Source organism: Phoxinus phoxinus, assembly GCF_949152265.1.
Source record: "Phoxinus phoxinus genome assembly, chromosome: 5".
In the NCBI taxonomy this organism is placed as follows: domain Eukaryota; kingdom Metazoa; phylum Chordata; class Actinopteri; order Cypriniformes; family Leuciscidae; genus Phoxinus; species Phoxinus phoxinus.
Window position 1 is genome coordinate 2,976,606 of NC_136880.1, and position 72,089 is coordinate 3,048,694.

General features: G+C 39.4%; 2 protein-coding genes and 1 long non-coding RNA gene across 6 annotated transcripts; 2 read left to right on the top strand and 1 right to left on the bottom strand.

Moving 5' to 3' along the window:
• Window positions 1–801: 801 nt before the first annotated feature.
• LOC306998059 lies at window positions 802–8,507 on the bottom strand. Of its 2 annotated transcripts, none has more exons than XR_013797501.1 (6): window positions 8,390–8,507; window positions 7,975–8,104; window positions 7,466–7,533; window positions 3,923–4,146; window positions 3,691–3,788; window positions 802–1,458 (listed from the first exon to the last, which is right to left on the bottom strand). It is a non-coding gene; the product is annotated as an uncharacterized lncRNA (long non-coding RNA). The 2 variants fall into 2 exon arrangements; XR_013797502.1 differs by having other exon boundaries at window positions 7,975–8,146; window positions 8,390–8,488.
• A 3,166-nt stretch (window positions 8,508–11,673) lies between these two features.
• Window positions 11,674–37,817, top strand: LOC306998044 (uncharacterized protein). 2 transcript variants are annotated; one of them, XM_079611781.1, is made up of 10 exons: window positions 11,674–12,051; window positions 12,856–12,983; window positions 17,781–17,951; window positions 20,887–21,060; window positions 21,415–21,588; window positions 25,750–25,923; window positions 26,276–26,449; window positions 34,756–34,929; window positions 35,444–35,605; window positions 36,408–37,817. In XM_079611781.1, the coding sequence occupies exons 2-10, from the start codon at window positions 12,925–12,927 to the stop codon at window positions 36,475–36,477; spliced, it is 1,332 nt and encodes a 443-aa protein (XP_079467907.1). In that variant the 5' UTR covers window positions 11,674–12,051; window positions 12,856–12,924; the 3' UTR covers window positions 36,478–37,817. The 2 variants fall into 2 exon arrangements, with proteins under 2 accessions (XP_079467907.1, XP_079467908.1); XM_079611782.1 differs by lacking the exon at window positions 35,444–35,605.
• On the top strand, window positions 30,518–33,545 carry LOC306998047 (uncharacterized protein). 2 transcript variants are annotated; one of them, XM_079611786.1, is made up of 2 exons: window positions 30,518–33,100; window positions 33,419–33,545. In XM_079611786.1, exon 1 carries the CDS (start codon window positions 31,866–31,868, stop codon window positions 32,787–32,789), a length of 924 nt encoding a protein of 307 aa, XP_079467912.1. In that variant the 5' UTR covers window positions 30,518–31,865; the 3' UTR covers window positions 32,790–33,100; window positions 33,419–33,545. Both variants share the same exon structure in this region, with proteins under 2 accessions (XP_079467912.1, XP_079467913.1).
• Window positions 37,818–72,089: the final 34,272 nt, after the last annotated feature.

Consider the following 72,089-nt stretch of genomic DNA (forward strand, 5'->3'; position numbering starts at 1 on the left):
GGATGGCGGGCGGGTGCGGTTTTGAAAATTGGTCAAAAATATTGGTGCGGATGGATGGCGGACGGATGATGAGTTTTGTGATGCGGTTGCGGATAAAATAATAGCGCATCTCTAGGGCGCGGGCTCCCTCTAGAGTTGCCATTACGTTACGGGGGTGCAAAACTCAATCTCGCCTAGGTCAACCAAAGGGCTAGAGCCGGCCCTGACAGGTTTTCAATGTGAGACATTAGACTCAGATGTTCAGACTCACAGGAACCATGAGAATTTCAAAGACAATCTTCTAGGGATCTTCCAGGTAGGAAAACACATTTTTGTAAATGTTTAATATTTCTAACAAACAAATGTAATTACATTTTTCTTGATCACTTACTTTTCCTTTTAAACACATTTTAGCACAACTTGGTCAGCATGTTAGTCTTTTAACTGTATTTTTTTATGTACCGTATTTTCCGGACTATAAGTCGCACTTTTTTTCATAGTTTGGCTGGTCCTGCGACTTATAGTCTGGTGCGACCCTTACGAAAATTAACCATGGTTTTACTACAGTAAAACTGTAGTTAACTATGACTGTAGTATTTTGTGGTATTTTGGTGCGAACCATGGTTTTTGAAAACCATGGTTTTGATACCATGGTTTTACTACAGTAAAATTATAGTAACCAAACCATGACTGTAGTAATTGCCTTTATTTACCATGACTTTATTATTGTAGTAATACTATAGTAAAACTGCAGTTTTACTAAATTATCTTGAAATTACATTTAAGCCATTCTGTCACAACAAACATCTACAAAATAACAACAGAAAGAAGTTCTCATTCAATGATACAGACTTTATTACAAAAATTACATAATCTGAAAGAAAATATAAACTTGCATTTGTTCTCACATGTGACAAAACAATAAACTACAAAGTTATAAAAAATGATTGGTGATAAAGTGGTGCTGTGCAATGGTTAAAAATTCAGTTTCTAATTTACAAATAAATAAATAGCAATTTGTTCCACTGCAATAATGATTTAGATACAAAAATAACATCTTGTACAAATAAACATGACTTAGAGCACCTTTAAATACACAGCATCTACCTCCTCTAAAATGTCTATAACCTGTGAACACGTGTCCAACACAAGCATGTTTGCAATTTATACTGTATATACATTACCACAATTACAACAATATTACTTCACAAGAACAATAAATACTATAAATTCAGAAGAAATGAGCAGTTCTTTCAAGAATGTTTTAAATGATATCCACTCACAAGAGATGAAGACATTGAGTCTCCTTATGATGAATACTCCACACTTTAAATTCTAGGTGAAAGTTCTTGTTGAAAACCATGTGATGCAGCATCCACGGCGGTAGTTGTCAGTATGAAGTCTGTCATATGGCCAGTAGGTTACAGTCCAGCTTTGGTTTGGTTCTGTCTCGACCTTCAGCCCAAATGGACGCAGGAGCTAAAATGAGAAGAACACACACCACATTAACACACAAGCTGGAATACTCAACTGTTATTGGTCAGTTGCACTATCGAGTAGCCATGTAATAATGTCCAAGTGCAATAATGTCCATTCAGCCAGTGTTTTCATAAATAACCCATACATTATTAGCAAAAAGTACTAGTCTCATATATACATAATTTCACGAAAGAGAAAATGGGTTGGAATAAAGGACAAAAGAGATGGAGAATGTATTTGTTGGTTACAGATGTCTCTACTCAAACCAAGGCATAGAGCTCTAGACACTCAATACAATCGTAAATACATAATAATAAAGAATTGAGAAATACCCAGACAGATAATCAAGAAAGGGTTTTTCTCACCCAAAGCTATTGTATTGTTTCAACCTGGAAAACAGTGCATGAGTCATGTGGACCTATTTTAGGGTTATTTTTTATTCCGTTTACAGTTGAAAAAAATATTGGCTCTGTTAAATTTCACTACATGGAAAGAACAGATCAGAACATTCTTCCAAAGTTCACGTTTTGTGTTCCGCTAGGGCTGGACAATAATTCAATATCAATATATATCGCAATATATTTTTTCTCAATAACGGTTATATGATTTTTAAACACATTTCCGATTTTTCTATATAGATTACAGGCATGGGCTACATTTACATTTTTTATGCGTGATAAATATAAGCAGCACGGCACAGCGGTTCATATGTTCATTGTCTCCAAATTGACCGTTTGCAAAGACCCAACAAGCCACGCCTGTTTTGAAGCAGGAGACTGAGACGGATCCATGTGCAACGTTTTATTAATGGTAAGGTGAAGGTAAAGGGTTAAGGGAATATGAGGGCAGGGTAGCTGGTTCAGTCCGTTCTCGGTGGTCAGGCAGGCTTAGATCAGGGCTGGCAGCGCGAATCGAAGTCGGGTCACAGGCAGAGGTTCACTTGGCAGGCTGCACAGAATCAGAGTCGTTAGGGCAAGCAGGGGTTTCAGAAATCAGAGATGGGTTATATAAATTATCCAGAGAATGCTCTGTCATGCAACACAGTAGTGGAACAATACTTCGCAAGGAACACTGAGCCAACGAGCCAGATATACGCTAGAGCTCAGCGTTCATTGCGAACAGGTGCATCGATCATCAGCGCACAAATGATGCATACTAAGCCAAGTATGCATACTCAGTATTCAGGGGACGGTGCTCGAGACTGAATAACGGGCATGTCACTGGGCGCCGTAACAACGCCGGCCGCTCTCTCACACTACACCATGTTCTCACGCAGTGAAAAACACATAGCGGAGCAGAGAAACTGACAACACACCGACAGACCAGCTTACTTTTGATATTAAACGAAGTCTCAACTTTCAAATTTGCCAATTTTGGCAAGAAATTTAAACAATAAATAGCGTTTTGTGGCTCTTTAATGTGTGTGACAGATCGCTGTGTCGCCTCAGTTAAAGCCGCTCGTGAACCGATCAGCTCTTCCTTCAAGTTAATTTATTGCATCAAATAAACATTAAATTAATGAACATCAGAAGGAATGTTGTTTTAACCGCGTAAAGACGTCAGTACACTCCGCTTCTCAAGTTCAAATCCTCCAATGTTAATCTACTAAGTTAACTCTCCTGACTGCTTTGTCGGACAAAAATGGTGGATTCGGGAATGGAGTTATTATGTGCAAACAGCTGTAAACTATATCTGTGCAGTGTGTGCATGTAAAAAAAAATCCATTCTGATTTGAAGCTTGTGACATAAACGCGCACAACAATCCGATCACGTGTTTAGCGTTCATGTAAACACTACATTCAGATTCATTAATCAAAATTAATACAGTGTGTCATCAACACTCAATGTCCCTCAGCAACATGTTTGTTGTAGCTCACTTTTTTTTTTCTGCAGCAACTCTGAGCACTTTTCATATTCTTTATCCTGGCTGAAGCACTTCAATCTATAAGAATATTTATTTTCTATATTCTCTATATAAGAATATTTATTTTCAATCTATAAGAATAATATAATCAATGTTAGCCTATAGCTTATTAACTTATGAGTAATTAACTTATGTTTATTTGACAGTGATTTTACATTTCTTGTATGAAGGCTAAATACAAATAAAATATTAACAATAATTTATTTGGACCATTTTTTTATCATAAAGTTTTATAGGTTTCAGAGACTTGGCAAATACATTTTTCAGAAGTTTGTAGGTAGGCCTACAGACATTAATTGTGTACTTACCACTAATACACTCGAATTGCCAATAGAACTCACTTTCTTCCAGTCCAATAATTATTTCTTTCCTGTTGGTATAGATTGGACAGGTCTTTTTTGGCAGGCTGGACACACACACAGACACACACACACACACACACACACAAACGATTTTAAAAGAAAACAAATTGAGATATACAGTGCATACCATTTAATCATTATGTTTATTAATGGTATTCACTACGACTTCACTATTTACCTGGCAAACAGCTGATGGTTTCACACTCTCTCTTGTCTGTATTAAAGAAGATTATAATTAGAAATTACATTTTTGTAATTTATCCACAATTCTGTGTGAATGTCAAAATATATTAACAATACAGAAGAAGATTTTAGATTCAAATTCAATTTATATTGGTTATAGATCTGCCAGGTTCTCACACCAGCCAATCACAGCGCACTCCCTCTCCCACTTCGGTTCACCTTCGGAACACAAATGAAGAGGGCTTTGAATTCTGAGGGCTTTCTGTCCCTCCATTGGGAGCAATGAAACTAACCCATTCATGGCCCAAAACGATAGGAAAGACATCATTGAAGTAATCCATGTGACTGCAGTGGTTTAACCAATTTTATGAAGCGATGCAGGTGCTTTTTAAAAAAAATTTTTTTTTTTTTTACCATTTTATTTAGGAAAATACTGACCTGCAATCCAGTAGGAGGAGCACTGTGGATTGTGTTGACTCAAGAACGGAAGTTGTTCCGTGAATGTGCTTTAGATAATATTAATTTGTACATAGAGGTAAATGATATTGTTGTTTTTTGCGCAAAACAAAGCACTTGCATCGCTTTATAAAATTGAGGTTAAACTACTGGAGTCACATGGATTACTTTAATGGTGTCGTTACTACCTTTCTGTGGCTTGAATTTATTAGTTGCGAAGGCTCCCAATGGAGGAACAGAAAGCTCTTGGATTTCATCAAAAATATCTTCATTTGTGTTCCGAAGATAAACGAAGGTCTTACGGGTTTGGGCATGAGGGTGAATAATTAATGACAGAGTTTAAATTTTTAGCTGAACTATACCTTTAAGGAATCCTTAACACCTTAAATCAACCACAGCATGCACGCGTCCATTTTCTGGAAGAACTGAAATGCAGAAGAAAAAACAGTTTCACACAAAAAAAAGCATTTTTAAATGATTCACTTAAAGCTTCATATAAAGTACACAGAAAAGTAAAATGTTAGCTGCAGCCCTGTTTTACAGTGCAAATCCTCCATACTTTGCACTTCTATGAGACGCTTGTTCCCATGTTAGAGAAATTGTGTTTACACAAATATATTTCACTTTAGCATAATTTAAGCATGGCCATTGTGAACAGGATTTATCATGCACTCTTCAATGTGCAAAGTAGAGCTAGGGCTACTGTATGGTGAAAGGCAAGATGTTCACTAAAAAATAAGATAAACAAGTCATATGGACAATATTTTTGATACTTTCAGAATTTAAATTAGGTTAATAAAGGGTTAGTACACCCACAAATGGAAATTCTGTTATTAATTACTCACCCTCATGTAGTTTCAAACCTGTAAGACTTTAGTTCATCTTTTGAACACAAATGAAGATCTTTTAATGATATGGGAGAGTTTTCTGTCCCTCCATTGACAGCTATGCAACTACCACTCTGACGCTTCAAAAAGTTCATAGAGATTGTAAAACTAATCCATTTGAATTAAGAGACTATACAGCTTTATATAATTGAATTAATATAAGATTGAATTTAGGATTTTATTCACATGTAAACATTGCCCAAATAGAAGCTCAACCGCACTTGCTTTGACAAGCGAGAACAAACCTCATTGGTTCTTGCTGAACTCAAACGAGCTGTGAAACACACGAGAGTGAACCTCATCAGTTTACACACGCCAAGCAAACACGCTTGAGCTTCCGTTTACCACAACAACTGATGTGCGAATTGATGAATATGTATATGTGAATAAAAGCCTAAATTAAATCTGTTCATCATATAAAACGATCGTATCTCTACAGAAAAATGTTGACTATACTGCTTGATTTAAATTATTTTACAATCTCTTTAGAATGGTAGCATACAGGTAGCAAAAGACTATTTGAAATGTAATATGTAAAATGGCAATGTATTATTTAAATTAAAATTTTCCATACTATGCAATGTTTAGGGCAAAGTGACAATTCAAATTCAATAATAATTAAATTAGCCATTTCCTACACTTGTTTTAACATAATTTTTTTTAAATGTATATTTAAATTATAAGTTGTAAAATTAAAACGAAAATGTATTACAAAAATGATTAGAGATGTTTAAAGGCATAGTTCACCCAAAAATGAAAACTCTGTCATTAATTACTCACCCTCATGTCGTTCCAAACCTGTAAGACTTTCGTTCATCTTCAGAACACAAATGAAGATCTTTTTAATTAAATCAGAGAGCTTTCTGACCCCCCATAGACAGCTAAGCAACTACCACTTTAACGCTTTTAAAAGTTCATAAAGAGATAGTAAGACCAATCCATTTGAAAAGAGCAGTTTATTTAAAATTTTCTGAAGAGACACGATCGCTTTATATGATGAACAGATTTTTAATTTAGTATTTTCTTCACATTTAAACAATGATCAGCGAACATAAACAGAAGCTCAACCGAACATGCTTGACAAGTGAGAACAAACCTCTTCCTCAAACGTGCTGCGCAACACAGGAGAGAGTGAACCTCATTTGCGCTCGCATGTCAAGCGAACATGCTTGAGCTTCCGTTTACCGTAACTGATGTGTGAATGTATTAATATTTATGTGAATAAAAGTCTAAATTCAACCTGTTCATCATAAAGGAAGCAATCATGTCTTCACAAAATTTAGACTAAACCATTCAATTCATATGGATTAGTTTTACAATCACTTTATGAACTTTTTAAAGTGATAAAGTAGTAGTTGCTTAGCTGTCTATGGGGGATCAGAAAGCTCTCATATTTCATTATTAAGATCTTCATTTGTGTTCCAAAGATGAACGAAAGTCTTTCAGGTTTGGAACGACATGAGGGTGAATATTAATGAAAGAATTTTCATTTTTGGGTGAATTATGCCTTTAACATGTTCAAGCTAAAATTGTAGCAAAATTATAATTTAAATGCTTTTTTTTCTTAATTGCATTTACACTCACAGTTAAGACACTTACGATTACATTTTTATTAAATACCCGCGATGAACGTAGCAAAATTCAATGTGGATTTGAAAATGCAATCATTGCATCAAGCGCCTTAACTTTGAGTGTAAAAGCAACTAGGGAAAATAACTTAATTATCATTTTGCTACAATATTTGCTTGAACATGTTAAACATCTAATTTATGCAACACATTTTTTATGTAATTTTTAAAAACGTATAAAAATGTTCAGATGTATGTTTCAATTATATGTTAAAGCTAGTGTAGTAATGCAAATTATTATATTATTGATTTAATATGATTTTTTCTCCATATGTTGCGCATATAGTATGGAAAATGTAAATGAAAATACAGAAATACATTGCCATTGTGCATGTTACATTTATATACTTTATAAATGTCAGAGTTTTATGTGAATATAATTAGGTGACAGAAATCTTTCAGATTTCATTTGAAGTGCAGTTTTACTGTGCTTTATCAAGATTTACATCACTCTGTCTTTATGGCAAACAAACTCTTAGGACTAAAAATTTAACCTCATCAGAAAAAAATAATATCATAAGATTAAGAACCTCAAATAACTGATTGTACTACTGATACTTGACTCACAGCTGAGGATGCAGTCAGACTTTCAGATGTGTGATCAGTGAGACAGTTTACCCCATCATCTTCATGATCTAAAAATCAAAAACACATTTGCTGAGTTTCAACAAAGTTTTCTGATCAAATGAATGACATGTAACGTTATATGACTTAGGGCAGACTCAGGTAACGTTAACGTTAATCGCATTCATTTAAACACAGAGAACAGTGCACTGTTCGGTGGCGTTCAATCACGTTCTTCAACAACTGCATATACAGTAGTATGGATGGACTAATGTAAAGTAACATGGCACCTCTGGTTAAGCATTCGTTTTCAATAATTACGTATTAAATGTGTACGTTACTTATGACACAGAAATTCAATAGCTTTAAAATATATTTGCAGACGGCTAATATCACTGGATTCGTCAGTTACCTAACGTTAATTTGCGCTATTTACACTCGCTAATGTCATGTTGAGTGGCTGTATAAAACGCTTTTTACTTTTTTTTTATTTGGTTAAACATAAAACCCACCTTTGAATCTTCTCTTTGTCTTGTAATTCGAGTCCAAGCTCCAAAGTTCTTCTGGATAAAGAGGGCGACGCCATGGCGGTGCTCGTGCTCGGCTTCCCGCTCTCCGGTCTATTTGAAAATGCAGTAACAGCTGCAGCGACCCGGGCAATCAGCTTCATGTTGCTTGCTATACCTAATAGCAAAGCTAACAGTTAACAGTTATGGTGGACAATGGAGAAAAAATGCCATATTATGTACGCGATGACTAATACTAGTCAATAACTGCATTAAAAATATTAAAAAGTGTATACAAGTCAAATGGCTAAAAAGCGTTTGATGCGAAGCTAATTTAATTCGCTAAATTAACGTTAAGTGGCTGAAACATTTATATTTTCGACTTGTGAACTAAATATAAACATAAATTATCAGAACTCACCTTTAAATTTGGTCTTCTTCAAGTTTGATATTTAAAATAAACCCTGCTTGGACCGCTACAGTCGTGTAGCCTGCTTCCCGCTGTCAGCTCGGAAAATTCTATAGCTGAAGTGATTTCGACCAATCAGCGTCTTGTTGCTATGCCAAATACTCAACACAGCAACCAATCATGAATGAAACAGTAATTGCCTATCACTGTACCCTTGATGTGAGAACAATATTATGTCCCTATGAATTATGTACCTTCACTTCAGTGTAACGTTACCGTTTTTTTTCTGAGAGTGAATTTTAACTAAATTAACCATGTTTTTTTTTAAAAGGTACAAAACTGTTCTTTAAGGAACATTATTTGTACCATTGTGTACCTTTTTTTCTGAGAGTGAATTTTAACAAAATTAACCATGGTTTTTACTATGGTAGAACCATGGTTAATTTTGTGGTTACTATGGCTTTACTACAAAAACCATGGTTCATTTTATCGTTACTATGGTTTTACCACAAAAACCATGTCTAAACCAAGGTTATTGTAGTAAAACCATGGTTCATTTTGTAGTTACTACAAAAACCATAGTTAAACCATGGTTACTACAAAACAAACCATGGTTACTACAAAAAAACCATGGTTACTACAAAACAAACCATGGTTACTACAAAAAAACCATGGTTAAACCACGGTTATTGTAGTAAAACCGTGGTTCATTTACTAGTTACTATGGTTTTACTACAAAAACCATAGTTAAATCATGGTTACTACAAAAAAACCATAGTAACTACAAAAAAACCATGGTTAATTTTCGTAAGGGTGAATCACAGACCGTTTGAAAGGCTCTGTCATGACAGTGGCGCTGAGCACCAACAGCTACTGCTTCACACCAATGTACGTTGGCTGTCGAAAGGGAAAGCACTACAGAGGCTTTTGGCATGCGCAACGAAGTAAGCGCTGTTCTGGCAGAACACTCACATCCCCTTGTTGTTATGTTGGAGAACACAGACTGGGTAGCCCGCCTTGCATATCTTGCTGATTTGTTTAGCAAACTGAACAACCTGAATTTAACTTTGCAGGGTAAAGACACACACATCCTAAACATGTATGACAAAGTGTGTGGATTCATGAAGAAGATCAAACTGTGGGAGAGTAAATGTGAAGATGGGGACACAAGTAGTTTCCAGCAGCTCAACAGCTACCTTTCTGCAGGTGATGTTGACAGAGCTACTATAGTGCAACTAGTAAGCACACATTTATCCAGACTCAACAGTGAGTTCAACTCCTACTTCCCTGATATTGAAAGCAAGTCTGCCAAACTTGACTGGGTCCGTAATCCTTTCATGACTGAAAGTACGGATAACAACATTCCTACCAGACTACAGGAAAATCTGCTGGATGTGTCCTCAGACCGTGGACTGAACATGAGGTACTCAGAAACAAACCTGTCACAGTTCTGGTGTGATGTGGAGAAGGAATATCCTGATTTGGGGAAACATGCACTGAATGAACTCCTGCCATTTGGATCTACATATTTATGTGAAGTGACATTTTCATCCATGGCCGTAATCAAGTCCAAGCACAGGAACAGACTCAACTTGGAGAAAAGCCTGATAGCTGCTGTTGCCACACTGCCCCCAAGACTGACCAAGCTTATGAGTGAGAGACAGGGTCAAGTTTCTCATTGATTGGTGAGACCTTTTGTGTCATACACAGGTCTAAACATATTTAGAGTAGGCTGCTACTATGTATATAAAATGTGATCTTTGTTTTTGTATAATTGGTCTGGACATGTGAAGATGTGAAAAAGTCATACAAATATGTAAAATAATCATAAATACAAGTATGAGTTATTATAGGAAGTAAAAATCATCATTATTTACAGTTAAAATAAGTATTATATATAATAATAAATAAATAAATATAAATGTTACACTGCAAACCTAAAATTTACACCAAATCTAAAAATCACACCGATCACATGCGCTTGTGGGGGTACTTCAGGCAGCGTAAAGTGTTTTGGGGGTACAGTACCCTAAAAAGGTTGGGAACCACTGGTTTAGTTCACTGTTTTGAGAAGCTTGTGGACATAGTGGCGGGTTATTTTTACAAGTACAGTTTTTTGATAGTCAAAGTAAGGGGGGCAAGGCTCTAGAGTGGGGGGGGCACCTGCCCCCATTGCCCCCCTGTAGATCCGCCCCTGCCTCTCCTGCGTACTGATCACTTACACACCTGCACATTATCAGCACTGAAATCAACCCCAGCATTTAAACCTCACCTTCACTCTCAGTCTTTGTCTGGTATCGTTTGGATCAAGACGCTTACGCTGAGATCTCTACAGAGGACTACAACTCTACTTACCAGTCTCCCTGAAGATTCCTCCGAGTCTTCCTCATTAATCCAAGTCTCCGGTGAATCCTCCTGTGTCTCCGCTATTCAAGTGAATCTCTATTCCGATCTCCATTCTGCAAGTGTAACTGTCATTCTGATTCTATTCATGATCTGGATATCAACTCTACTACAGTCCTTCACCTGCACTGCTGACCTTTCACCTGTTGATCAATAAATATAACATTCCCCTGCATCCTTGTGTCAGTCCCTTCTGTCCTGCAACAACACTATTGTCCAAAAACATTTTACTTCACTTACCCGTGCATCCCGTTCTTCGTTCGCCATGTTGGATTACTGACGTAAAGGCTTCATGTACGTTCAAATTAATCCATATATTGCACAAAAGGTGTTCAAAACCGTGCTCCTTGAATGCACTCTCAGTGGCTTCCATATATGATTAAGTCCCATAGAGAAAATTACCTTCAACACACACACACACACACACACACACACACACACACACACACACACACACACACACACACACACACACACACACACACACACACAGAGAGAGAGCTACTTTTCAGAGTCACTTCACAAGCTTTTCCCCGTTTCATCTGAGGAAAACTACTGTCAAATACACACTGAAACTGTCTGATTACATCTTACAAAGTTTTAATTCATTTCAAAAGACACCATATTTAATGATACATTGTATTAAATCATAAAACATAAAATCCAGACAAATATAAATAAAAAACAAACTTCAGAGAAAAATAATAAAATGTTGGGCCCTAAATGAAAAGGTTAGGTTACTCTGTGGAGTTTAATTGTGAACAAACAAATTATGGATTCAATGTATAAAAATACAAACCTCAGGATATCAGTCATTTACAATATCCAGCATCTTAGATAATCGTCCAGAAACAGGGAATATAGCAGATGCACTGTTGACATGTCTAGTTAAGAGGTTTTAAACAGGATTTAGAGATACATGTGGTATAATGTCCCGCTCCAGTGCAGTAGGTGTCGGTGTGCAACTGTTCAGCTGTTACAAACCCTCCTGTAAAACACACGAAGAAGAGGAAAACGAAAGTAACAACTTCTGAAACCTGAACCTGTTGCTCACTGGATTTGATTTAATATATGATCCAGAAAACATTTCTACAGATGTCAATTTAGCACAATGCCTACCAAATATAATAACACTCGCGACCATTTCTGTGTTTAATCCACAATCCATCGAGACCAGCGAGAGATTCTGAGAACGACGCACGCGGACTGACAACAAGCGGAACTGAGTTTAAAATACTTATAAATTCACTTCTTAGTGGACAAGACTGCAAGTAAGTTTAATACATTCTTCATTACAGTCGTTTATAATTATTAGGAACTGCATATTGTATATTAAGCGTGATTTAAATGTGAAGTTACAGAAGCTGTTCTTCTGCTACTCCGAACAGAAGAATAATCTGCCAGAAATGAAAATCTTTTGAAGTAGAAACACTAAAAGTTTATTGAGAAAGGTTTATTGAAAACAAATATGTTTTTGAAAGTTTAATCACATTTCCTCTTCCGTGTTCGGCTGTTGTTTTCGTGATGAAATCGAAAGTATTTTTGAAGCAGACATTTACAGTAGACAGACAGACAGATGAAGCCTAACGCCAATGAACAACAATCTGCTGTTATTAAACTGAATATTTCAGTTCATATAACAATTATGATTAACAGTTATACAGTATGTCTATTATAATTCTGGTTACTTTTACTCAATCAGTTATTTTAGGATCATAATGAAATCAACCACCATTGTGAACTTTTCAGTAATGATTAAATGACAAACGATTCAACAATTAATAAAGATTGGGTAGCCTAAAGTATGATTGTAAAATGATATTATACTGTAATAGAGAATATATCAAATTGGGTTCAGTTTTCCCAGCACAGTGTAAATTTCTGTTCCCCAATTAATTCATATTTAGAGTCAGTTAAACTCATTATCAGAAAAGATTAAGACCATTCGGTTATTTTACGTGGCAATATATTTGTTTGTAACTCACTTTATTTTATACATTGTTTTTGCTGTTGTTGATGACAACTCCGCATTAGGTAAGATGTTGTTCATCTGTGTAAAATGGTGTGATTTGCAGGTGATGCTGAAGGATTGAGTGTTGCAGAAAGCAGTGCTGGTCAGTTTCCAGGGTCAGTTTAGCTGCAGTATGTCAGAGGAAAGAGGAAAGGACTCTCTCTCTCAGATGAGTCTCTCAGAGAAACACAGGTAAGACTGCGTCTGTTTCACACTAGCAGTTTAAAGGGCACCTATTATGGAATTTTGAAATTTACCTTTCATGTAGTGTGTAACATAGATCTAAGTGAACAAAAACATCCTGCAAAGTTTGAAATATGAAAGTGCACCGTATATAAAGTTATTGTCTTTCAAAAGTGAGAGTCGACTCTGAGTCATTTTTATGAATCGTTAGAAGACCGAAGCTTTTTCTCTGACTAGATGACGTCAACTTGTCAAGTTATTTGAATACGATACGCCCACTTATTGCGCTCCAAGGCCAGCAGGGAAAATATCATGGCGACGAGACGCTGTGTTCTGAAGTGCGGCTCAAAAGCCAACTTTTTTCATCTGCCCAAGGAGGAGCATTTGAAGACTAAGTGGCTACAATTCATATAACTATACCACAGAAGTATAGTCCGAGCCTTGTGCTTTGTTCGCGCCATTTTGAAGACGATTGCTTTACTAACTTAAATGCAATCAAACTTGGATTCGCGAGGCGGCTGATATTGAAGGAAGGTTCATTTCCAAGTGTATTTGCATCAGCTTCCTCCTCCGTATCACAACCTGTAAGTGTTATTAATAATTGTTGCTTTTATGTTTTATGTAGCATGCTTAATAATTATTTTGTTTGTTGTGTAAGCACCGTTTAGCTTCTAGGTCTTCAATGACAATTGTATTGAGATGTGTGAAGTGTTTGTCGTTGTTTTCGGAGTTGTCTTAAAGAATAGAATAATACCTCGTAGTAACGTAACTGCATTTTATTTTTATTTTTTTGTAAAAACGTTATGTTTATGCATCGGGCTAACGCAAACAAAGACTGATTGTGCTTTTTACAATATGAACTCTGGGCTATGCTCGCTAACATTAAATTCTTTATCTTATTTTTAGTTTTTTTACTACTGTGACAATCAGCGGCTGGAGTGCCCGCATGAGCCACTGGAGGGCACTCTCTTCCTGTGTTATTTTCCACCATGGACTCATTATTGTTTAATTATGTTCAGTTGTGTTTGATTACCTGTGATTGAGTTCCTTATTTAAACCTGAGTTTTCCCTGTGTCCTTTGCGAAGTCTTGTTACACTATAAGCGTACATCTCTGAGCATTATTCCTTGTTTTAGTATTCCGTGTTTCCCTGGACTCTTGACCCTTGCCTGTTATCTGGACCGTTTATGAACCTGTGCTGCCTGCCTCGACCTAAGCCTGTTTTGACCACGAGTTACCGGATTGTCCTTCGTTGAACTGTCTGCTTGAGTTTGTCTGTTTGTGTGTAAGTTTAAATAAAGTGCTGCACATGGATCCGACCGCCTCATTCCGTACGTTACAGAAGACTTCGCCAAACGAGGATCCAGCAGTCTTTCAGCATCTATCCACCGTGATCAAGACCCAAGCTTCCATGCTAGCCTCTCATCGGTTACAGCTGACGAGACTAACATCTCTCCTCGAGGAACTAGCAAGCTCAACGCAATCCCTGTCTCCGCAGAGCTCAAGCACAGCCGCTAATCAAGCCCAAGCTCCCGCTGCATCTGTTCCATCGCAACCCAGTGTGAGTACTGCATCTAGCTATCCTTGTATGTCCCTTCCTGAAAAGTTTAATGGCTCACCTGGGGCGTGTGAAGGATTTCTTCAGCAGTGCAGCTTGTATATTAATCATCAGCCTCAGGTTTACACCTCGGATTACGACCGTGTTTCCTTCATCTGCTCACTGCTCACTGGAAAGGCTCTGGAGTGGGCAGGCGCGCGCTGGGAACCAGGTCGAATTTCGTTCCCCTCTTATGCCGTTTTTGTCGCCCGATTCAGAGAGGCTTTTGAACTCCCCGCAGGAGAGGAGGATCCCGAGGAACTGCTCTTGTCCCTGCGCCGGGGAGGTTCGTATGCGGCGGATTTCCCTCTCTCATTCCGCACGCCACTAAAGACTCATCTCGCTAAACTGTTTGATCCTCCCTTGATAACCGTCAGAGGGGCTTTCAAGTATTCCGTTTCTGCCAAACCCACTCATCGTGTGGGATCCCTCGAGCCCGGATTCCACACTGGTCCTGTTGAGTTTGCTAATCCAGAGACAGCGTAGGTTTCGCCAGCCAAACCGGAGTTTGAGCGCGTGCCAGCCGACTCGAATGAGTCAAATGAGTCAAGTGCATCCAGTGAGTCAAGTGCATCCAGTGAGTCAAGTGCATCCAGTGAGTCAAGTGCATCCAGCGAGTCAAGTGCATCCAGTGAGTCAAGTGCATCCAGTGAGTCAAGTGCATCCAGTGAGTCAAGTGCATCCAGTGAGTCAAGTGCATCCAGTGAGTCAAGTGCATCCAGTGAGTCAAGTGCATCCAGTGAGTCAAGTGCATCCAGTGAGTCAAGTGCATCCAGTGAGTCAAGTGCATCCAGTGAGTCAAGTGCATCCAGTGAGTCAAGTGCATCCAGTGAGTCAAGTGCATCCAGTGAGTCAAGTGCATCCAGTGAGTCAAGTGCATCCAGTGAGTCAAGTGCATCCAGTGAGTCAGGTGCATCCTGTAATGAATCAAGCCCAGTGAAGCGCCGTCGCAGAAGGAGAAGGAGGACTCGTTGGGCTCGCCAGGCTCCGGAGGGCGTTCCCAGACTCCTCGCCCTGCCGGCCCCGCCTCTGCGCCTCGCCCTGCCGGCCCCGCCTCTGCGCCTCGCCCTGCCGGCCCCGCCTCTGCGCCTCGCCCTGCCGGCCCCGCCTCTGCGCCTCGCCCTGCCGGCCCCGCCTCTGCGCCTCGCCCTGCCGGCCCCGCCTCTGCGCCTCGCATTACCTGTGCCTCAGTCTATTGATTCAATAGACGGGGGGTGGCAACTGAGAAAGCTCTGTCTCCCTTAGTTTTTAAACGGGAGCGGGGGATAGATAATAGAGCCTGGTCTGCAGATCTTAATCTGGAAGATGACAGAAGAGTAAGTATGGCGGCAAATCAATGACAATAATAAACGAGCGCACAGCTGATGCTGGCCCGCGCGGTAAATGACTTTCGCGAGCGAATAACAGATCTACACGCGAGGAAACGGGAACTCGCGAGCTCATTCAAGCCCTGCGCACGCGCAGACATCTCCTCTGCACGCAATTCAAGCCCTCGCGCGCGCGCAGACATCTCCTCTGCACGCAATACAAGCCATCGCGCGCGCGCATGATCATTTCCCACGCTCTCGCGCTCGATCTGCTCTCGCCTGCTGCTTTTGCTCGCTCGAACACTTTTATTTTTGGCAATCGAGGGGCGGGGCTTACTGTTTAAATAACCTCAAATGTCATTGGTTCTTTCCCGGAAGTCACTTGTGATTGGACGCCTGTGATTGTCAATCAAGAGCGGCAAAGGCACGACCCAAAAGCTGGTTGTCAACCACCGTTAAAAACAAAGAAGACAATCACTTGACTTAAGACATGGCTTCATTAACGGAGCAGATATGCGAGTTATCACTTAATTTGTTTTTATTTTATTTATTTATTGTTGTTTAATAATGTGTAATGTGATTTAATGCATTGTTAATATAGAATAGATTCTTACCAGAAACTAAACTAGTCTTAGGGGTAGTGATTGCATTCTTGTGTTGTTAAGAGATATTTACAGACTGTAATGACACATTTCCATGGTTATTCGCATTGCAAATCTACCAAAATGTTTACAATTTTCTACATTTTAACACTATTAATTGTGTTATTTGTATTCAAATATTTTTTTAAAAATTGGAGCAAAATGGGAATCGCGGCACCAATCAGAAACGTTTTACACGATGACGACAGAGCAGAGACGGTGACGCAGATTTTGTACATTACAGACATGGATGCCGCCGTGGAACATCACAACATCACTCGTTCGAATCAGCTATCGCGTCTGTTTCAAGCGATTTAAAATGGTCATTTTCGTTAACACAAACAGAGAATTGCTGAGAGTCTCGAGATGTTTCTCCGTCGCTCTGCATACGTCATGTCATTCATCGCTCTGATTGGTTTTAGATCTATCCGACGTCCGTTGGTGACGCCCCTGTGGAAATGAATTGTCTATGGAGCTTTGCCAGACCCTTACTCAGTTACAACTGAGAGGGTCTGGGTTTTCCCAGGCTAGCCTTTGCCGCTCTTGATTGACAATCACAGGCGTCCAATCACAAGTGACTTCCGGGAAAGAACCAATGACATTGGAGGTTATTAAAACAGTAAGCCCCGCCCCTCGATTGCCAAAAATAAAAGTGTTCGAGCGAGCAAAAGCAGCAGGCGAGAGCAGATCGAGCGCGAGAGCGTGGGAAATGATCATGCGCGCACGCGATGGCTTGTATTGCGTGCAGAGGAGATGTCTGCGCGTGCGCAGGGCTTGAATGAGCTCGCGAGTTCCCGTTTCCTCGCGTGTAGATCTGTTATTCGCTCGCGAAAGTCTTTTACCGCGCGCGCCAGCATCAGCTGTGCGCTCGTTTATTATTGTCATTGATTTGCCGCCATAAGTAAGAAGATATGTTAGATAAAATGGAGCTTGATCATTAAGAGCTTTAAAAACAAACAACACGATTTTAAACTGAATTTTAAAATGAATCGGGAGCCGATGAAGGGACGCTAAAATTGGGGTGACATGATCATATTTCTTTGTTCCCGGTCAGCAGCCTTGCAGCTGCATTTTGTACCAACTGGAGGCGACCAAGTGATGACTGAGTTTGCTTTAGGACTGAGTGCCGCTCTAGTTTCCTTCAAATTTATATTTATTTGTGTATTTAAATGTTCAAAGAAAAAGAAAAATACATTTATCGTATCAATCTTTTTTGTAGTGCAACAGACATTGAGTTGAGAACTGAACTGACTCTTCTGCAGGTTTGTGAGTCCTGCTGCAGAGGAAGCCTGTCAGTATGTGGATAGAGTTGTGGGTATAAACCCGTTACTCCAGAGAAAGCTGAATCTGAGTAAACATGAACTAGGAGACACACGAGTGAATCAGATCGCTGCTCTACTGCAGGATAAACACTGTCGACTCAACACACTGATGTGAGTATTGCTCATTTATTTATAATATTACTTTACTTTTAGTTGTAATGTTAGCTGATGATAATATTTCCTCACTTGTTTGAGTCGAGTCAGAGCAGTTTTTTCCTCAGCGTCACAAAGAGCCACAACAATTTAAAGTAATAAAATTAAACAGCAAATTAAAAACACAATTAAAACGTGATATCAAGCTTTAAATATTTGGTTAAGACAGACAGTTGGATCATGGGTCAATAATTATTTCAGTAACTGTAAAGGCAGAACAATGTTTTTGTAACATCAGAATCAGAACTGTTCATAACTGCTTTCAATTCAATGTTTGTATTTCACAAAATGTCAAATGTCAAATTTTGGTGCAGTATATAATGTAACTTGTAAAAATTGAAGAAGTGCATTTTAAAAGTCTGTGATCAGTGTCTGCCTGTAATAAGATCCACTGAAGGCAAGTTGACTGAACGCTAGTGATGAGCGTTTCGAAACACGCTTCATGAAGCTACGAAACCTTTACAAATCTTTGGTTTCAAATCAGTGGGTCGGAGTGTGTATCAAACTGGCAAAGTCACATGATTTCAGTAAACGAGGCTTTGTTACGTTATAACTGTTTCAACACATTTAAAAATGTCAATGGTTCACCGCTGAGGGGCGATGATCTCTGTGAACCCATGAATCATGCAGATTTTCTGAGATTAAACAAGTGTTTGTGAAATATTGTAAATATTAAAGTTATAGCTTATTTAGAGAAATCAGCAGAATGGCTTAGTGCAGGCGCTAACTGCTCCAAATATGTATCTCGTAATTTATCCCACTAATAATGTCCATAATGTTACCAAACTTCTATATTAGTGCAAATAGGTTCCGTACTCATAAACTTCCCAATGCCTCGTTTTATAAGTACATCATAAGTTTATTAAAATAACACTTGCCTGATGGGTTATGCTACTGCTAGACCGGACGTTGACGTCACTTCGGTGAGTTGAGAAAAGTCAGTAAAAGTCCCTTGCAAAACTCACCAGTGCCATCACACTACATCCTTATGCTTTGCTTTCTGCCAGGACTTTTACTGACTTCAGAACAGTGAATCATTTTGCCACAAAATTGGTTTAATTGATTTGAAGCTTTGAAAAGCTTTGTTTGTATTCAAATAAATGTGAACAAAACAAAAAAAAACAAAGACTTGATTGAGAAACATGAAGGTCACCAACAGCAGTCACAGAGAACAAAGCCAGACAGAAGACAATGGCAACATGAAGGCAGGGCCGTACGCAGGACTTTATAAAGACTGAGGTCCCAAAATTGATGTTGCTGTGGGGGTTCGGGGGACATTTGTGATTTTCCTGATCTACACATGTGCAATTTAAGGTGTTTGAAGGACAAAAAAAGGATATCATTAGCTTTAAAAGCGTGTCAGTGGGCAGTAGCATAAATTATTAGTCAAGCAGAAAACAGATTCTTAAACATGAGAATCAGATTAATAATCATAATAATAATTCGTTACATTTATATAGCGCTTTTTTTTAGGTTAAATGTTGCAATGAATGACCCACACTACAAAATGTAATGCATAGATGTTATGCTTATTGTGGACAAAACACAATAAAAAAAAGTTCTGCTGTAATAGCGAACAACATAATATCTGTGTTAAATATGAATCCATTGTAATAATGATAATCTCACCCTGGGCACAGTATGCAATACCTGCTCTTCCTCTCTCATCTTCATCACATTCTCTCTTTCTTCTTCTCTCAGTCTCCTTATCTTCACCTGTATATCTTCCCTTCCCAAAGCTGAGCTGTGATTGATACAGTCTTTGCAAACTGATTATTTCTGTCTGTTGTTCATAACTTCTATCGTAAAACAGCTGTTTAGTTTCGCTGCTTGCATCATATCTCACACTTTATGGCCGTTAACTGAAGCGGGTCGTGAAGCGGCGCTGGAATTCGCGCTCGACTCGCAGCTTCTGTGAACATAAAGCCCGTCTACTCTGACTTGATTGGTCATCTAAAACATGGTGACATTGACGAGTGTTGTTAGTCCGCTGAAGCAGCTCAGATGAGATCGTTTATCGTGGTGATGTGCAATATCATTACAGCACCAAAGCAGAGTTAATATTAGCCAATTATTTCACAACCTTCATTATATATAGACCATATATAGACCCTTTCCAGCGCTGCGCTCGTTGTCTTTTGACTTCCGGTCTGCATTTCACAGCGATCTTGCGTATTTATGAATGAACGGCTCGTTTTAAAATCTTCCCGGTCTACTGACATTTGTTAAGATCTGCTTAAAACATTACCATGCTCATGATAACTTTCATTAACTCTACAATAAGTGAATCCACTTTACCAGCTAATTACTCCTGGACAGCGATGCCATAGAAACATGGACATCAGTTTGGTTTGAAATGTGCTGGGGACAGAGACGCTTTCATTTTTCTCTTTCACGCACGTCATGTTTTGAAAGACGATGCCCTGTAGCTTACTAATGTAAATAAATAAAAATGTATAGAAAAATGTGATGATGATGTCCGACTCGTTTTATGAAGAAGAAAGCATTAGACATATGACCTACTATTCTGCTTCATAAATGTCAGTGCCGATAATCTCCGCATGAATAAATGCATAGATCCGCCTATTTAATGTGTACCTTAATGGTCCAGTGGCCGAACTTTCACCAAGCCTGTCAGAAGTTCTGGCTTCTAATCCGCATTTGTGTAGTTTTTCTTTTTCTTTTTTCTCATCAAAACCAAATATGTTCATCAGTGGTTGTATAACAATATATATTATTTATATATTTAAATGAGCAGTGTGTAGTCTTTCTCTGGTTTACCTGCATCTGGATATCCCTGTTAATTTGTCAGCAAAAGTCTGCTGGATGAAGCTAAACACGTTAGTTGATCATCATAAATCTGATTCATTTTATTTTCTCTTTCTGTCTTCAGTCTGAGTCGATGCAGTATTACAGAGGAACAGAGTCTCATCCTGACTTCAGCTCTGAGATCAAACCCGTCACACCTGAGAGATCTGGACCTGAGCGGGAATAAACTAGGAGACTCTGGAGTGAAAAACCTCAGTGATCTACTGATGAACCCACAACTCAAGCTGGAGAAACTACAGTTAGTGTCATTATACTGTACAGCAATTACAGTGTGACTGAAGTTTATTTATCTGAAGACAGCAGGGCTTATGTTTCATTGTTTACAGCAGTGCACTTTCTGGGGTTTCCCTATTGCTCACATTTTATGTGTTTTTTTTATCTAGATAGTAATTGTTTAACTTCCAGCATTTGATACAATGTACTGATTGTGTACATGCAGAAATCTGCCTTTTCAACAGAGAATAAAGAAGAGAGACGTCAAATAAATGTGTGACTGGGTTTCAGAACAGACTATTGGACACTAAATGCTGCTGTAGCGCTTCAATAAGAGGATCATCATAGATGTGAACTATTGTTATTTCTCTGTCTTCAGTCTGTATAGATGCAGTATTACAGAGAAACAGAGTCTCATCCTGACTTCAGCTCTGAGATCAAACCCGTCACACCTGAGAGATCTGGACCTGACCGGGAATACACTAGGAGACTCTGGAGTGAAGCACTTATGTGCCGTACTGAAGGATTCACACTGTAAACTGGAGAGATTGAGGTCAGTCACGTTCACATACAAGAATCAAAATGCTTAAAATCACTTCAACAGTTTAAGGCGAGACACTACAGATGAATAGGGTAAAATGTGTAACTAGCAGATATCACCATGAAACTTTCCCAGTTGATTGCCTACATTAAGATGAGAAAAAAATGTATTACAAGTTTTCTGTAATTTAATGTTTGAATATGCAAATTAGGCATTGTCTAATTAAATATGTGCTAATTTGCATATATTTTATAAAATTAAATCCGAGTATTGGATAAAGCCAGGTTCAAAATAATTTTTTCATTGTGTTCACATATTAGATGGGGAAAAATTACAGAGGGATTTATGGATATCTACTTTTGTTATCCTGTAAATCAGAATTATACTGTGAATAGCCTTAAAAAATAGATTTTCGCCATTTCTTTTGGAATAAAATGTTATATAAATCAGGCAAGGAATAATATATTTACAAATCCCTCAGTAAATGTCTTCATAATATAACTAGACACAAGACTGGAAGGTTTGGTGTATATCGGTGCGACTGAAGTGGAGATTTCAGACTTGGAGAATGAGAGAAAAGTCATTTTGAGAAAACGGGCTTTAAAGGTGCCATGTGTAAAAATTGAGGTAAAAATATCCCAAAAATGAGCTACACGCATCAAAAGAATGAGAAGAAATAAGGCCGATGATGTCATTAAAAAAATGTCAAGTTATAGTGCTGCAGAGATATCAACCTTAATTAGCATTAGCATTACTAGCCACGGCCAGGCAGGTGTCGTAATACCAGTTTCGGCCATGGGAGGCGGTATGCGGGCAACATAACCACAGGCCAACCTGCAATACACGAATAACTCGCATGGCTTGTGGGCGTACTTGAACCTGATGTCAATCGTGTGGAAAGTACAGCCCACTACTTCATTTCAATTCAGGGAAGAGAGCGGAAGGATGGCTGAAGCCCTTGGCAAGAGACCCCCACCACCACCACCCGCTGCAGGGAAAACACCGCGCTCTGAAGCACAAATCAGATAAGAAGAGGACCGCTCGTCACGGTCCGGGCTCGAAAGCGCGGGGGACGGCGAGCGAACTGCAGCGCATAGCCCTGTTTTACAACGTTCAGCACCCATTCTGACACGCCCGGGATCGCTTCCCATGCTTTCGCACGCATAGCTAGGGGCTAATGGTCTCCGTGTTCTGACCGCCGCACTGCGCGGGTTCGAGAAACTGAAACGGAGGTATCAGCGCGGCGCGCGCGCCCTCGTTGTCTGAATATTGCTGCTCGCTGACGACAGCAGCCGCTGTTTCACATTCAATGACTCGGTCGCTGAGGACGGAGAACAATTTGTGGCACGAACAGGTCATTTGTAGCCTACTGTATCTTTCAACAGTGTTCGTGTTTTTTTTACTATAGTAGAGATGATCGGTTCACGTGCGCTGTCTGATGTTGACCAATGATGTGGACAGAATGCTGTTTGTCAAATTAATTTAATTCAAACAATGTGTATATACAACTCAAAATGTAATATGAACAAAACGAATATGAACATATTCACTGGTAAAGGTGAAGGGGAGTAGCTTGAAGATGTCATGTTTCAATCACTTGACATCACCCACCGTTCCTCTGGAGGCAAAACGTCCTCTATTAGGCTTCGGCTATGGCTCTAGGGTTGTTGTGAAGGTAGGGGCGGAGCATAGAGACTATGCCGTTTCTCGTCTGTTACTCTAGAGTAGACCAATTCACTTTATGGAGGTATACTGCCCCCATCTGGTATGGAATGTGGAGTATGACTTGATTTTTTTGCCAGACAATACACATGGCACCTTTAAATATGTGCTAATTTGCATATATTAAAAAAATTAAATCCGAGTATTGGATAAAGCCAGGTTCAACATTCTTTTTTTAATGTGTTCACATATTAAATGGGAAAACTTACAGAGGGATTTATGGATATCTACTTTTGTTATCCTGTAAATCAGAATTGTACCGTGAATAGCCTTAAAAAATAGATTTTCGCCACATTTTTTGGAATAAAATGTTACATAAATCAGGCAAGAAATAATATATTTACAAATCCCTCAGTAGATGTCTTCATAATATAACTAGGCACAAGACTGGAAGGTTTGGTGTATATCGGTGCGACTGAAGTGGAGATTTCAGACTTGGAGAATGAGAGAAAAGTCATTTTGAGGAAACGGGCTTTAAAGGGGTGGTTGATTATGATTTCACTTTTCTAGCTTTAGTTAGTGTGTAATGTTGCTGTTTGATCATAAACAACATCTGCAAAGTTACAACGCTCAGAGTTCAAAGCAAAGGAAGATATTTCCTTTTAAAGAAAAGGACGACAACAAACGGCTGGTAGGAACTACACGACATTCCTCCCGGGTTAGTTACATCACCAACCCCTAAAATTTACATAACCCCGCCCCCGGAACACGGTTTATAGATTATCATGACAGAATATGCTAATCAATGACTAGAAGACAGTTAACTCCACATCAGCTGCATAAATTCATCAACTAACCATTCAGAAATGTCCTGTTGCTTCTACATGTTGTCACTTCTTGAGTCTCTCCATTATTGTCTGTCTCCGGGTTGAACATGAACTAAAAGTTTTTTAAATTTCCAGTGTGTGTGTGTGTGTGTGTGAGTGAGGTAAAAGGACACAAGCTGTTGAAGCTCCGCCCCCTGTGCAGCTCATTTGCATTTAAAGGAACAGACACAAAACTACATATTTTTGCTCAACTTCAAAAAGTGACAACTTTAACATGCTATATAAAAATATCTGTGGGGTATTTGAGCTAAAACTTCACACACACACTCTGGGGACATCAGAGACTTATTTTACATCTTGTGAAAAGGGCATTATACCGCCCCTTTAAAGATTGCATCAGCCAATGAGATTTAGGGCCCTATCTTGCACCCAGCGCAATTGACTTTGAACACCGACGCATGTATCATTCCTATTTTGCACCCGCGCACAGTGGACTTTTCCCTCCACAGACGCACGTCGGTAAATTAGGAAATTAACTTGCGCTCGCGGGGGCGGTTCAGCGCAAAGAGGAGGCGTGTTCCGGCGCAAAACTTCCATGGTGTTATTTTCCAGTTTTAGAAAGCAATTGCGCCACTGACCAGGAAAAAAACAGTCTAAAGACAGTGGCGCGTTGCGCGTTAGTGATGTGGTATTTTAAGGGCGCGTGCTTGGCCATAATGTTAACGCGCATCCACTTTGATTCTCTAATATAAACAGATGCAGCAGTTTTCATTTTTGCAAATCATACATTATTACAAGGAAAAATATTAACACACGAGGGAAATCATTGTTGTGTCCGTGAAGATGTGAAAAAGATCTATCTAGATTTAAAAAAATAAATAAAATCTAGATTAGGCTTCACATTTACCCAAATTATACGCCTGTTTAACCGCAGCTAATTTGGGTGTGTTTCTCCCATCATCCCCAATGTCACTTCTCTGTGTTTTACGGCCCTGACGAGAACGTCGGTTTCCTCGGCTGTGAACTGCTCCTGGTGTGCCGTTATAATAGCGATCCGCCATGGAACAAGCGCGCCTGCTCTTAAAGGGAATGTGAGAGGACGCTCTGATTGGTTTATTTCACGTTACACCCAAACCACTCCTATGAATAATGAAGCTACTTCAGACCAACCCCTTTTAGATTTGCGTCGGGCGCAAGAGTCGTTTATCCCGCCGGGAAAATAGCAACAGCGCCGGGATCCGCCCACAAAGTTACTTGCGCTTTGCGCTTTGACACTTGCGTTTCAGATCGTTAAAATAGGGCCCTTAGAGTTAAATCCCAGTAAAATAAAGACCTAAATGTGTATTTATGACTTTTTTTTACACCACAAGTCTGAAAGAAGACATGTTATTGAAGACAAATATCCCAAAATCTCAAAATTGACTAGTGAAAAAAGCCGATGTTTTTGCCTGCCGTGTCTCTCCTTAAACTAACACACTTTACTCTCAAAATCTCACAGTGAGTCTGAGTTCACATTATATTTCTGCACACATTTTCACCGTAGTATTTTGAGATCTGGTGAAATAAAGATGAAGATCTCTCTTCCTCTGTCTGCTTTATTTGCTGATGAAGATGATGTGACGTTACAGAATAAACAGTTTTCTTTTCTTCTGTCTTATTTTCTTCTCTCTCTCTGCTAATGTAGGTTAAGCTTCTGTGATATGACAGATGAAGGTTGTTCTGATGTGACTTCAGCTCTGAACTCAAACCCGTCACACCTGAGAGAACTGGACCTGACCGGGAATAAACTAGGAGACTCTGGAGTGAAAAACCTCAGTGATCTACTGATGAACCCACAACTCAAGCTGGAGAAACTACAGTTAGTGTCATTATACTGTACAGCAATTACAGTGTGACTGAAGTTTATTTATCTGAAGACAGCAGGGCTTATGTTTCATTGTTTACAGCAGTGCACTTTCTGGGGTTTCCCTATTGCTCACATTTTATGTGTTTTTTATCTACATAGTAATTGTTTAACTTCCAGCATTTGATACAATGTACTGATTGTGTACATGCAGAAATCTGCCTTTTCAACAGAGAATAAAGAAGAGAGACGTCAAATAAATGTGTGACTGGGTTTCAGAACAGACTATTGGACACTAAATGCTGCTGTAGCGCTTCAATAAGATGATCATCATAGATGTGAACTATTGTTATTTCTCTGTCTTCAGTCTGTATGGATGCAGTATTACAGAGAAACAGAGTCTCATCCTGACTTCAGCTCTGAGATCAAACCCGTCACACCTGAGAGATCTGGACCTGACCGGGAATACACTAGGAGACTCTGGAGTGAAGCACTTATGTGCCGTACTGAAGGATTCACACTGTAAACTGGAGAGATTGAGGTCAGTCACGTTCACATACAAGAATCAAAATGCTTAAAATCACTTCAACAGTTTAAGGCGAGACACTACAGGTGAATAGTGTAAAATGTGTAACTAGCAGATATCACCATGAAACTTTCCCAGTTGATTGCCTACATTAAGATGAGAAAAAAAATGTATTATAAGTTTTCTGTAATTTAATGTTTAAATATGCAAATTAGGCATTGTCTGATTAAATATGTGCTAATTTGCATATATTTGTAAAAATTAAATCTGAGTATTGGATAAAGCCAGGTTCAAAATAATTTTTTCATTGTGTTCACATATTAGATGGGGAAAAATTACAGAGGGATTTATGGATATCTACTTTTGTTATCCTGTAAATCAGAATATAATGTGAATAGCCTTAAAAAATAGATTTTCGCCACGTTTTTTGGAATAAAATGTTATATAAATCAGGCAAGGAATAATCTATTTACAAATTCCTCAGTAAATGTCTTCATAATATAACTAGACACAAGACTGGAAGGTTTGGTGAATATCGGTGCGACTGAAGTGGAGATTTCAGACTTGGAGAATGAGAGAAAAGTCATTTTGAGGAAACAGGCTTTAAAGGGGTTGTCATGTTCTGTAAGAATACTTTGCATTTAGTTTGTTACTTTCTCCCCCTAGTGGTCATCTGGGAGTAATTCATTGTGTTCATATATAATTCTTACATTGCTTTCATTGGTTGATTTTATCACATGATGCAGTCTGATCAGGAAACACAGTAGTTATATTCCATGCGGTCAGCTTGCATCTCTAGTCACTTTATCCTGTCTTCATTTCTGTTTGTGCCTTGGGAAAGCATCGCTTGTAAGTTGTATTTATAATTAATTACATTGATACACATGTCATGTAAGAAGTTTGTGATGTTACTTGAATATTTGTTAACATGTGAAACTGCTATAGCCTTTCAGCGAAGAGGTCTCCAATAGTTTGTTAGTTTAGCTGTTGAGCTGCACATACTATATTTACAAGTTATTTACAGCTATAAGTATTCCAGCTGAGTACATATACTGTATGTTACAACTTTGTAGCTTAAAGGTATATTATTTTATGTCTGTTAATGTATGACATGTTTGAATAGCATTCAGTGATTGGTGCTATGTTTCTGTATCATTTCAGTTTTACAAAGATTCCTTCATGAGAATTACGACAACAGTAAAGAGCCTTGAACTTTACTCCAGCCTCTGACTTTCTCTTGAAGCCTGTTAGCTATCTGTCGATTTGTGTACAGTCACACACACTGAGGACAGAATAGTAAAAAAGCGTCTTCACGGCGGGCAAAACAGCAACGAGAAGATTAGGAACCGAGCAAGTACACCCTCGCAAGCATACTAAGACCTCTTTATACATCCCTTCTAATACATCTTGGAGTATCGTTAACCATAATGTCGCATACCAGTGAAGCTGGATTGGAAAAAGCGTCCATCACTGATGGTGATGTTAAAGATCAAGAGACAGCACATAAAGCAAGATCACAACATTCCACCTCATCAAGCACATCTAAAGCATCCTCAGCTAGCAGGGCCGCCACTGAAGCCCGTGTTAAAGTTGAAGCTGCACGTGCACGTGCCACTTTCGTTCAGAGAGAAGCTGAATTGAAGATAAAAGAGGCACAGCTTGCAGCTGATTTGAAGGTCAAGGAGGCACGTATAGCTGCTGAATTATCAGCTTTGGACCATGAGAGGGATATTGCAGTAGCCTTGGCTGAAGCTGAAGTTCTTGAAGCAGCAGCAGAGAACGAAGGTACACAGGGCAGTAAGAGTTTCCACGAATCAGTTCAAGCCGCCATTCAGCGCACCCGTGAATACGTCGAACACCACTCCCAGCTACGTCTCGATGATGAAAAACCCCCAGTACTTGAACCATTCACGCCATCACTGTTGCCGCTCATCAAACCCGATGTCCAATCAGACAGAAAGGAGCGTTTCCCTGGTCCCAGCAGTGCTTCTCATTTCTTACCCAAGAATGAGGGTGCAATTCAGGCTACAGCACAACAGCCAGAAAGAGCGACGTCCGTGGTTCGCCAATTCACCACAAGGGACGACAGCCATAAACGCAGCAGCCCGAAAAGCCAACACCAGCAATTAATCACCACTCCTTTGATCACCTCCTCTCCACTCATCCATACCCTTGTTCTGACAGTAGAGCCTCATTACAGACACATATAGGGTATGCGGACGACAGGGCAGGTATGAGTGATATTGCGAGGTACTTGGTACGTCGAGAGCTTGTGAATTCTGGCCTGAGCAAATTTAATGATCGTCCAGAAAATTACTGGGCATGGAAGTCTTCATTCCGCAACGCTATTGGAGGACTGAACTTAAGTGCTGGCGAGGAACTTGACCTCTTAACAAAATGGTTAGGTAATCAGTCTTCAGAGCACGTCATACGGATTCGCTCTGTGCATGTTGCCAGCCCTGATATAGGTTTAAGAATGGCTTGGGATCGCCTAGAGGAGTGCTATGGCTCCCCCGAGGTTATTGAAAGAGCTCTCTTTGAGAGGATCCGGAACTTTCCTAAAATCAGTCATAAAGACCCCGTAAAGCTCAGGGAGCTGGGAGACCTGCTAAGGGAGTTAGTGTCTGCAAAATCTGAGGGTTACCTGCCAGGACTCTCATACTTGGACACCGCCAGGGGTGTCAACCCTATCGTTGAGAAGTTGCCAATTGGTCTGCAAGAGAGGTGGTTAGCTCAAGGATCACATTACAAGGAGCAACACAACGTATGTTTTCCTCCATTTGCATACTTCACAGACTTCATATGCAGTGAAGCACGCCGAAGAAATGACCCAAGCTTCACTCTCTCAACAGCCCCTGTAAACCCGTTGAGTAGTTCCCACAGGTTTACTACAGGTCCATCAAAGCTTGAACGAGTGGAAAAGAGACCAGCATATGGCAAAAGCTATGTCTCTGCTCACAAGACTGGAATCGCGTCGCTACAAACAACTTCTCAGGCGGACAGTTCAAGCAGCAGGCAAGATGAAATAGACAAACAATGCCCTATCCACAAGAAACCACATCCTCTGAAAAGGTGTAGAGGTTTTCGAAGAAAGTCAATAGAAGAGCGCAAGGCTTTTCTTAAAGAAAATCGGATCTGTTTCAGATGTTGCTCTTCTACCATTCACCTGGCAAAGAACTGTGAGGTAGCTTTGAAGTGCACAGAATGTGAGAGCGATAGCCATATAGCAGCACTGCACCCTGGACCCCCACCATGGGACAGGAGAAGTCCCTCCTCAGAGCATGGCGGGGAGGGTGAAAGAGAAACACTTCAGCTAGCAGTCACCTCTAGGTGCACAGAGGTCTGTGATGACGGTAAGGAACCTAGATCCTGTTCCAAGATTTGCCTAGTGAAAGTTTATCCTAAAGCACGCCCTGACAAAGCTGTGAAAATGTATGCCATTTTGGATGACCAGAGCAACAGGTCCTTGGCCAGGTCTGAATTATTTGACCTCTTTCAAATTGAGGGGTCAAACTCGCCATACATTCTGCGCACATGTTCAGGGGTCACTGAAGCGTTTGGGAGAAGAGCCACAGGGTTCATGGTGGAGTCACTGGATGAAACAACAAGCGTGATGCTCCCCACACTCATTGAATGCAATCACATGCCAAATGACCGCACAGAGATTCCAACTCCAGTAGCCGCACAGCACCACACACACCTGAAGTCCATAGCTCACAAGATACCAAACCTGGATCTAGAAGCCCAGATAATCCTTCTTCTGGGACGCGACATCCTCCAAGTTCACAAAGTCAGAGAACAACGCAATGGGCCACCTAGAGCACCCTACGCTCAAAGACTAGACCTTGGATGGGTTGTTATAGGTGACGTCTGCTTGGGATCAGCCCACAAGACAGAGTCTGTTAATTATTTTCGGACTAACGTGCTTGAAACTGGACGTCCATCTCTCCTTACTCCATGTCCCAATCGTATTCAAGTCAAGGAGAGGTTTGGCAACGAAGGACAACACTGCACATCTCTTTACGGCCTTACCGTAAAGAGGCCTTACCTCTTTCGATCACCACGGCAACAGCTGCCAAACAATAGACAGCAAGCTCTTAATCGCCTTGCTTCTTTGAGCCGCACACTTGAAAGAAAACCTGAGATGAAAACTCACTTTGTGAACTTCATGCAAAAGATCTTCGATAACGACCAGGCAGAGTTAGCTCCACCGCTGCAAGAGGGAGAGGAAAGATGGTACTTACCCATCTTCGGTGTGTACCACCCTCAGAAGCCGAATCAGATTAGAGTCGTGTTTGATTCCAGTGCTCAGCATCATGGGATTTCTCTCAACGATGTGTTACTTAAAGGCCCAGATCTGAACAACAGCTTACTTGGAGTCTTACTACGCTTCCGCAGAGAGTCAGTAGCAGTGGTAGCAGACATTGAGCAGATGTTTTACAGTTTTACTGTCAGAGAAGACCACCGAGACTTCCTTCGGTTCCTTTGGTTCAGGGACAACGAACCTGGCAAGGAGATTGTAGAGTACAGGATGAAAGTCCATGTGTTCGGCAACAGCCCGTCGCCAGCAGTAGCTATCTATGGTCTTCGTCGCGCGGCACAACATGGAGCGAGTGAGTTTGGCTCAGAGGCTCAACACTTTGTGGAGCGCGACTTCTACGTCGATGACGGCCTCAAGTCTCTACCATCAGCTGCTGAAGCCATAGATCTGCTGAAAAAGTCATATGGACATATGGACTCATTGATCCGGATGCAGACGTTGATGTGCGTTCTCATGCCACCACTCTCTCTACTCCATCATCTAGTCTGGGATCTCATCGTTTTGAACGGTTCTCGTCTTGGAAGTGTCTAGTGCGAGCCATAGCATTCCTGACACACATTATTCAGTCTCAAAGAAGTGCAGTAAAAAACAAGGATGACATCTGTAGTGGCTAGCATCAATGCGAAAAACCTCACACGGCAGAAGAGCTGTCCAAGGCAGGAACTCTTATTGTCAAGTGTGTGCAAAGAGAAACTTACAGCAAAGAGTTCGCCTGCTTGGTTGCTGGGAAAGACATCTCAAAAGATAGTCCATTGAGAAAGTTGAACCCCTATGTAGACGAAGAGGGTCTCCTGAGAATAGGAGGCAGGCTCAACCATGCGGTACTCGACACTAAAGAAAAGTTCCCTCTCATCATTCCAGGCCGAAGCCACGTTGCAACATTGCTTGTGCGTAATTACCATGACAAGGTTAAGCACCAAGGTCGTGTTTTTACAGAAGGCTCTGTCCGCACAGCTGGATTCTGGATCATTGGAGCGAAGAAATGTATCAGCAGTATCCTTCACAAATGTGTTACATGTAACAAGCTTCGTGGGAAAAGCGCTGAACAGAAGATGGCAGATCTACCCTCAGATCGTCTGAGTACAGAGCCACCCTTCACATACGTGGGACATGGATGTTTTCGGCCCATGGGCTGTCACCACAAGACGAACCCGCGGTGGACAGGCTAACAGCAAAAGGTGGGCTGTACTTTTCACCTGCATGAGCATACGGGCCGTACACATAGAGCTGATAGAGGCGATGGACACGTCAAGTTACATCAGCGCATTGCACCGATTCTTTGCTCTGCGGGGACCTGCTAAGCAAATCCGTTCTGACTGTGGAACCAACTTTACAGGTGCCTGCAAGGAGCTGCACATACTCCTTACAGATCCCAAAGAGCCCAATGTAAGGAGGTACTTGGGTGAAGAGGGTTGCTCTTGGGTATTTAACTCTCCACATTCCTCCCACATGGGAGGATCTTGGGAGCGAATGATTGGGTTCGCCAGACGAATACTCAACTCCATGCTTATGCAAACCAACCCTTCATGCCTCACTCATGAGGTGCTGTCTACTTTAATGGCAGAGATCACGGCAATTATTAATGCTAGGCCACTCGCACCTATTTCTTCAGACCCGGAGTCTCCCTTTCTCCTTACCCCTGCTACACTTCTGACTCAGAAGATGTCTACTTACCCTCCTCCTCCGGGAACCTTTGACAGCACAGACCTTCACCGCCAGCAGTGGAGACGGGTGCAGCATCTGGCCAACAAGTTTTGGAGCAGATGGAGACGTGAGTACCTTCCTACGCTGCAAAGCCGAAGCAAGTGGCAGGACGTACGACCTAACATTGAGAAAGGTGACCTGGTTCTGCTTAAGGATAACCAGGCGAAGCGGAATGAATGGCCAATAGCTCTGGTTACAAATACATTCCTTGATGAAGATGGGAAGGTCAGGAAGATCGAACTCAAGGTCACAAGATCTGGGTCAGCGAGGACATTCTTGAGACCCGTTTCTGAGACTATCCTTCTCAAGAGTGCTGAGGAATCAAACTGATTTAACTTTTATTTATTTATTCAGACACAATAAGGTTATTCAGATAGTGGTATTTAATCAATACCAGGCAGGGAGTGTCATGTTCTGTAAGAATACTTTGCATTTAGTTTGTTACTTTCTCCCGCTAGTGGTCATCTGGGAGTAATTCATTGTGTTCATATATAATTCTTACATTGCTTTCATTGGTTGATTTTATCACATGATGCAGTCTGATCAGGAAACACAGTAGTTATATTCCATGCGGTCAGCTTGCATCTCTAGTCACTTTATCCTGTCTTCATTTCTGTTTGTGCCTTGGGAAAGCATCGCTTGTAAGTTGTATTTGAATTTATAATTAATTACATTGATACACATGTCATGTAAGAAGTTTGTGATGTTACTTGAATATTTGTTAACATGTGAAACTGCTATAGCCTTTCAGCGAAGAGGTCTCCAATAGTTTGTTAGTTTAGCTGTTGAGCTGCACATACTATATTTACAAGTTATTTACAGCTATAAGTATTCCAGCTGAGTACATATACTGTATGTTACAACTTTGTAGCTTAAAGGTATATTATTTTATGTCTGTTAATGTATGACGTGTTTGAATAGCATTCAGTGATTGGTGCTATGTTTCTGTATCATTTCAGTTTTACAAAGATTCCTTCATGAGAATTACGACAACAGTAAAGAGCCTTGAACTTTACTCCAGCCTCTGACTTTCTCTTGAAGCCTGTTAGCTATCTGTCGATTTGTGTACAGTCACACACACTGAGGACAGAATAGGGGTGGTTGATTATGATTTCACTTTTCTAGCTTTAGTTAGTGTGTAATGTTGCTGTTTGATCATAAGCAACATCTGCAAAGTTACAACGCTCAGAGTTCAGAGCAAAGGGAGATTATCATGACAGAATATGCTAATCAATGACTAGAAGATAGTTAACTCCACATCAGCTGCATAAATTCATCTACTAACCATTCAGAAATGTCCTGTTGCTTCTACATGTTGTCACTTCTTCTTGAGTCTCTCCATCATTGTCTGACTCCGGGTTGAACATGAACTAAAAGTTTTTGAAATTTCCTGTGTGTGTGTGGGTGTGTGTGTGGGTGTGTGTGTGTGTGGGTGTGTGTGTGTGGTAAAAGGACACTAGCTATTGAAGTTCCGCCCCCCTGTGCAGCTCATTTGCATTAAAGGAACAGACACAAAACTACATATTTTTGCTCAACTTCAAAAATTGACAACTTTAACATGCTATATAAAAATATCTGTGGGGTATTTGAGCTAAAACTTTACACACACACACACACACACACACACTCTGGGGACATCAGAGACTTATTTTACATCTTGTGAAAAGGGCATTATACCGCCCCTTTAAAGATTGCATCAGCCAATGAGATTGCGCATTTAGAGTTAAATCCCTCCTTTTGCTTTCACGATTGGTTGCTGATAAAAAGTAAATGACCATATTTGGACCCGACAGCATTGTACAGGAGAGAGAGAGCTTTCTAACGGTGTGTGTGATGACAGGGAGCAGACAGAGATCGCGGAGCAGCGGATGATTTATAACACCAACTTTTGTTGAATTTATGAGAAATATACACACGCAAACAGACAAAGTGTAGTAAAATAAAGACCTAAATGTGTATTTCTGACTTTTTTCCAGCACAAGTCTGAAAGAAGACATGTTATTGAAGACAAATATCCCAAAATCTCAAAATTGACCAGTGAAAAAACCCGATGTTTTTGCCTGCCGTGTCTCTCCTTAAACTAACACACTTTATTCTCAATATCTCTCAGTGAGTCTGAGTTCACATTATATTTCTGCACACATTTTCACCGTAGTATTTTGAGATCTGGTGAAATAAAGATGAAGATCTCTCTTCCTCTGTCTGCTTTATTTGCTGATGAAGATGATGTGACGTTACAGAATAAACAGTTTTCTTTTCTTCTGTCTTATTTTCTTCTCTCTCTCTGCTAATGTAGGTTAAGCTCCTGTGATATGACAGATGAAGGTTGTTCTGATGTGACTTCAGCTCTGAACTCAAACCCGTCACACCTGAGAGATCTGGACCTGACCGGGAATAAACTAGGAGACTCTGGAGTGAAAAACCTCAGTGATCTACTGATGAACCCACAACTCAAGCTGGAGAAACTACAGTTAGTGTCATTATACTGTACAGCAATTACAGTGTGACTGAAGTTTATTTATCTGAAGACAGCAGGGCTTATGTTTCATTGTTTACAGCAGTGCACTTTCTGGGGTTTCCCTATTGCTCACATTTTATGTGTTTTTATCTAGATAGTAATTGTTTAACTTCCAGCATTTGATACAATGTACTGATTGTGTACATGCAGAAATCTGCCTTTTCAACAGAGAATAAAGAAGAGCGACGTCAAATAAATAGTTAAAATGAAAGAGAAAAAAACGTGTCTTCCAGCGCACAGAACTAGTGTGACTGGGTTTCAGAACAGACTATTGGACACTAAATGCTGCTGTAGCTCTTCAATAAGATGATCATCATAGATGTGAACTATTGTTATTTTTAAACTAAAACACTTTATTCTCAATATCTCACAGTGAGTCTGAGTTCACATTATATCTGTGTAAAATTCTTCACATTCATGATTTGTTTGTAAGATAATCTCTCTTCCTCTGTTTGTGTCTTTCTAGTCTATATGACTGTGGCATTACAGATGTTTCTTCTCTAACTCAGTCTTTGACTGACTCAAAAGCACTGCAGTTTTTAAAAGTGCTTGATCTGAGACACAATAATATAGGAGACTCACAGCAGCGGCTCAGAGACGAGCTACGAGACTCAAACTGTGTCCTGAGGTGAGGAAACATCACTCTGAGATATTAAAGACATCTTCATTTTCCTCTGATATGTGAACACACCTTTCAAACATTCGTGAAAGGAAATGATCATTCAGCTTTATTGCAACAAAGGGTTTGTGTGAGAACACAATGTGAAGTTATTGAAATGTTGAACACACAGGAGGAAAGAGAACAGAAGCTCACGGTCACAGCTTTACACATCAACACCTGCTTTATGAACTGTGTCAGTAGAAGTGAATCATTTCAGTGTGAAAACAGACTTGGTCAGATTGTAGGAAAGCGCTGCACTCCTGCTAAACTCAGTGCAGGTCCAGCTTCAGCTCACAGGAGAAATGTCTCTGTCTCCAGTGTGTTTTTACTGGGACGAGCCACACGTCACACTCCTCTACACTTACTTTACTCTCAGTGATTTACTAAGAGCCGACAGACATGTTTAAACTAGAGGACAAGCGGCTTTAACTAAAGGTGTGTGTTTGAACTCAAAGTAACATTAGTATTTGCTCCCTGTGGTTTATTCCATACGCCGTACACTCATTAGTTTCTCCTTTACAGAGACTCAATAGGAGTCGCACCGACACACACACACACACACACACGTGAACATTATTCAGGTTTTTAAATCTATTATATTTAAAAACACAAATATCTATGCAGGATCATGTAAAGTCGGTAATTAATCTGATTACAGGAATTCAATTTAACTTATTCTTACAAAAAAAAAAAAACAGTAATTGAAATGAAATAATTTGCACTTTGTTCCACTGAACACTGATGTTTTCTCGTCTGTTCCACTTTACAGAGATGAAGATCAATTACCAAACGTCGGTGGATTGTTTGCATCATGGATTAAATCTGTGAACTGGAGATGAGAGGAGCAGAAACCATCAGGAGATCCACAGAAGAGTCACTGCTGTCTATGAGGAGAAATAACTGTGTGATTAATGTGTTTCATACAGGAGGAAGAGACTCAGACTTCACAGTTAAATAAAGCAGCATGTATGTTAGCATGCGTATTAGAAACATGTGATATTGAAAGATTAATGTTGGTTTATTATTCAGCCAAATGATGGTTTAGTTGTAATTAAAGGTGAACAGAGGAAGAAGCTCAGATGAGTGTCCGCAGAAATCTCCACTATCAGGCCTGCAAATATAATCATGTTTGGGTTGAACTCATCCATAATTATTACAATATTTCTAATCATGAACGTGATTGTCAAGTATTGCACATAAATGTTTCAAAGATATAAAGTTTACATGTAACTTTTAAACATTTACATTATCTCTCTAACACAGAATATGTTTATTGTTATTGTTTTATTTTATATGAAGTTAGTTATGTGTGTGTCTGATGCACAGATCTACAGTGTATTGTCTTTGTTCTGTGGAGTCTCTTCTCCTCTACAGACCGACTAAACATGTTTACCAGTTAACAGCATTTGTGTGTCTTTCACTCGCTCCTCAGACAGCAGACGGATGTGGGCCACGGCAGGCAATGATGCGGCACTGCAGGCCTTCTTATGGCCCCGCACTAAATGTGTGTGAGCCGGAAGTGGCCCACGTGTAAAATGGCAAATATGGCCCAAATATTTTATATCACATGTGGGCCTTTTTAGGCAAAGATGCGGCGCTCATGGCAATGTGTAATCTGAATATGAGCCTAAAGGCCCATATGATAAATCATGAATATGGCCCTAATATCACAAACCAAATGTTGGCCGCCTATAGCAGAAATGTGGCACAATCGACAATGACTAATCTGTGTGTAAACTGAATATGGCCCACATATGTTGCAGCAAATGTGGCCCAGTTATCTTAACACATATCTGGCCCAGTTTTGGCAAAGATGAGGGACAGTAATCACTATCAATCTGAATGTGAACCTAAAGTGTCCCACACATGAAATGGCAAATATGGCCCGGTTACATTGCTGTGGTGAGCAGGACGAGGTCGAGGGTCGTGGGAGGACGGCGAGGCCGGTGGCGTGATTGATAATGAGCAACACCTGTGAGGCGCACCAGTCTCGAATCTCTCACGGAGGAACGGAAGCATAAAGGAGGAGCGACGACAGTGGAGATGGAGAGAGGAACAGGCCTGGACTTGTGTTGTGTTGTGTTTCTGTTTTGTGTGGCCAGCAGTCGTCCGCGAGGGGCTGCTGGCTTATACTTTTGTTTTTGTATGTTTTATTTTGTTATTAAAAGTGTTGAATGTTCGCCAGTTCCCGCCTCCTTCTTCCCATAACGACGAACTTCGTTACAATTGCAAAATAATTTGGACAACATTTGGCAAATGAATGGCATGGTCAGCACTGGCTAAGCCTTAAGGCACAGTAAGCTGCGTGTGTGTGTGTGTGTGTGTGTGTGTGTGTGTGTGTGTGTGTGTGTGTGTGTGTGTGTGTGTGTGTGTGTGTGTGTGTGTGTGAACTTATGTTGTACATGTTGGTAGAGTGTCTGATTGAGATTTTTTTTTTATGATCTTGGAACTGAATATTTGGCTGAGTTACATTTTGAGTTGCTGTATGTAAAAATCGTTGCTGTGGTTTCAAGCAGGACATATTCTGGGTCAACATTTTATTTTCATCTTGGAACACCATTCCTGTCCAGAAACCCTAACCCTTCACATAACTTATCCTGAAAGAGGAAATGATAGGTAAAGAACCAGCAGCAAACCCTGGTTGTAAGCATAAACTTAATATAAACTGTAAACTTGTCATTCAAATATGATTTGTTGATTGGAATCCAGGATTAACAAAGACGTTTATCCAGAAACATACTTGTTGAAATTCACTTGTAAGGCAGAGTCATCTTATAAACTGCTTGACCCTGATATTCTAAAACAACTAAATCAAAACAAACAAATAATTATATAATTTGTCTAACATTTTGTCTAAATATCAACATTTACAAGACATTTTTTATAAATAACAATAGCCTATCAGTATATTAATTGATAAATGAATTTATGAGTGAGTAAATTAATGACAAATCAGCACAAACTGCTAGGAGAACATTTTACTGTTATTTTAAAATTAACCTTTTTCAACCCTTTTTTATCATGCATTCATGACAACAACAAAATAATGTTGGATTTGCTAGAAAACCCCTAGGCTTCTACTTTGTTAGAGATAAGTTAAGTCAAGTATAGTTGACTCTATTTTTATTTATTTTGTAATTGTTTAATCAAATTGTATTTGTAGTAGGCTAAATTCTATGGAGGACCAAACCTGCAGAAATTAAAAATGAATAAATAAACATAAATATGTGAACAAATGTTAAAAATAAATAAATGACTATTTATACTTTTATTTCCTTATTTATGTATAATTATAGATTTTTCCACATTTATTTATTTTGTCATTTATTTATTTATTTTCACATTTATTTATGTATATATGTATTTATGTCTACATTTATGTATTATTACATACATTTATTGCTCTGTATGCTAATGAGGGGGGCGTGTTTTACCTCAGACATAGCAATCGAGCTCAGAGTGGCAGTGCTGAAGCTTTGAGGCCACAGTGACACCATGTGGTATGACCAAACAATACGCAAGAGGTTTGTGGACGTGACTTTACAGGTTACGCAGGAAATAAATGACTTGGGCAATATGGCCAAAATCTTATATCACGGTTTATGTCTTTTAATATCACCCTAACTGTATGTAGCTATATAGGTTTACCATACATAGGCCTACTCTTTATTCCGGACATGGCCGTAAAACATCAGCAGGTCGGGATTTCTAAAATGTCTGGGCACACATGAACAGAATCCGCTGATAAGCGCGTCAAATTATCCAAGTAAATGTGGAAAAATATATAATTATACATAAATAAGAAAATAAAAGTATAAATAGTCTCTTTTTTCCCCCCGCATATTTATTTGTTTATTTATTCATTTTTAATTTCTGCAGGTTTGGTCCTCCATAAAATTCAAACTGATTGGAGGTTTCTATTCCCTATTTCCGGCCCTTTAAATGTAAAATTAGCCGCGCAGAAAAGGCAGAGGAGGATTGTTGTTTGGAGAATTGACGGTGTAAACTGCACAAGTTAAGGTAAGATTTCATAAAAAATAATGGATAAATGTTGGCCAAATCTTGTAAATCTTTCTGTTGGCGATTTATTCAGTTGGAGTATTGCATGTTAATGTGATATTAGAGTTAACAATGATAACTCAGCAAATTGTTAGCTAGCAAACACTAGTTATTTTGTCAATTCAACTCTTGCCATCTCAGGTATTTCAGGGGAAAATGTTTAAATATTAATGTTTCTGCAGAGAAATTAGCTGAATGATTTTGTAAGTAACCATGACAGTCATTCGCGATGTGTAACCTTACTAGCCTGGCTCCGCCCTCCTACGTACTTCCGCTCAATTTTCATTCCCCTTCAGTACTACGTCTGGGGCCCTGTCCCAAATGACACCCTAAGCACTCGCGTCTTCCTCTGAGTCCGCACTTTCGTGACGTAACGGGCAACGGCACTTTGACTGTCGGGAAGAAGTCTGCTGCGGAGTGCGCATCAGTGCGGATCTGCAAAAGTGCGCATCGAGGGCGCAAATCGACCGCAGAGGGGGCGCTCGCGAGCACCTTCTGAGAGCTACAATGACAAATGGGACACCCTACGGTCTCACGGACTTAACGGACACGTGCACACGGCAGCCATTGTAAGTCCACAAGACCGAAAGTGCATACGAAGTATGCCATTTGGGACAGGGCCTGGGATTGTGGTATGTTCCTGGGTTTTCTCCAGTCAAATTTATTACCGGTCCAATCGGCAGTGGCTGAGAACGATGCCGTTGAGGTTGTGCACTAGTTTGAGTCGTCATACGTCACGACCAAACGTTAGCGATTGGATATGGCATCCTGAGTGACTCTGGGCAGATCCAATAGTTTTAAACTTCAACACAGGGCGGCCTTCAAGGAAGTTAACGCTTGTCAATGGAGAGAGGCCAGACTCTTTGTACAAATGAAATGTTCGAGAGTCTGGTAGAACCAGGGGCACGTTCAAGTTCAAAACGGTGCGCAACGGTTTGCTACGGTTTCCGGGTTGAACGTCATGTTTCCTGGAAACGGCGTGCACCGGTGTGCAACGGGGTTAGAGATACGTTTTCTCTTGTTTGGTGGGTGTGTCAGAACTGCAGTCCAATCAGCAGCAACATGTATATAAAGCACGCGGTATTAAAGTGAACTCACACAATGGGTTCAAGGAAAGTAATTTACAAATGTGTTCGATGCAGCTCGGTATACGCAACAACTGAGGATATTAGAAGACGTTTGTCTTTTCATCCTAAAATGCGAGACAAATGTTGTATCACAATAATTAGGAACCACAGTTTCCACAAATCCCTTCACTCGATTGGGATGTTCTCTTTTGCTCTGTGCGGCAAGTACAGTAACTGTAACATCGGGCATATTTTGTAGTATTAAACACATATTTATATATATATATATTTATATCAGGCTCCGAAAATTCTTCACAAAGAACACAAAGAATGGCCTTCTCAGCTGCCATAGTTGCAACTCTTGCGTCATCAGAACAGTGTGTTCAACGCATCACCAGGCTACATTAACATTAACATAATTATGCTATAACCTTACAGTGCACGTACAGTAACCTGTGGATGAGAGCTTCAATTAACAACATGTTATATTTCATCTTTACTTAAGACTCTGCTATGGCCAGTAGTGATGGGTCGATCAATAATGATTAGTTCATTGTTTTTTTAATAAACTTCTATATGGCTCATGAATAAAGTTGATTAGTTCACCTCCCGAGTCACGTGATGTGACATAAGGGAGAGCGGCTAACCTAACGCTTTTTGACATTCTCAGTTTGTGTAAATCTACTTAGGGTTCAGAGTATTTATTTTTTCCCTCAGTAATTTCCCACATGTCTAGTACAAATATGTGGTTTTGTTTTATTAATACAGTGTATACTTTTTTCTTGATATAGCCGAAAGAATGGAAGTGAAATGTGACAACATGCCCCATGTACATTATAACATGTGAGAGGCACATTGTAACATGACCATATGACAGATTAAAATGTTATCTGATCTAATCAAATAAATATACAAGACAAACTAAAATATTTTCTCAATAAAATACAATTATTAACTTTTTCATATAAAATAATGGCATTTTTTTAATAATTAAAAATAAAATATTTTTTGAGTTTGACAACGAACACAAACTAAAACAGTTGATTCTACTGTTATTAAAAAAACTGTTGCTTTAATTAACAGGGTTTCCGGGGGGCATTAAAAAGCATTCAAAGTCATTAAATGGATTTTGTGAAAATTAAGGCCTTAAATGGCATTAAAAAGCATATGGTTGTTTATCAGCATCCCTCCTCCACCCCATCTCCTCACTTCTAGCTCCATCTACTCTTACCACAACTGGGGTCAGCACGCCAAATACGCATAACCTTTATTGTATTAATTTTATGTGGATGTGAACTCGTGAATATAATGTGTAGAAACATCTACACAAAACAAAACATAATTAAATTTAGACTGGAGTGAGGGTGAAACCAGTGTAAGACTGAAAATATTGGTTGGGGCCCTGGTCTGAGACAAAATGGCCCTGCTAGCTAATTAACATTCGACTCCCCCCCCCCCCCCCCCCCCCCCTAATAATTAAATTTAGACTGGAGTGAGCTAATTTTATTCAAATACAGTATATGGTAGAAAATTAGACTATTAGCTAAAATAAACTTTTTTTATTCTACTTTTTGATATTGAAATACCAAAATAATTATCAGGTCTAGCAAAGAAGGATTTTATCTTACAAAGCTATGAAATCAAGTGGTAAAATCAAAGGATGAAAAAGAAAGGATGACGATGTCTGTCGGCCACCACCAAAGACCAATTTTGATCCTGGAAAAACCCTGTAATGTAACGTCCATTAGCTTGTATAAAAGCCTGACACAACACGTCATCTTTGACAGAAACAGTTGAGTTTGGCTCCGTCAGAGAGGATGAGACGGACAGGAGAGGAAGAGCAAGGGAAAAGGAGAGATCTGGGCGCGGGGGCCCCATCTAAGATCATCTTGTCCTGGACCCAGGCAAGACTGTCAGCTGGTCTGCCTAAACCCATAGACATAATAAATACATAGATGCCATTTGGCCGCTGGAACGTACGTCAACGGCGCCGCCATATTGCGGAGGGCAACTTTCGCATAACGGGAAATGAGGAAAATGTCTGCTTCGTGTGCTGCTTGGGGCTGTGCAAATCACAGCACAACTGAAAACAGGTCTCGGGGAATTACCTCTCACAAGCAAGACTGAACATTTGTTTCTGGTTGTATTTATAATTAGTGATAGTAACGTTAGTTGGCCACCGGAGTCAGTCATAGCTAGCGATGTCACTAGTTAACGTAGCTGTGAAAGTTTAGACATGAGCAGGGACGTGGGAACTATGTTGTGGTGGTGGTGGTTGTGGTGGTGGGGGTGGGGGGTTCTTGAGGGGGGACTCGCGCTCTTAAATTATGTCTCCGCTGCGGCTGCGCATACAACATATAATCCTTTCACACGTAAATTTTAAATAATCTGGCTGACCCCCAGCGTGAGTTTTTCAAGGCGACCGTTATTTAGAATGTGTCACTTTATGGTTTCCATGGTGATGCGTCATTGCTTGTCACGTGACACACCGCAGAAGCAACAGCGCTGAATGAATGATGATCTGCTTAAACTGCTTTTATGTAATTTGTCCTTTTTTATTCAGAATATGGCACGAAATATCTGATATTCCGATTGTCAAATACATGCAAGTGGAAGTGTATTGTTGTTTAAACACCTTTATAACGATCGCGTTAGTTGAGCTGTGTGCGCGATGGATGGGCGCCGCCATGTTGGTTTGTGCCGCAGACGCAGTTCAGAGAATCGGATCTGTTGGATTTACAACACGTGAATTCATCCACTTCTCCCGAAATACTTAAAAGTAAGTGGCCGATGAACTGGGAGAAGAAGTAAACATTAAAGTTACTTACACAATGTGTATCTGATATGAATAAAACGTGTCGAATTATAATGGAAAGGATTATTATTACCTCTTCCATAGTAGGGCTGAACGATATGGACAAAATTTCATATCTCGATTTTCATGCCAGATATCTCGATATCGATACAATACGATATGACTGCGGGGTTCCGTTGTTTTTATATGTGTGTTACACACTGATGTCTAAGGAAGAGGTAATAATAATCCTTTCCATTATAATTCGACACGTTTTATTCATATCAGATACACATTGTGTAAGTAACTTCAGTGTTTACTCTATTCTTCTCCCAGTTCACCAGCCACTTACTTTTAAGTATTTCGAGAGAAGTGGATGAATTCACGTGTTGTAAACATAGAGGTTGTAAATCCAACAGATCCGATTCTCTGAACTGTGTCTGTGGCACAAACCAACATGGCGGCGCCCATCGCGCATACAGCTCAACTAACGCGATCGTTATAAAGGTGTTTAAACTACAATATACTTCCACTTGCATTTATTTGACAATCGGAATATCAGATATTTCATGCCATAGCTAACACATTTGTGAATATTCTGAATAAAAAAGGAAAAATGTCATAAAAGCAGATCATCATTCATTCAGCGCTGTTGCTGCTGCGGTGTGTCACGTGACAAGCAATGACGCGTCACCATGGAAACCCCTCTCACAATATAGTTCTCACGTCCCTGGTAGTGTGTGCGCGCTGGCTTTAGCTGTGCATTCAAAGGCACTCGTAAAACTGATGTTTGTTGTGACTGCCAGAGTTGTATGCAGGGCGAGCGCGGAGAGGGGAAATCTATATCGTCGATATCGTTGCTTTTTCCGATAGTAATATCGACATTATATAGACGTAAATTAAAGACGTGCTATGGACGTAATTGTTAGACATCCAGAAGACGTCCTCACAGGAGCCAGAATGAAAGTTTTTTATACGTATTTTCTGGACATTGTATAGACGTAAAGTAAAGACGTGCTACAGACGTAATTGTTAGACATCCAGAAGACGTCCTCACAGGAGCCAGAATGAAAGTTTTTTATACGTCTTTTCTGGACATTATATAGACGTAAATTAAAGACGTGCTACAGACGTAATTGTTAGACATCCAGAAGACGTCCTCACAGGAGCCAGAATGAAAGTTTTTTATACGTCTTTTCTGGACATTATATAGACGTAAATTAAAGACGTGCTATGGACGTAATTGTTAGACATCCAGAAGACGTCCTCACAGGAGCCAGAATGAAAGTTTTTTATACGTCTTTTCTGGACATTATATAGACGTAAATTAAAGACGTGCTACAGACGTAATTGTTAGACATCCAGAAGACGTCCTCACAGGAGCCAGAATGAAAGTTTTTTATACGTCTTATCAGGACATTATATAGACGTAAATTAAAGACGTGCTACGGACGTAATTGTTAGACATCCAGAAGACGTCCTCACAGGAGCCAGAATTAAGTTTTTTATACGTCTTATCAGGACATTGTTTAGACGTCAATTAAGGACGTGCTAAAGACGTAATTGTTAAGACATCTAAAGGCAGCCAGAATAAAAGTTGTATTATGTTTTCTGTAGTAGAAATGTAAAAAAGACTGTTAAAGACCCATACTGACATGGAAATCACATCTGTGCATATTTGCATATTTTTTTAGGTACTTCAAAACAGTGGCAGTGAGTTAGTTCTCACTGAGAAAAACCCAGTTACTCATTGTTAATGATCGTCGTGTCATATTGCAGACACAAAGACCATAGATCTAAATTAGATTTTAATGAATATTTATAATAATGTATATTCAGTTGAAAAACTGTGTAGTTTATAATAGTCTTGCATTTTTATATCTTATCAATATAATTGTAATAAACTGCTGTAAACCAAACGGATCACTCCAAGAAATCAACCATTTAAATCACAAAATATATTTTTATTACTAATTTTACCAAAACTTAAACCCAGAATAGTAAAGTAAAAATTAACACAATAAAACTTAAAACCAGAACAGTAAAGTATAAATTAACCCAATAATAAAACTTAAAAAGTCAGAACAGTAAAGTTATTAATAAAAGTGCTAGAAAATGTTGTTAAACCAGTAAACAATTACAGTATTAAATCACAAATCAAGTAAAATTAAGCATCACACACATATATATATATATATATATATATATATATATTAGGGGTGTAACGATACACGTATTCGTATTAAACCGTTCGGTGTTCGGTACGCATTACAAACCAAACGGTTTGTTGGACCATTTTTCCTGCTGAACAAAACTTGTTATTTCAAATGTAGGCGCTGTCACGATCCACACACAGACGAAACAGTTAAATCCAGATGCAGTATTTATTGAGGAAATCCGTAACTCATTACAGGAACAGATACGGACACCGGTTCAGGAACAGATACGGACACCGGCACAGGAACAGATACGGACACCGGCTCAGGAACAGACACCGGCTGAATGAGAGTGTCCGGGGTTCCAACCGGACTGGAGGCTGCCATCTTGGTGTTGTGTGCAGCCCAGGCACGCAGGACAGCAACCGTTTAAAAAGTGAAGACGGCCCTCTTGACCGTGGCAGGACTGACGGGAACAGCCTCCGGCACAGGAACAGTCTCTGCATCAGCAGACGTGCTGTGCCTCCTCCATGCATGCAGTACCGCCACTGCATAAAAGAGGAAGACAGCCCTCTTGGCCGTGGCAGGACTGATGGTGGGCAGCTCCGAGACGATCTCAGGGATGACAGTGGGCTGCACGGGGACGACCTCCGGAACCAGAGCGGGCTGCACGGGGACGGCCTCCGAGATGACAGCGGGCTGCACGGGGACAACCTCCGGAACCAGAGCGGGCTGCACGGGGACAACCTCCGGGATGACAGCGGGCTGCACGGGGACGACCTCCGGAACCAGAGCGGGCTGCACGGGGACGGCCTCCGGGATGACAGCGGGCTGCACGGGGACAACCTCCGGGATGACAGCGGGCTGCACGGGGACAACCTCCGGGATGACAGCGGGCTGCACGGGGACAACCTCCGGGGTGACAGCGGGCTGCACGGGGACGACCTCCGGGACGACAGCGGGCTGCACGGGGACAACCTCCGGGACGACAGCGGGCTGCACGGGGACAACCTCCGGGATGACAGCGGGCTGCACGGGGACAACCTCCGGGATGACAGCGGGCTGCACGGGGACAACCTCCGGGACGACAGCGGGCTGCACGGGGACAACCTCCGGGATGACAGCGGGCTGCACGGGGACGACCTCCGGGATGACAGCGGGCTGCACGGGGACGACCTCCGGGATGACAGCGGGCTGCACGGGGACGACCTCCGGGACGACAGCGGGCTGCACGGGGACAACCTCCGGGATGACAGCGGGCTGCACGGGGACAACCTCTGGGATGACAGCGGGCTGCACGGGGACGACCTCCGGGATGACAGCGGGCTGCACGGGGACGACCTCCGGGACGACAGCGGGCTGCACGGGGACGACCTCCGGGACGACAGCGGGCTGCACGGGGACAACCTCCGGGATGACAGCGGGCTGCACGGGGACGACCTCCGGGATGACAGCGGGCTGCACGGGGACGACCTCCGGGATGACAGCGGGCTGCACGGGGACGACCTCCGGGATGTGTTGTGGAAATTTATCAATATTCAAAAACCTGGATGAAGGAGACAAAGTCGATTCTCAAAAGATTAAACAAAGTATTTTATTTCATGCATGAAATAAGACGTTCAACATACAGACAGTGTCTAAGTATGAGAAGGCCCATGGCATTCTCACGCAGAGAGCATCTGACATGAGAAGGCGAAGGCTAGTCCCTTTCGCCAAGGTTATATACCCTAACACACCCTGTGTAAAAAAATCCTTTGTTACCTTAAAGGGAGATGTCTTAGCTCATTATCTCATGTCCAACCCAAATTCTAACTGGTCTGAGCAACGTCATGTCTGCAAAAGTTTCCTGTTCTTAGCTGCTGCTCTTTTTCACACATCTTGTCTATCTTTAGTTCGATCAAAGCTGCGCACATATTTTTCACACTTGGAGTACAAAAAGTTATTTGGAGTACACATATTGTCAGCCCTTACATGACCCAGTGAACATTTTGTTCCTTCAAGCTTGTTCTAACTTATACATTTATAAAAAACTTAGTTTTATATCTTTAATAATGTGCTTTTGATTATATTCTTTTAAATGCTTATGAGTAAAAATGAATCTTCATCGTTAATAAAAGTTGTACCCATCTAAAAGTAAAAGAAACACATCTAAATGTAAAATTTCCATAACAATCCACCCCATGTTCATTCAAAGAACATACACAATTTGACATTTACTTTTCCATACTCATAGTGATTTACAACAGGTAAATTTTCCCCATGGTTACTTAATTTTCTAGTCAAACTCATGTTCGCTCTTGTTCTCATAATCCTCATCATCATCAGCCACTGACACATTAACTTCACCTCTGGTGCCCTACGTATCATTGTTGTATTCCCCTGGATTCATTCTCACCATTGTGGTAGTCACTGTCTTAGCAGTGATTCTAGAAATATAATTCATTAATCATGGAATCGTCAAAAGAAAAATCAAAATCAAACATCCGATTGGCATAATGGTACTTATTAACAATTTCGTCCACCCCTGCAGGCCCAAGAACCAATTATCTAGTGAAGATGACATTTCATCTGGAGTGGCTACGGCCATTTTCATGTGTTCTATTATGTCTGATACTTTTTGAAAGACGTCAGTCAAATTAAAACAACAAGAGGTTACTAACATTTTGCATATTTTCAAATAAACCTCCTACATCTAAAAGTCCTGGATAACAGCACCCCATCCATTTCTTAGGAAGGGTGTGCACATACTGTTCAAGCTGTTGTCTCTCCGAGGTCATCGTCGTCACCTGGACATGTGATATTTGTACCATTAGATGTTATACATTTGTTATTATTCATGATTATCGTGGTTTTACAGTGTGCTGTACCAGCCATTATTGCCCCTTGTTGGGTCCCTAATTTACATAAACATACGTCGCCTAATTGTGGTTTCACTGCCCATACATTGTCAAAGTCTCTAGTGCTGTGTTCTGATGGGTTCTGACTTTTGACTTTCTTTGGAGATAATTTGATTTCTATAGAATTTTCACATTCAGTAATTTCTACATAGTACATGGAATTAACCCTATTAATTCTCCTAAATTTTCAGTGATTTCTTCTAATTCCAAAAACTCTGGCATCACTCTAATATTCTAATTTAATCACCCTGAAGTGAGACATACCCCGCCTTGGTCAATAGACCCTCTCTGATAGCATCCTGATTACCTCCGTACACATATTGCCCTTGACATGGATCCTTACAAAAATACATGGTCTTACCCCATTTTCCCTTTGTCATTTTCACCTCTATATGCTATCATCTCGTGCTAGGCTTACAGCCACACTAATTAAGAGGATAAGATTTAGTGACCTATTGCCACACATTACAACCTTGTCAGGCGAGAAAATGTTCTTGTTTGAACGATATCAGTCCCGTTTCTCGATGTATTTTTGGTCTCAGGGCAGGTCTAGTTGATATGATCAGACAGGTTATTTCAATGCCCACGCCGTTAAAGTTCCACAAAGTCCTTGATACAGTTCTGACCACTCCTGAAATTGCACAATCGTCTCTTACTATTGATTCGTCTGCTCTCCAGTGACGGTGGTTTTCAAATTGGTAACCTACGGGATGACACGTCTCTGGTTAGTCTGATCTCTGTTTGGCACTCGTTAGCTTTGAGTGGGATTCTTCTTCCGTTGCAGCTACCGCATGAGCTAGATCCTCGACTTTCACCGCATTTTGAGTTGTCAGCAAAACCTGGAATGGTCCCTGTCACCTTTTCGCCTTCCAATGCTTTCGTCTCAGATCCTTTATCAACACGAACTCTCCTCGGAAGCTGTGCAGGGCCGTCTCAGCTGGCTCTGGAACTGCTGCCTGGACCTGTTTTGAGATATCACAGAACACCTTATCCAGCTCAACACAATATTGCAACATGTCATGCTCACAAATAGTGGTGTCAGGCAATGTTCGAGGATTTCGTGCCTCCCAGTCCATCTGAGGTGGGCGAGCAAACAGAATCTCAAATGGTGAGAGCTGTGCGCGTCCCCTCTTTCTCATTCTCATGTAAGTTAGCTCCTCCCGCTTCCGGATGTACCCAGGAATGCTTCAACTGCTGAAATTGCACTGTTTACAAAATGTGAACCATTGTCACTTAATAATTTTTCAGGATTTGAAATTCCCATGGTGGGATAATTTCTTGTAGGAATAGTTTTGCCATTCCTTTTTTAATCTGCCTTTGTTGTTGGCATGGCTTCTACCCATTCTGAAAACATGTCGACTGCCACTATGCAGTATCTCTTTTTGTCAGATTTTGATAATTCAATATAATCGAGCATTACATTTGAGAATGGTCTCTGCGGCCTGGGATGCCCCCCTGTCTCATTGCCTGACCCCTCCCCACATTGTTAATACCACAAATCAAACATCTGCTGCAAAAATCTGCTGCCACTGTGGAAAAAAACTTTGGTAAATCAGTTATTTTGCATAATAGTAAACATCTCCATTAGTTTCTGGGGCCCCATTGTCCATTTTTACAGTATATTCACGGCCTGCCTTCTTCCATTTCTCTTTATCATAGGCAGAAGCGTGTTGTTGCATCGCTTCTGTCACCTAGTTCCTCATTCAGCTGTATTGCTATGGTTATCTGAACAGGAAGTCGAGCTGCAGCCTTCTCTGCTGATCTGTTTTCTTTTTCAATGGATACTGCATTTTCTTTTTGGTCTATAGTCGGATTTGGTCTTTATTTGAATCGGCTCACAATCTGCAATCAGACCTACATCATTTTTTATCAGTAGCCCATAAACATTTTGGAAACTCTCTCCAACCCGTCTGTTATGACAGGGAGTTGTGTTAAACTCAGTCTGTTTAGTTTCACTTCCTCATCCAACACTGTGACTGCTCTCAAACTTCTGTGTTTCATGACATGGCTGTTTTTGGTACCTTCATTTTGGCAGATCATTCTTTTTTTTTGATCTATTATGACCCAGTCGGTCAGTTCATGGCACCTGGCCATGAAGGGACCCGCGTCACGCCATTCAGCCTTCACTGGTTTGGCCAGCGATATGAGGCTTGTGCATTTTCCATGTCATAAAACACTGTCTGTTTGTCAGTCAATTTCACATTCAAAACACACCATTGGTCAGTCCAATACACATAGTCAGTCGTCACAATTTCTATGTCAACATTAAATCATTGCTGCGCATATTCATCATCATGATCAGTGCTTACATGAGAAGTGCAATGTAAATCTGAGTCTCTCATAGATTCAGAAGATGGCAACACTCTGTCATGAGCCGCTTTGTGGTCAGACATGTGTCAGAAATTTGCCATTCATATACAAACAGAGAAAAATCCTCTGTGCTTTCAGTTTCATGCGTCATTCTCATGTCAGCTGATAAGCCCTGATCACCACAGTAAACAAAAACACCCTACTTACAAAGTAAATCCCTTCGCATTAAATTCACTGGGCATAACTTAGTAATTAAAAAACAATGCTTAATTTTTTATTCTATTTTTCCCCTTCAATTGAACACTCAAGGGTTTTCGAATATGGTTCTATGGCCACATGACCAGTTGCACCTCTGTAAGAAGTCGTCTTACCAGAGAGTGGAATTGGTTTTTCAAACTCTGTGGCTTTAATTACAAAATTGGAAGCTCCCGTGTCAAGCAGAAATAGCAAAGATGCGTCATTAACATTCATTTCTATCAAGGGTAAAGAAATATGAGCCTTATAGAAAAACCCTAGCAAGCAAGTCTTCATTGCATAGAGCAGAATCAGAAAATAAAGGTAAATTATACTCATCAGTTGGAGAGACAGGAACCCCGTCGCTCACCCCCTCCTCCTCCTTTCAATCCGCCTGATCCCCGCCTTCGCCGTGTGGGCATTCATAACGCCAATGTCCTTTTCGTCCACAATTAAAACATTTGTCATAGGGCTCTTTGCGTTGTTGTTGAAATGGTTGACAGTTTCGTCCTTTTCCCCGACCACGTCCTCTCCTCTTCCTCTGCCATTGCCTCCCTGGTTCATTTGGTAATGGTTGGAGTTGTTGTTGCCCATATACACACCTTGCATTGTCACCAGGGCCAACATGAGGTCTTTGTCTTGCTTGGCTGCGTTGATTTTCCGCTGCGCTTTCATGATGTCTTGCGTGTTGTCTCATTTCTACTGTGGAGGCAAATTGCCATCCGACACAGCTCTTTTGAATTGCTTTTGAAATGTCACTGTCCAATCCATCCAAGAACAAAGTCTTTACTTTCATTTTCTGGAGGGTTGCAGAGTGGTGGCATGGTTCTTTGTGTGGTGCGTTAGGAACTGCGTGATCCCGTCCTTCTGCGGCTGCTGGAATCTGGTTAGGATTGCGAGGAGGTGGAAGATGAGCCGGATGCGTCCTGTCCTCCTCTCTTATTCTCACAAAACAAAAACAAAACAAAACAAAAAACAATGCCATAATAGGGAGAAGAAGAAACAATGTCAGATCCGTCATTTTCAAGATTGCTATGTGTCTTGTCTTTCTTCTTGACAACGTGAGTCGACCAATTTTGCTTTAGTTTTAGTCAAATGTGACACACTTAAACCCCCATTAACCCATATTGCATTTTGCATGAACCTTTCGAGAAATCAACATGTTCTTCATCTTTCCTTTTTGAATTTTCATTACCCATTTTTACTTTTACAATTTTGTTTGTTCAATTTCCCTATAATACTTAATTTTGTTTTGTTAATTTATATTTGCGTATTTTTATTTATTCTTTTATTACTTTATATTTATCTATCAATTTTCCTCGCGCAGTCACCCACGCTCTCCTCTACGTATTAACTTTTCCCTGGCGCAGCCACCCCACGCCTTGCCTTCATCCGTCGATGCAGGTCTTTCAAATTGCCTTTATTCGTCAATATAGGTCTTTCCCAGACCAGTGCTTCTGTCTGGTGTTTGAGAAATTATTTCCAGGCCTATTCTCAAAACCCTGGCTCTTTAGGGAAATTTTAATACGTTTTGTGGTCTTATCCCGGACCTGTTTGGGAACTTGCTATCAGGTCTATCCCAAACGTGACTCTTTAGGAAAAAATATTCAATACGCAAATATCAATCAACAAAATTTGTCTTATTTGTTACATAAGAAATTTCCTCTCACCGTCTTGTGAGTCTCACTGTCTGTGAGTTCTTTAATCTTGGAATTGCGTCCACCTAGGTCGTCGTGAGGAGTTGAACAATTCTCTTTCCTTAAGCTTGAGGATTTTGAGCCGTAGAGTGTTCTCTCGGGATGGCCAGTCAACTGTTCCCCTCACGACGATCATCGGTTTTGCAATCGCATCCTCGTCGCCATTTGTTGTGGAAATTTATCAATATTCAAAAACCTGGATGAAGGAGACAAAGTCGATTCTCAAAAGATTAAACAAAGTATTTTATTTCATGCATGAAATAAGACGTTCAACATACAGACAGTGTCTAAGTATGAGAAGGCCCATGGCATTCTCACGCAGAGAGCATCTGACATGAGAAGGCGAAGGCTAGTCCCTTTCGCCAAGGTTATATACCCTAACACACCCTGTGTAAAAAAATCCTTTGTTACCTTAAAGGGAGATGTCTTAGCTCATTATCTCATGTCCAACCCAAATTCTAACTGGTCTGAGCAACGTCATGTCTGCAAAAGTTTCCTGTTCTTAGCTGCTGCTCTTTTTCACACATCTTGTCTATCTTTAGTTCGATCAAAGCTGCGCACATATTTTTCACACTTGGAGTACAAAAAGTTATTTGGAGTACACATATTGTCAGCCCCTACATGACCCAGTGAACATTTTGTTCCTTCAAGCTTGTTCTAACTTATACATTTATAAAAAACTTAGTTTTATATCTTTAATAATGTGCTTTTGATTATATTCTTTTAAATGCTTATGAGTAAAAATGAATCTTCATCGTTAATAAAAGTTGTACCCATCTAAAAGTAAAAGAAACACATCTAAATGTAAAATTTCCATAACAGATGACAGCGGGCTGCACGGGGACGACCTCCGGGATGACAGCGGGCTGCACGGGGACGACCTCCGGAACCAGAGCGGGCTGCACGGGGACGGCCTCCGGGATGACAGTGGGCTGCACGGGGACAACCTCCGGGATGACAGCGGGCTGCACGGGGACGACAGCGGGCTGCACAGGGACGGCCTCCAGGGCGACAGCGGGCTGCTAGAGGGCGACCTCTGGGTCTTTGGGGAGACTAGAGGTCTTCCTTCTCCTCCGCCGTTTCGGATGGCGATGTGCAGGCTCTGGGCTGGATGGAAACCGTGGCGAACAGAGCTCTTGGCTGGGCGGAATCAGCGGCGGATGGAGCTCTGGGCTGGACATCACCAGCCCAGGGTCGAAGAGGGGCCAGAGTGGAGAATGGTGTTGGGATTCCTCTCGACCACCTCCTCCACTGCGGCCTCCACTGGTCCTGCGAAATCTGACCAACCGGGTCCCCTCAAAAAATTGTCTTCCCTCCCGCTCGGTGGTTGGGGAAGAGACATTAAAACACATACCGCTGGATCTTGTTTGTGACGGAGTCCTTCTGTCACGATCCACACACAGATGAAACAGTTAGATCCAGATGCAGTATTTATTGGGAAAATCCGTAACTCATAACAGTCCAGGCAGGGGTCAAAATCCAAATAAGCAATCTGAAACACAAAACAATAAACAGGCAAAAACAGAGCGGAAACAGACCTCAAAAGTGGTGTGATGAATAACAAGGACTCTGTGACAATGACTGGACAGGCAGGGTATAAATACACAGACACAAACAAGGTGAGGGGAAACAGCTGCGTGCGATAATCAATGATGAGACAGACAAGGATGATGGGAAATGTAGTAATAATAAGTGTAGGACACCGTGGGGGAAAGAGGACCTCTAGTGGTACACAAACCAGACACTGTGACAGGCGCGTGGCAAGCCCGCTCATAATGTGAGAGATGCTGGCGTGACCACAACATTGACCAACATCAAAGGGCAAACTTAATGTAAGTGGAACTAAACTGCGCTACTCATTAATTTTGTGCTTCACGGACTGTTTATCAGTTTGGACCAATGCAGCACGAGCCGATCTTGATCAAGTGACACTGTTACTAGACAGCGCTAAGAGATCCAGTAAAGAAAGCATTTGAATTCGCTACTTAAGTAATAACATCGCTGCGAGATCTAGTGAGAAACATTCACATTTCTCCGTTATTAACGGATCAAACAGCGATGACGTAGAAAACCAGGAAGAAACATTGTGCCATGTACAAGTGTATTGTATTGAACCGAACCATGAATTTTGTGAAAGTTACACCCCTAATATATTCACGGTTCTGTATGATACGATACACTGGTGTCACGGTTCGGTACATTTTCGACATTTTTTATTTTATTAAAACTAACATCATGAAGTATGATAATTTTTTACTTTTAGCAATGATGGAGCTATACTTGACATATAAAACAAGCTACTTATAAAAAATGAAATGTAATATTGTAGTAGTTATAAACAAAGATTATATTTTAGATTAACATTTGAGGGCAGCTATTTTATTCATAATGTCAAAATAAAACCGACGTAACTTTACTTGACAGTAGGCCTACAATGTTTCTTCCTGGTTTCCACGTCAGCACTGTTTGATCCGTTAACTTATTCATTATGGCGCTTTTCCACTGCATGGTACGGCTCGGTTCAGCTCGGTACGGTTCGACTCGGCGCGGAACGGTTCGGCTCGCTTCGCTTTTCCACTGCGTGGTACGACTCGGTACGGTTCGGTTCACTTTAGCTCGGTTGCTTTTCCACTGCAGTTAGTACCGCTTCAAAGTGGGTGGGACTGATTGTTAATAGTTGTAGGTCATGTAGCTGTGCTACTTCCGCTCCTCGGCAACCTTAGAGGAACGTCTGCACCTCGTCCACTGAACACGATTCAGCCATTTCTTGTTTGATTTTTTTTTACTTTTTTTGTCAAGTAAATACTCTAAAAACAGGTGCTACCGCGTTGGCTGTTGTCTGGCTATTTAAATCTAGCGGGTTTAGTGTCTCGTGTCGCAAATACAATGACGCTGAAGTGACGATTCTGTCTTGGAACGCTTGGAACCTCAACAGAGGTGGTACCATTTAAAGCGAGCCGAAGCGAGCCGTACCGTACCGTACCATGCAGTGGAAATGCGCCATAAGTGAGCCGTACCGTACCATGCAGTGGAAAAGCGCCAAAGCGTGCCGTGCCGTACCGAACCGTACCATGCAGTGGAAAAGCGCCATTAGATACTAGTACTTATTATTAGATGCTAGTCATTAGATACTAGTTCTTATTTATTACGTACTAGTAGCTATTAAAAAGACACTAGTACTTATTCATTAGACTAGTACTTATTCATTAGATAGTAGTACTTGTTATTAGATACTAGTACTTATTCATTAGATAGTAGTACTTGTTATTAGATACTAGTACTTATTCATTAGATAGTAGTACTTGTTATTAGATACTAGTACTTATTCATTAGATAGTAGTACTTGTTATTAGATACTAGTACTTATTCATTAGATAGTAGTACTTGTTATTAGATACTAGTACTTATTCATTAGATAGTAGTACTTGTTATTAGAAACTAGTACTTATTCACTAGATATTAGTACTTATTCATTAGATACCAGTACTTATTATTAGATACTAGTACGTATTCATTAGATACCAGTACTTATTATTAGATACCAGTACTTATTACTTATTTTGATAATGACTAGTAACTATTCTTTTGTTACTAGTAACAAATAAAAAATGTTGCCATTAACTTCCAGGGGTCAGTCAAATATCAACTATTCCGTTATGTTATTATTCATTAGGTACTAGTACTTATTTTTAGATACTAGTAGTGTTGTCACGGTACCATAATTTCAGTATTCGGTACCAATACCAGTGAAAATCCACGGTTCTCGGTACCAATTTCGGTACCAAAGCTTAATTTAGATTAAATTTGCATATATTAAAGTTTATAACCATTTGTTAGATAACATCAGATAAAATTACCTAACAATAAACACTAGTTATACACTGAAGCAATTATTCTCCTTGGGGTAATTTAAAAATACATTTTTAAAATCAAAAGTTTTATCTGTTCATGAACAATCAAGTATTTGTATTAAATAACATTCACAAACATACATTCATGTTGTAAAAATATATTGTTCACTCAATGTGTTGATGTTAGATAAGGCATTAATGTTAATGAATGGTAGCCTATCTTATTGTAGTGTTACCAACTAAACAGGAGGTAAAACGTGTTTTATTTGACTGTCCTTTTATGTAATCCAAAACTGCGTTCATATTTAATTTTAAAATGGATTTTAAACAAGATACAACCGCACACGATACCACTTTAGGGGCCGTTCATATATCGCGTTTTATTCGCGTGCAAATTCGTTATTTCAAATGTAGGCGTGCGGCTTATAATAGAAGCATCTCAACAAGTCATGTGACAAAAACCAGCGGCCTTTCCGTAACAACATGGAAAGCTCGGCCGAACAGCTGATCATAGCTGTACAGGGCGGCTTTTTATTTCTCATCTCCATGAATATATCTAGTAGTAAAGCTAATGCAAGGGCTAGAAATTATTTGATGATACTTCCTCGTCATCATGGACAGCGCAGTTTGCACCGCTTTCTCCTTTCCACAAGCGCGTGCTTTCCCGTTGCGTCTGCCGTTGCTAGGCAACCATGAACAGAAGCGCGCCTGGAAAACTAATTTGCACGCGCAAAAAACGCGCTATGTGAACGGCTCTTTCCTCCTTTCTGGTCAACAAGTGGATTCAGAGCCACCGCATTAGCAGCGCCGCCGGTCGCCATGTCTCAGTGTGTTTATGAAGAGGACGCAACTGTGCACCGTTCGGACAGCGCATCAAGAACCGGATTAATCCGATACTTCAGTACCACCGGTACTTAAGAAAAGCTGGTACCGTAACCATTTAATTTTTTTAGTACCGAAATGGTACCGAAGTATCGGGTCTTTTGACAACACTATTACGGTACCAGCTTTTCTTAAGTACCTGTGGTACCGAAGTATCGGGTTAATCCGGTTCTTGATGCGCTGTCCGAACGGTGCACAGTTGTGTCCTCTTCATACTGAGACATGGCGACCGGCGGTGCTGCTAATGCGGTGGCTCTGAATCCACTTGTTGACCAGAAATGAGGAAAGAGCCGTTCACATAGCGCGTTTTTTGCGCTAAACGAAATTCGTTTTCCATGCGCTCTGTTCATGGTTGCATAGTAACGACAGACGCAACGGGAAAGCATGCGCTTGTGGAGGAGAAAGCGGTGCAAACTGCGCTCTCCATGATGACGAGGAAGTATCATCAAATAATTCATTGATTTCTTTATTCATTGAGATGAGAAATAAAAAGCCGCCCTGTACAGCTATGATCAGCTGTTCGGCCGAGCTTTCCATGTTGTTACGGAAAGGCCGCTGTTTTTGTCACATGACCTGTTGAGATGCTTCTATTATAAGCCGCGCGCCTACATTTGAAGTAACGAATTTGCACGCGCATAAAAAGCGATACGTGAACGGCCCCTAAAGTGGTATCGTGTGCGGCTGTATCTAGTTAAAAAGGCCTTTTAAATATGAACGCAGTTTTGGATTAAATAAAAGGACAGTCAAGTCAAATAAAACACGTTTTATCTCCTGTTTAGTTGGTAACACTACAATAAGATACCATTCATTAACATTACTTAATGCCTTATCTAACATTAACACATTGAGTGAACAATATATTTTTACAACATTAATGTATGTTTGTGAATGTTATTTAATACAAACACTTGATTGTTCATGAACAGATAAAACTTTTGATTTTAAAAATGTATTGGTAGGCTACATTTTTAAGTTACCCCAAGGAGAATAATTGCTTCAGTGTATATAACTATTGTTAGGTCATTTATCTAATGTTATCTAACAAATGGATATACACTTTAATATATGCAAATTTAATCTAAATTAGCTTTGGTACCGAAATTGGTACCGAGAACCGTGGATTTTTACAGGTATCGGTACCGAATACTGAAATTTTGGTAACGTGACAACACTATACCGTAACCATTTAATTTTTTTAGTACCGAAATGGTACCGAAGTACCGGGTCTTTTGACAACACTAAATAATAGTACAGGTATTTGTTCAATAAATACTAGTACCTATTAAATATATACTAGTAGCCTACTTATTCATTAGCTACTATTACTTGTTCAATAGATACTAGTACTTATTCAATAGATACTAGTACTAAGTCATTAACTACTAGTACCTATCAAATAGATTAGATACTATAGTACTTATTCCTTAGATACTACCTATTAATTAGATACTTGTACTTATTAACTCGCTACTAGTACTTATTCAATAGATACTAGTATCTATTTATTAGATATACCGGTCGTATTTATTCCAAATGTTACTAACGTGAGTAAGATTAATTTTACTAGTAAGATTTTCATTTGAACTTTACAGTGGCTGTTCTGACTAGTCATAGCTAAATAATAAGCACTAGTAGCTATGAATAAGTACTAGTAATTAATGGAATAGATACTAGTATCTAAAAAATAACTAGTTGCATGAAAATAGATACTAGTCGGTTTAAATGATTAAATGTTAAAAAGGCTTGCCATAGAAAGTCCGGTTTGAGGCTGATTGGCGCCAACTAACTTAAGCTAACGTTAGCTTAAGTAGGCTAGCACGTCAATTTAGAGGAAAATACATTTGAATGACTTAGCTGGACCTACCCAGCTAACAATTTTAGGTTATAAGAACGTTTCCATAACGTTCCCTTTAAGTTATAAAAACGTTATTTCTGAATGTTCTAGGAACGTTCAAAACGTCCAGTTTTTTAGACGTTGTATTAACGTTATTTCTTGGTTATTAGAACGTTATTAAAAACGTTATTAGAACGTTCAATTCTCCTGTTATATAAACGTTGTACTAACGTTATTTCTTGGTTATAAGAACGTTATTAAAAACGTTATTAGAACGTTCAATTCTCATGTTATATAAACATTGTATTAACGTTATTTCTTGGTTATAAGAACGTTATTTAAAACGTTATTAGAACATTAAATTCTCCCGTTATATAAACGTTGTATTAACGTTCTTGCTTGGTTCTAAGAACGTTATTCAAACGTTCAAATTTCCCATTATATAAACGTTCTCTTAATGTTATTAAAACCTATCTTAAATTTCTTTCATATAACAAGGTATATAAATAAGCTTTCAGATTTTAAAATTAAGACAAAAAGATCTAGAAAGACAATAAAAAAAAAATACCCATGAATCATGTCTATATGTTTAATGTAGTCCACTGAAGGCAAGTTGAATTGCAAGAGGCAAAAACAGTATCAGACTCAATTTTAAAATGAAAAGAAACAGGAGTGGCAAAAACAGTATCAGACTTAATTTTAAAATGAAAAGAAACAGGAGAGGCAAAAACAGTATCAGACTCAATTTTAAAATGAAAAGAAACAGGAGTGGCAAAAACAGTATCAGACTTAATTTTAAAATGAAAAGAAACAGGAGAGGCAAAAACAGTATCAGACTCAATTTTAAAATGAAAAGAAACAGGAGTGGCAAAAACAGTATCAGACTCAATTTTAAAATGAAAAGAAACAGGAGAGGCAAAAACAGTATCAGACTCAATTTTAAAATGAAAAGAAACAGGAGAGGCAAAAACAGTATCAGACTCAATTTTAAAATGAAAAGAAACAGGAGTGGCAAAAACAGTATCAGACTTAATTTTAAAATGAAAAGAAACAGGAGAGGCAAAAACAGTATCAGACTTAATTTTAAAATGAAAAGAAACAGGAGAGGCAAAAACAGTATCAGACTCAATTTTAAAATGAAAAGAAACAGGAGTGGCAAAAACAGTATCAGACTCAATTTTAAAATGAAAAGAAACAGGAGAGGCAAAAACAGTATCAGACTCAATTTTAAAATGAAAAGAAACAGGAGAGGCAAAAACAGTATCAGACTCAATTTTAAAATGAAAAGAAACAGGACTGGCAAAAACAGTATCAGACTCAAATTTAAAATGAAAATCAAACAGGAGTGGCAAAAACAGTGTCAGACTCAATTTTAAAATGAAAAGAAACAGGAGTGGCAAAAACGTTATTTCTTGGTTATAAGAACGTTATTTAAAACGTTATTAGAACATTAAATTCTCCCGTTATATAAACGTTGTATTAACGTTCTTGCTTGGTTCTAAGAACGTTATTCAAACGTTCAAATTTCCCATTATATAAACGTTCTCTTAATGTTATTAAAACCTATCTTAAATTTCTTTCATATAACAAGGTATATAAATAAGCTTTCAGATTTTAAAATTAAGACAAAAAGATCTAGAAAGACAATAAAAAAAAAATACCCATGAATCATGTCTATATGTTTAATGTAGTCCACTGAAGGCAAGTTGAATTGCAAGAGGCAAAAACAGTGTCAGACTTAATTTTAAAATGAAAAGAAACAGGAGTGGCAAAAACAGTATCAGACTTAATTTTAAAATGAAAAGAAACAGGAGTGGCAAAAACAGTATCAGACTTAATTTTAAAATGAAAAGAAACAGGACTGGCAAAAACAGTATCAGACTCAATTTTAAAATGAAAAGAAACAGGACTGGCAAAAACAGTATCAGACTCAATTTTAAAATGAAAAGAAACAGGAGAGGCAAAAACAGTATCAGACTCAATTTTAAAATGAAAAGAAACAGGAGTGGCAAAAACAGTATCAGACTTAATTGTAAAATGAAAAGAAACAGGAGAGGCAAAAACAGTATCAGACTCAATTTTAAAATGAAAAGAAACAGGAGAGGCAAAAACAGTATCAGACTCAATTTTAAAATGAAAAGAAACAGGAGAGGCAAAAACAGTATCAGACTTAATTTTAAAATGAAAAGAAACAGGACTGGCAAAAACAGTGTCAGACTCAATTTTAAAATGAAAAGAAACAGGAGTGGCAAAAACAGTATCAGACTCAAATTTAATTTGAAAAATAAATTAAATATCATCCACGTCAGCTTCCACTTCCGGCGCATCGGACTGGACTGAATCCTGAGGGGGTCTCTGGAGATCCTGCAGGGAGAAAAGAAGACCGTGCTGTATTTAAGTGTGGCGAGATTAGTATAAAAGCACTGTGATGCTGTACTTGCTCATACAAAAGATCTCATTTGATTTTCTGACCATTTACAAACATCATTTGCTTTGGATTGTTGGGAGAAAACATGAATTATAACTACATGTTGTGTAGTGATACATAGAACTGTTGTTTGAAGTTTTAACGTGAATAAAACACAGCAATTGATCAATAAGAATCAAGGACTTGAAACTGTTTTATAAAAAACCATAATGAACGATTAATATGTATAGGCATAATATACAGCTCCGTAATATACAAAATTAAGAGACCACTGCAAAATTCTAAGTTTCTATTACCATGCCTATTCTGCACTCAAACACACCCATAAAACTTGCTGCAAAGCACCAGTTGAAAGATTATGAATGTGTCGGATACAACACAAGGATACATTTCAATTATTTATCAATAAACTAGAGTTTTGGCTGCAAAGATAAAGCTGACTCGCCATCTCCACAGTAAAGTGGATTCTCCTTTAGAGAGAAATGTACCCTTCATACAGATTACATAATCAGAGTATTTGTTTTCAATTAAAATTGGTAGACATTTGACAAACATTTCAAGATTTCTGTAGACATATGTATCAACAATTTTGCACAATTGCATTTCATCAACTATACATGATTGAAAACAGGAAGACAATAACCTCTGATGAGACTGATCACTGACCTGCTCGCGTCGATGTGGTGCAAATTTAAGTGTGTCCGATATTAGCTCTTCAAATATCTTCTCCAAAACTTTGGCATGTGTGCGACGACAAGCCTCTAAAAAAAGTCACACATATATATAAGATAAATGTAGGCAACACTAATTAACTGAATACATTGTTTCAATTTAATCCATCTCTTCCTGAGCTGACAACATATGCACAACACATTTGAAAGATGGTACTGTTTCTTATCGAAAGTAACAAAACACAAAGACTATTGTGATAATGAGGGACAGAAAGCGCACTATACACAGTAGTATATAGTTTGATTCATTATTAAAATTAAGATTTATGTTAAATGCATCCTTACAGTAATATAGTGTTTCAGCATGTAACATCCTGTCACGTTGACAAAACCCAGAAGATACAAATAGTGCAATGTAGTTTAGTGTTTTTAACAACGCTTTAAAAGCACTAATTGTTTTGAAAGACCTGCTAGAAATATGGTTGAAATAAAAGATTAATGAACTTACGAATAATCACACTGCATATTTGCATTTCCTGGAAAAAAAAATTTCCTTTGCGACCTTTAAAGCTGTAATTGCCCCATAGTGCATTTGTTCCAATTCTCCGCATTGCTCTGCGAACAGAATCTCCAGGCGTTTTGCCTCCCAGGAGGCTCAGGGCGGTAATCTGATAATAAAAGTATTTTGATTGTACAAATTCAATATACAGCCCAGCCCTATGAGCAACTTTGACATACTGAATGGGACAGAAGGGCAAAATATCAAGCATTATTAAAATCAAACAAAAAACTAACAATTCACAGCTCAACATTAACTTAGATTTGTGTTAAATTTGCAATAATTTCTGGAACAATGTATCTATTTTTCACAACCAACTTAAAATTCTTACCACTCTCTGTTTGAATGTGCAATCATTCAGTTTTCTACACAACTGGTGCAGGTCATGTGGTGTGTTGCATGGTTTCTCTAAAACATCTAGGACTTCTGGTAGTTCAGATGCCATGTTGGTTCTCAGGAGGTGCTCAATATTAAGGAGCCTTCCTTCTATTTTATCAAGCCGGAGGAATACAGCCCTCTCAAACCTGGAATTTCCTTCTTTAAAGGGGTCATATAATGGTACATGCACTTTTACAAGTTGATTGCACTGAAATTTGTGTTGGCAGTGCCTGTACACAACCATCCTAAAATGATAAAAATCCATCCAGTGTTTTTTTTTTTTTAATCTCCATATATATTTTACCCTGTCTCAAATTGAGCTGTTCGATTTTGTGACGTCACAAAATCGACGCCCCCTCCCACGATTGTTGATTGACAGCAGCGTTTCAACACAGACGTCGTGAGCGAGCTGTCAATCATAGTCCGCACGTCATTGTTGATATACACTGGAGCACTGTGTATGAGCAGAATGGCGTCTAAGCGATTGTGGTGTTCTGTTCTTGGGTGCAATAAGGAACACAGCAGTCATTTTAATGTTCCTAGATCAGAACCTCCAGAAGAAGTGAGTGTAACGTTTTATTAATCTTTATATTAATCTTTGCAAATCGCTAGCACGCTTCACGATGAAATGCGGCTAACTTAATGTTTACACTCAGGGTAACGTTACATTACGGCATGTTTTTACGACGTTCTCAATATAATTAATAATTCCACGTTTATACTGAACAATAGTTATTACAGAGCAGATTTACGAACAGAGGGGCGGGGTGAGCAAAGCTCATTATCATTAGGGGTGGGAATCTTTTACCATCTCACGATTCAATTCGATTCCGATTCTTGAGGCCACGATTCGATTCAAAATCAATTTTCGATTCAAAAAGATTTTCGATTCAAAACGATTCGATTTTATCCATAATGATTTCTAATCGGGTTTCTGATCATGATCTACTCTCATCTGCTTTGCTATACAGAATGACAAACGGAGACATTAACGTGTCTTTTTCACATTTATTAAGTTCAATTCTCAAGGAAGTGTCTTTTATTTTAAAAACATTGTCTGGTTCTCAATTGCTACTCATTAGTAGCAGGGCTCCAGACTGCGACCAAATGGTCACATGTGCGACCAGTAAATTTGTTCCTTTTTTTTTTTACACTTTAAACGTGGAAGGGGCTTATCAATGAATCCGGAATGTGTGGCAGGCCAATGAGTGCGAGAAGAATAGGGAATGGTCACTGTAAGTGGCTAATGTGTGGAGGGGGAGGGTCCTAGAGATAATCGAGCGCGCGTTTAAACGTCTGTGGGAAGGAGACGGAGACAAATATCACAACCTGCTATGTGCGTTCTTGTGCGATGTGCGACCTGCGGCTAGTGTGCCAGTTAAATTCACTTGCTGGCTTCCCAAATAATACATTACAACAGCGATAATAATAAAAACGTGAACACAACGATTACTCTTTGTAAACACTGTTCAATGCGAGTGCCAAATGATCGAACACGACCTGTCATTTACGTCGTCATCACCCGGGAGTTGATAGCGCACGAGCGCAGACGAGACCTGAACTGCAGACGTACCATCGGTGTTTAAACTTAACTCATCATTTATGTTTTGCCAATGTAAACATTCAAGAGGAAGACGCGAAAGAGAAGTCGCGTCTAGATTTGTGCGCGCGCGCACGTGTGTGTGTGCGCGCGTGTCTGTATGTATGCGTAGGCTACTCATCTCAGACAGCGTGCAAATATTGAGTTATCTTTCAAGTCTTGCACTTGAATGGACAAATTCATACGATTTTTTGGCACACCCCTAATTATCATATATGCACCAAAACGGCGTGCTGAAAATAGAGCTGTTTTTAACCAGGTACAGATGGTACTCAACCAGAATAAGACTTTTATTCCCGAGGCGGTAAAATTGCGGGTGTGTATTTGCTGCCTTTGACCGCTAAGAGGCGCTACAATCGCAGACTTTGAAAAGTGTCAGTTTATTCTCTCTATTGCGTAATCTGCCGCCGCGCCGCTGCTCATTGATATGACCCCTTTAATAGACAAACACTAAGGGCCCTATTTTAACGATCTGAAACGCAAGTGTCAAAGTGCAAAGCGCAAGTAACTTTGTGGGCGGATCCCGGCGCTGTTGCTATTTTCCCAGCGCGATAAATGACTCTTGCGCCCGACGCAAATCTAAAAGGGGTTGGTCTGAAGTCGCTTCATTATTCATAGGTGTGGTTTGGGCGTAACGTGAAATAAACCAATCAGAGCGTCCTCTCACATTCCCTTTAAGAGCAGACGCGCTTGTTCCATGGCGGATTGCTATTATAACAGCGGATTTGCCGGCGCACGCCAGGAGCAGTTCACAGCCGAGGAAACCGACGTTCTCGTCAGGGCCGTAAAACACAGAGAAGTGACATTTGGGGATGATGGGAGAAACCCACCCAAATTAGCTTCGGTTAAACAGGCGTATAATTTGGGTAGTAAATGTGTAGCCTAATCTAGATTTTTTTTTTTTTTTTTTTTTTTTTTTTTTTTATCTAGATAGATCTTTTTCACATCTTCACGGACACAACAATGATTTCCCTCGTGTGTTAATATTTTTCCTTGTAATAATGTATGATTTGCAAAAATGAAAACTGCTGCATCTTTTTATATTAGAGAATCAAAGTGGATGCGCGTTAACATTATGGCCAAGCACGCGCCCTTAAAATACCACATCACTAACGCGCAACGCGCCACTGTCTTTAGACTGTTTTTTTCCGGGTCAATGGCGCAATTGCTTTCTAAAACTGGAAAATAGCACCATGGAAGTTTTGCACCGGAAAACGCCTCCTCTTTGCGCTGAACCGCCCCCGCGAGCGCAAGTTCATTCCCTAATTTACCGACGTGCGTCTGTGGAGGGAAAAGTCCGCTGTGCGCGGGTGCAAAATAGGAATGATACATGCGTCGGTGTTCAAAGTCAATTGTGCTGGGTGCAAGATAGGGCCCATAATATTACTCTGTATGAATGTCATAAATCAAGAACATAGTAATGTTTTTTTTTTTTTTACACCTGCCTTGGCCTTGAGTCGCAAAAGACATCTCGTTCCTGCCCTCTGTAGCTGGAGTGTCAACAGGAATGCCTTAACAAAAAAATAGCAGAAAACAAAATAATTAAATAATTGCAATTGTACCCTCTAATTTTCTTATTACGACCGGTTGATTGACGCACTTACTGTCCAATGATTCTAGGTGGTCTTGGAAATGATTGGCTGGAGTTTTTCGAGTTCTGCCCGTTCCACAGATGATTAAATTGCTTAATTTTTATTTCAGTGCTTCTAACTCAGTGGCTGTAGGTGGGTTAGGAATAGGATTTTAAGTGATTTTGAAAAAATGGCCAAAAAAGAGAATTACATACCCCACCTTTAATACCAAAGTATCCAGGAGGTCAACATGGATGAAAATGACAATTTTTTTGTATCTTGGCATGTAAAAAATATTTCATGGTTAGAACATAATTCGTACCATAGAGGGTTAATCACAAATAGATCATATCCAAGAGAGAGAGAAAAAAGACACTGAAAACAATACTCACAGGAAGGTCTGCTTGTTGGCAAAACAAATTCAGAGTGTGTTCTGTTTTTTTTTTTTACTGGCTCTTCATCCTCATCTAATTAAGACAAACATTATCAATACATTTACATGTATATATATACTGGAATATATATATATATATATATATATATATATATAAACTCATTTTCTCAATGACGACATTAATAAAAATGAGCTTTTTACCATTATCCCAATCTAGCCTATAGCGGGATGGTTTCAAGATGGTTCGCCGAATGGGTTCCTCATCGTCACTCTCCAAATTAGATGATACCGTAGCCAGCTTTACTTTTTTTCGGGCTTCACCATAGTTCTCTGTTGCGAAAAAATATCAGCAAAGTGGGTTACACATGTTTGAACATCAATAGTATACCTGCATATACAGTACTGTGCAAGTCTTAGGCACGTTCATATTGACACCCCCAATAAATGGTTGAGTCAGTTACTTATTTCTTTTGCTGTAGTCTTTCAATAGGAAATATCAATTTCCATTTCCAAACATAATTTTTTTCAATAATTATAATAATCCAATGAGATTTTTGTATGTAAACAGAAAAATATATAATTAACTGGCTTAACCATTTCTTTGGGGAATAAATACCAGCGTGCCTTAACTTTTACACAGTACTGCAAGGGATGTCAGTTTTCAGGAATATTTTGGGGTCCGAAGATTTTCAATGATAGAATACCGAAGGTGCCAGAACCCTATTGTATTTGTAATGATTTTCTTATTATTACTAATATTAATTGATATACAATTAATCATTGACATTCCTAATACCTGCATATCCGAGAATAGACACTTGGTATCTCTGCCAAGATCCCTTGTCAGGTATTTCTTCTTTTTTAACCCTCACCGACACATTTTTGCGTGGCCAGTAGCAGAAAACAGCCTACAGAACATAAACAGAGGGGTAAACAGATGTACAGATATGCAGATGATCAATATTGCCTAAGCTAACACAAACTCTAATGTTTTAAGTCCACCCAAAAGAACAGCCAAGCACAACTGACAACAATACAGAAAATGCATTGGTCTCTGATGCGTCCAAATTTGATGGTACATTTGTAAAATGTTTGTTTATTAGGCTACTATTAATTAAAAACAGGTATTTCTGTTGACCCTAGACATGTGGCAATAATAATTATGTATTTGTAGCTAAATTTACATTAATAAATTTAGTCGGTGAGTTCAGTATTGTGAAACATATCGAATCATGACATGAGTTTATATACCCCTAATAAACAGAATATGATAATCCCCTTCCCCCCCACACAAACAGAAACAGTAACATTACCTCTGTGGTTTTGTCCAGCCATATAGAGGGAACGGCATCTACAGTGCTGTCTTGTTCAAATTTTATGATGGCAAAACGGTTGTTTGTAGGCTAAAAGGCAGAAAAGTTTCATTTTATTTCAAAATCAAAATAAACATGCTAATATACATTAGGGGTGGGTTATATGAGCAAATTATACATATCACGATATTTTTCGATGTCCGGACGATATCGATATTATATTGCGATCTGAGGAAAAAATTTGGAATCACATTTCCACCTTAGTTAAATGACAGGCAAAATATGTAATTGGTATCGCAAAATCCATATCATGGCACAACATAATACCGGTTGTCACGTTCATACCGGTATAGCGCCCACCCCTAATATACATGTAAAACAGTGAACACTTACTTTTGAGTGCTGTCTTCTCCAGATAAAGAAAAGCACGAAATAATGTGCAAGCAGAAATGGAAGAAAAAGTGGCAATGTTTTCTCTAATTCATTCATTCTAAATTTTAGATGCTTAGATTTTTTTTTTTTACACTGAAGACTGTCCAAACCAGACATTAAGGATATTTTAAATATGAATAATAATAATAATAATTTGGAACTATAAAATCTGAGAGGCATTAGGTCAATATTATAATGCAAATATTATTTAAAGGGATAGTTCACCTCAATTTATTTATTTATTAAAAATGCTTTTATAAAGCTTAAGTTCTCTATAAAGAGACATCCCACATACCTTTCTGATTACATTTGTCACAGCTATAATACCCTGAATATTGTTTCATAATTTTAACCAGAGCTTTAGCTGGAGCATCACAGGTCACACATCGCAAAGTAACTCTGATTTTTTCGTTTCCAACTTCCAATCCATTCTCCATCAAATTATGAAGATCTCTGACAACATCTTCAAGAAAGTCAAGGTTTTTTGGCTTTGAGGCTCCATAGCACAATGCTAAAGGAAAAACTGTGGGTGGAGACAGATTTATTTTGCACAGAACAGGCCACAATGACTGACTGCTACTTCTGAACAGTGGCAAACCATCAATATTCAAAGAAATGTCTACTTCACAAATATTATTTACAACTGAGTGGGGATACATCTTCAAATGCTTTACAATTTGTTCTTTGCACCCAAGGTATATGTATTCCATGCCAGACTTTACCTGCAAGTCTACTCTGTCACAGGTACCAAGCAATGTTCTAGCTGTTTTGGGAAGCTCTGGATTTCCATTTTCTCTCAGAATTTTTAAGAGTGAATCAACGGCATTGTGTTTAATTTGAAACCCGCTGGTCCACTGAGCAAGTCTGTCACTTAGAGTAAGACTAACAAAAGGCGAAGGTTCTTCACCACTGCTGTTTTCACCTGATGCCTGTTCATTTTGCTCACTCTCACTACCTGATGCCTGTTCAGTTTGCTCACTCTCACATGCCTGATGCACTGGGGACTGTCTGGTACATAATACTTTTTGTGAAGGTTGCATATCATCTACTGGCAATCTCTCTTTGTCTGTCTGCACAGCTTCATTTTTTTGTTGCAGTCTTTTAGCTCTTTTCCAGAGTGTGTTATATGACCTGTTTTTTTCTTCCATTTGTGCAGTTAAAGGGGGAGGGGTGAAATAATAAAATCAGTCACTAAAAAAAAAAAAAAAAAAAAAAAAAGTCATACCCAACAGTCCTTGGCAGACTCCATGAATGTTCTTGTTTATTTCTTTTTTAAATACTGGTCACTGTCAGAGAAAACGAAAAGGGAAAACAATTAGAAAATGTGATATGTTAATTTACAGATGAAGCGTTTAGCATTGAAATATAGGAAAACTCAAACTAAAACACTATTGTGATTTGCAAATACCCAAAAGTTAAAGGGATAAATAGAGTTCTGTCATTAAATACTCAGCCTCATGTCATCCCGCAAATGGGTTTAAGTGGGACAGACAGCAGTTTCATTATATTTATTTATATAATAATTTATAGAATTTGACAATAATCATAGATTGTAGTTTTAAATTAATTTTGGAAAGTGGAATTTGATGTTCCCCTTAAGACTTTCATTCATCTTCAGAACACACAAATGAACTATAATCTATAATTATTGCCAAATTCTATAAATAAATATAATGAAACTGCTGTCTGTCCCGCTTAAACCCATTTAAAAGATTGAGTGCAGAGTTGTTTCGAACTACTATCACGTGACCACGAGATCAAAGGTTGTCTCTTTCAACGGCTCTGCAACAATAGGCGCCAGTTACCATAGAAACGCGCGCCTAAAACTGCAACGAGCCAAAAATACAAATTGATATGCAATTTGAGCGAGAGAGAACCAGTGACAGATCATTGCTGATTTAATATTATTTAACTGAGTTTGTTAAGCAATTTTTGAGATTTAAATATTTCCCAATTCAAATAGTTGGTGCCAAAAATAGCTGCCTGTAGGAATTGAAAATATGGCCTTATACATACACTGTATATTTAAAATTAGCAGAATTTATTACGATACTGATGATTGTTAAAACGCGTCATTAGTCTGTGAAAAGGGTCAATAAACTGTTGTCAAGTGCTAATGTTAGATCCAAATAAAATTTAAGAGGAGCCTGCATAGGAGTATCTTTCCATTTCTAAAATGTCACAAAGGAGTTTGTTTTAAAATGTAAAAAAGACTTACCAATTGACACAATAAAAATTACAAATACAGATTTTAATATTACGAACTTGCGACACATGGAACAGAAAACGGGGGGAGAAATGCGCACAAATGAGCTAACCGATTTAACGTTACTTTTAAATCTCTAGTTAACGTTACGTGTTATAAACAAAATCAGTTTTGCTATATTGAAAAAGCGAACTATGCTATGGAGAAAAAGTGGGTAACTTCATTCTTCAGTTTTAACTAACGTTAAGTTATCTGTAACTTAAATGGCAAGAGCCGTCAACATTAATGTAACTTACGTTACTCAATAGAGAGTTCAAGCACTGTTGATCTAACTGTTAGTTAGTTGACTTCATTAAAACATTAGCAAATGCTGCAAAACTAAGTAAATTAGCATTGTGATAAAGATATTTTATTCATACAACCAGCGAAATTCACTCAACTTACCTAAAATCTTCCTTCTCTGTCTCCGAGTTGTCCGTCTGTTGTCGTCCTCGTCCTGCTGTGTTTGATTGATGGGCGCTCCAAAACCACGCCCATCCTATCACGCTAAACGTATGTGAGGAATCGATAAAACACATTCCGTGTTTTTTCCTTTACTGTAATTGCAACGTTATTAAAAAACTTTTTTGTATGTTTTTAAATCCCTACATTAATTTTTTATTTTTCCTATTGCCTTATCTACTTTTTTAAATAGTGTACAATTAATTTAAAAATATAATACATAATTGTGATTTTTTTTCCTTATCTTATTATTTTATATTTTAAGGTAAAACCACATTTATAATTGACTCTGTACTTGTTGAATTATTTCCTGTTGAATATGCATAATTCGTTTATAATCTGGGATTTTTTTTCAGACAATAAAAAACTTTATGTTTAAGATTTATGAAAAACAAATTTTTTTAGAGCATTGTGTCATTAGTTGTGGCACTGGATTTACAAATTAGGTTTCTGAAGTTGATTAAAAATCTGTTGATTAAAAAACTAATTTGTAATGACTAATATATTTTTAACATAATAACGTTTTTAAAACGTTCCAATAACAAGGTAAGGATAACGTTTTAATGATAACGTCTTTAGAACGTTTATCATGTCATATAACGTTGGCACAACGTTAT

What these genes read in the sequence shown, in the direction of transcription:
- LOC306998044 (XM_079611781.1), top strand. Translation starts at nt 12,925, where the DNA reads ATGTCAGAGGAAAGAGGAAAGGACTCTCTCTCTCAGATGAGTCTCTCA. An exon ending in CTCAAGCTGGAGAAACTACA is followed by an intron (nt 21,061 to 21,414) that starts GTTAGTGTCATT and finishes CTCTGTCTTCAG; the next exon opens with TCTGTATAGATGCAGTATTA. An exon ending in CTCAAGCTGGAGAAACTACA is followed by an intron (nt 34,930 to 35,443) that starts GTTAGTGTCATT and finishes GTGTCTTTCTAG; the next exon opens with TCTATATGACTGTGGCATTA.
- LOC306998047 (XM_079611786.1), top strand. Translation starts at nt 31,866, where the DNA reads ATGGATGTTTTCGGCCCATGGGCTGTCACCACAAGACGAACCCGCGGT.